Source organism: Littorina saxatilis, linkage group LG1 (genome assembly GCF_037325665.1).
Source record: "Littorina saxatilis isolate snail1 linkage group LG1, US_GU_Lsax_2.0, whole genome shotgun sequence".
NCBI lineage: Eukaryota > Metazoa > Mollusca > Gastropoda > Littorinimorpha > Littorinidae > Littorina > Littorina saxatilis.
In genome coordinates, this window is record NC_090245.1 from 57,700,278 (window position 1) to 57,760,277 (window position 60,000).

The 60,000-nt window shown below is 42.4% G+C and overlaps 1 protein-coding gene across 1 annotated transcript; it reads left to right on the forward strand.

Moving 5' to 3' along the window:
• Nucleotides 1-19,842: 19,842 nt before the first annotated feature.
• Nucleotides 19,843-40,095, forward strand: LOC138975126 (WW domain-containing oxidoreductase-like). The gene is made up of 8 exons (XM_070347790.1): nt 19,843-20,013; nt 20,450-20,514; nt 21,271-21,328; nt 22,503-22,681; nt 29,445-29,640; nt 32,841-33,026; nt 35,912-36,170; nt 37,379-40,095. The coding sequence occupies exons 1-8, from the start codon at nt 19,910-19,912 to the stop codon at nt 37,565-37,567; spliced, it is 1,236 nt and encodes a 411-aa protein (XP_070203891.1). The 5' UTR covers nt 19,843-19,909; the 3' UTR covers nt 37,568-40,095.
• The last annotated feature ends 19,905 nt before the right edge of the window (nt 40,096-60,000 follow it).

Consider the following 60,000-nt stretch of genomic DNA (forward strand, 5'->3'; position numbering starts at 1 on the left):
GACCGATTCAATGGGTTGGTTGGTTGGGTTGGTAATATTTGTGATTGTCTCTTCAGCTAATATTGTTATTCGAGACCGATCCAATGGGTTGGTTGGTAATATTTTTGATCGTCTCTTCAGCTAACATTGCAATTCGAGACCAATCCAATTGGTTGGTTTGTAATATGTTGATCATCTCTTCAGCTGATATTCGAGATCGATCCAATGTGGTTGGTTGGGTTGGTAATATTTGTGATTGTCTCTTCAGCTGATATTGCTATTCGAGATCGATCCAATGGGTTGGTTGGTTGGGTTGGTAATATTTGTGATTGTCTCTTCAGCTGATATTGCTATTCGAGACAGATCCGATTGGTTGATTTGTAATATGTTGATCATCTCTTCAGCTGATATTGCTATTCGAGACCGATTCAATGGGTTGGTTGGTTGGGTTGGTAATATTTGTGATTGTCTCTTCAGCTAATATTGTTATTCGAGACCGATCCAATGGGTTGGTTGGTAATATTTTTGATCGTCTCTTCAGCTAATATTGCAATTCGAGACCAATCCAATTGGTTGGTTTGTAATATGTTGATCATCTCTTCAGCTGATATTCGAGATCGATCCAATGTGGTTGGTTGGGTTGGTAATATTTGTGATTGTCTCTTCAGCTGATATTGCTATTCGAGATCGATCCAATGGGTTGGTTGGTTGGGTTGGTAATATTTGTGATTGTCTCTTCAGCTGATATTGCTATTCGAGACAGATCCGATTGGTTGATTTGTAATATGTTGATCATCTCTTCAGCTGATATTGCTATTCGAGATCGATCCAATGGGCTGGTTGGTTGGGTTGGTAATATTTGTGATTGTCTCTTCAGCTGATATTGCTATTCGAGATCGATCCAATGGGCTGGTTGGTAATATTTGTGATCATCTCTTTAGCTGTTATTGCTCTTCGAGACCGATCCAATGGGTTGGCTGGTAATATTTTTGATCGTCTCTTCAGTTCATATTGCTATAGGCTGGTTGAGCCGGTAGCTCCAGTGCGGAGGAGGGTAAGGGGGATGAGGGACAGGCCGATGCCTTTCAACAGACTTGTAACTGTAACGTTGGCATGACTGATCACCATAGAGCACTGTCTTGTGTGACTGTAACGTTGGCATGACTGATCACCATAGAGCACTGTCTTGTGACTGTGACGTTGACATGACTGATCACCCACCATACAACACTGTCTTGTGACTGTGACATTGACATGACTGATCACCATAGAGCACTGTCTTGTGACTGTGACGTTGACATGACTGATCACCATACAACACTGTCTTGTGACTGTGACGTTGACATGACTGATCACCATCGAGCACTGTCTTGTGACTGTAACGTTGACATGACTGATCACCAAACAACACTGTCTTGTGACTGTGACATTGACATGACTGATCACCATAAAGCACTGTCTTGTGACTGTGACGTTGACATGACTGATCACCATAGAGCACTGTCTTGTGACTGTGACGTTGACATGACTGATCACTATAGAGCACTGTCTTGTGACTGTAACGTTGACATGACTGATCACCATACAACACTGTCTTGTGACTGTGACGTTGGCATGACTGATCACCATACAACACCGTCTTGTGACTGAAACATTGGCATGACTGATCACCATACAACACTGTCTTGTGACTGTGACGTTGACATGACTGATCACCATAGAGCACCGTCTTGTGACTGTAACGTTGACATGACTGATCACCATACAACACTGTCTTGTGACTGTAAGGTTGGCATGACTGATCACCTTACAACACTGTCTTGTGACTGTGACGTTGGCATGACTCAGATCACCATACAACACTGTCTTGTGACTGTAACGTTAGCATGACTGATCACCATAGAGCACTGTCTTGTGTGACTGTAACGTTGGCATGACTGATCACCATAGAGCACTGTCTTGTGACTGCGACGTTGGCATGACTCAGATCACCATAGAGCACTGTCGTGTAACTGTAACGTTGGCATGACTCACAGATCACCATAGAGCACTGTCTTGTGACTGTGACCTTGACATGACTGATCACCCACCATACAACACTGTCTTGTGACTGTGACATTGACATGACTGATCACCATAGAGCACTGTCTTGTGACTGTGATGTTGACATGACTGATCACCATACAACACTGTCTTGTGACTGTGACGTTGACATGACTGATCACCATCGAGCACTGTCTTGTGACTGTAACGTTGACATGACTGATCACCATACAACACTGTCTTGTGACTGTGACATTGACATGACTGATCACCATAGAGCACTGTCTTGTGACTGTGACGTTGACATGACTGATCACCATACAAAACTGTCTTGTGACTGTGACGTTGGCATGACTGATCACCATAGAGCACTGTCTTGTGACTGCGACGTTGGCATGACTCAGATCACCATAGAGCACTGTCGTGTAACTGTAACGTTGGCATGACTCACAGATCACCATAGAGCACTGTCTTGTGACTGTGACCTTGACATGACTGATCACCCACCATACAACACTGTCTTGTGACTGTGACATTGACATGACTGATCACCATAGAGCACTGTCTTGTGACTGTGATGTTGACATGACTGATCACCATACAACACTGTCTTGTGACTGTGACGTTGACATGACTGATCACCATCGAGCACTGTCTTGTGACTGTAACGTTGACATGACTGATCACCATACAACACTGTCTTGTGACTGTGACATTGACATGACTGATCACCATAGAGCACTGTCTTGTAACTGTAACAATGGCATGACTGATCACCATAGAGCACTGTCTTGTGTGACTGTAACGTTGGCATGACTGATCACCATAGAGCACTGTCTTGTGACTGTGACGTTGACATGACTGATCACCCACCATACAACACTGTCTTGTGACTGTGACATTGACATGACTGATCACCATAGAGCACTGTCTTGTGACTGTGACGTTGACATGACTGATCACCATACAACACTGTCTTGTGACTGTGACGTTGACATGACTGATCACCATCGAGCACTGTCTTGTGACTGTAACGTTGACATGACTGATCACCAAACAACACTGTCTTGTGACTGTGACATTGACATGACTGATCACCATAAAGCACTGTCTTGTGACTGTGACGTTGACATGACTGATCACCATAGAGCACTGTCTTGTGACTGTGACGTTGACATGACTGATCACTATAGAGCACTGTCTTGTGACTGTAACGTTGACATGACTGATCACCATACAACACTGTCTTGTGACTGTGACGTTGGCATGACTGATCACCATACAACACCGTCTTGTGACTGAAACATTGGCATGACTGATCACCATACAACACTGTCTTGTGACTGTGACGTTGACATGACTGATCACCATAGAGCACCGTCTTGTGACTGTAACGTTGACATGACTGATCACCATACAACACTGTCTTGTGACTGTAAGGTTGGCATGACTGATCACCTTACAACACTGTCTTGTGACTGTGACGTTGGCATGACTCAGATCACCATACAACACTGTCTTGTGACTGTAACAATAGCATGACTGATCACCATAGAGCACTGTCTTGTGTGACTGTAACGTTGGCATGACTGATCACCATAGAGCACTGTCTTGTGACTGCGACGTTGGCATGACTCAGATCACCATAGAGCACTGTCGTGTAACTGTAACGTTGGCATGACTCACAGATCACCATAGAGCACTGTCTTGTGACTGTGACCTTGACATGACTGATCACCCACCATACAACACTGTCTTGTGACTGTGACATTGACATGACTGATCACCATAGAGCACTGTCTTGTGACTGTGATGTTGACATGACTGATCACCATACAACACTGTCTTGTGACTGTGACGTTGACATGACTGATCACCATCGAGCACTGTCTTGTGACTGTAACGTTGACATGACTGATCACCATACAACACTGTCTTGTGACTGTGACATTGACATGACTGATCACCATAGAGCACTGTCTTGTGACTGTGACGTTGACATGACTGATCACCATACAAAACTGTCTTGTGACTGTGACGTTGACATGACTGATCACCATCGAGCACTGTCTTGTGACTGTAACGTTGACATGACTGATCACCAAACAACACTGTCTTGTGACTGTGACATTGACATGACTGATCACCATAGAGCACTGTCTTGTGACTGTGACGTTGACATGACTGATCACCATAGAGCACTGTCTTGTGACTGTGACGTTGACATGACTGATCACTATAGAGCACTGTCTTGTGACTGTAACGTTGGCATGACTGATCACCATACAACACCGTCTTGTGACTGAAACATTGGCATGACTGATCACCATACAACACTGTCTTGTGACTGTGACGTTGACATGACTGATCACCATAGAGCACTGTCTTGTGACTGTAACGTTGACATGACTGATCACCATACAACACTGTCTTGTGACTGTAACATTGGCATGACTGATCACCATACAACACTGTCTTTTGACTGTAACGTTGACATGACTGATCACCATACAACACTGTTTTGTGACTGTGACGTTGGCATGACTGATCACCATACAACACTGTCTTGTGACTGTGACGTTGGCATGACTCAGATCACCATACAACACTGTCTTGTGACTGTAACGTTGGCATGACTGATCACCATAGAGCACTGTCTTGTGACTGTAACGTTGACATGACTGATCACCATAGAGCACTGTCTTGTGACTGTGACGTTGACATGACTGATCACCATAGAGCACTGTCTTGTGACTGTAACGTTGGCATGACTGATCAGAGCACTGTCTTGTGACTGTAACGTTGACATGACTGATCACCATAGAGCACTGTCTTGTGACTGTGACGTTGACATGACTGATCACCATAGAGCACTGTCTTGTGACTGTAACGTTGGCATGACTGATCACCATACAACACTGTCTTGTGACTGTGACGTTGGCATGACTCGGATCACCATAGAACAGTTCAGAGAGGGATCTACTGTGTACTGTTATCCATCTCTTTTTTCAACTGCTCTACCAGGAACCAATATGTCCTGGGAGTCTTTGGCAGAACACTGTGGACACTTTGGCTGGACACATGGGGACACTTTGGCTCGACAGAACTTAATTGGCCGATTGCAAGATTTTTTCCTTTCTCAGTTTGGTACACAGCAAGATAATATAATATCTATAGGACCCAGTGTTAACCTGTTGGTCATCTCAGGGTGACATGTTTTTTTGTGTTATTTTCTTCTTTAAATGAAGACCGCATCAAGCTGTTTTCTTTCAGTTTCAGTGTGGTACACAACAAGATGATATTATGTTTATTAGACCCTGTCAACCAATTGGTCATCTCAGGGTGACATTGTGTTCTTTTCTTTTTGTTATCAGTCCGTTTTCAGTGTGATGTGACCACGTGTGTAAAATCGGGAACAGTTGATAATGATGCCAAATTCACATCTCTCCTTTTGAGAGAAGACAGTCTCAGGACTGTCAGGCTATGTCACTGTCAGATGCAACACGGTCCAGCCCGCCCTCAAGCCCATCCAAACCAGCAGATATAATATTTATAACACCTTGTCAAGATGATATGGTATTTATAACACCCTGTCAAGATATGATATTTTTAACACCCAGTCAAGATGATAACATGTACAGTATTTATAACACCTTGCCAAGATGATATAATATCTACAACAGTCCCTGTCAAAATGATACAAGGGTGCATCTGAGTAAATATAGAGTGAAATAGATATTAAATGGAGCAGCAAGGCATTCTGTAAAAGCCCACTGTTAAAGTTTGGGAATCAATCATTAAAAGAAAATCATAAATGCTGATTTAAGTCACATCTGACAAGTTTGAAGTTTACTGCAAGTTTGGAACACCCACTTCCCCACGTTCTTGAAAACTGGTCCAAGATGAAATATTTTAGTAATGTACATGCATACACACTTGCTGAAAATCAAGTATTCTTCATTTATGTATTTATTATATTTTGATATATTGATAACACCCTGTCAACCTTCTGGTCATTTCAAGGTAACATTTTTCTTTTGCATTTTTTGTTTTTTTCCCCTCTCAAAATGAAGACTTTATTAGTCTGTTTTCTCTCTGATGTGACCTGAAGTGCGTATCGTATGGGATTATCACTGTTCTTCATGCCCGGTGTGGTACTTTAAGCAAACAGTCAAGAAAGCTGTTGTTGACCTTGGTATGAGATAACAGGGTTGAAGTACGTATAAACATTTTTTAATTTCATTTCATAAGTAGGTGACTCATCATGTGTTCTTTCTTTATTTGGTGTTTAGCGTCGTTTTCAACCATTCAAGGTTATATCGCGACGGGGAAAGGGGGGGAGATGGGATAGGGGAAAGGGGGGAGATGGGATAGAGCCACTTGTTAATTGTTTCTTGTTCACAAAAGCACTAATCAAAAAATTGCTCCAGGGGCTTGCAACGTAGTACAATATATGACCTTACTGGGAGAATGCAAGTTTCCAGTACAAAGGACTAAACATTTCTTACATACTGCTTGACTAAAATCTTTACAAACTTTGACTATGTTCTATACAAGAAACACTCAACAAGGGTAAAAGGAGAAACAGAACCATTAGTCGCCTCTTACGACATGCTGGGTAGCAACGGGTAAATTCTTTCTCGTCCCAACCAATATGGGACTCCCCCTAACCCGCGGGGGGTGACTCATCATGTGCGGCATCAATAGTTGTTGCTTTATATTTTTCCCTTCCACATAAGTTATGACATTGATGATTGTAGCATAAGACCATGACAATTACGACTGTATTACTTTTTGGTGATTATGAGGCCATTTTAAGCATTTCAGATCATTATGTATCATCTCTTTCAAATAAGTTCAATAATATCAAGGATTCCACCTGTAATATTCAAGTGTAGTATGCTAGTGTTTTGTTTTGAAAGAATCCAATCCGCAAGTACTGTTTGGCCCATGCTATTTGCTTTGTGGTTTTCAACAGTGTACTAAAGTATTGAGAGAACACATGGGTACCGTTCAGCCCTTGGCGGTTTGCTTTGTGGCTTTGTGTAATAAAGAGTTCAGAAAACCCACCAGTGCTGTTCAACCCATGGCTGTTGGTTTTTTTTGGTCATAGGAGGTTTGCTTTGTGGTTTTAAACTGTAATAAAGTGTTCAGAAAACCCATGAGTACTGTTCAATCCATGGCTGTTTGCTTTGTTTGGTCATAGGAGGTTTGCTTTGTGGTTTTAAACTGTAATAAAGTTTTCAGAAAACCCATAAGTACTGCATGTTCAGCCCATGGCTGTTTGCTTATTTCAGCCCTCAGCTGTTTGCTTTTCAACAGAATACTAGAGTTTTGAGAGAACCCACAAGTACTGCTCAGCCCTCGGCTGTTTGCTTTTTAACACTCCCTTCCCCTGCCTCACTGTCCTCTACACTGCCCTCCCCTGCCTCACTGTCCTCTACACTGCCCTCCCCTGCCTCACTGTCCTCTACACTGCCCTCCCCTGCCTCACTGTCCTCTACACTGCCCTCCCCTGGGGGCGCCCGTCCATGTTCCTCTACGTTTCTTAGCAGGGCTGTCACTCTCATCACTCCTCTTTCTTCTAACAACTACAAGCTCCACCTCCTCACCACCAACTCCACCACTATGTAGTTTAAAAAAAGTTGTCAAATTCGGCGATCAACTCAACAGTACAAAGTTTGACATTGAGCGGTAGCAATATACTTATCTGATTTAAACACTCCAGACTTTTACCTTTTTTATGATCTATACAGGGTTCAGAGACAAAAAATACAAACAACAAGAAATTCCTCCGAGGTAGGAAAAACACCCCCGTTGGTCAAAGGGAAATAACCATTCTCACTGCCACCAACTGAGAAGGTTATTTCCCTTTGACCATTAATATGTCCCTCTATAAGTCCTTGTAGAATCTTAATCCACCAATAACTCCCTAACCGTGTGTTTGACTGGTCCCAATTTTTGTAAGGACCGTCACAGGAATGTATAGAACCTGTTCACCAAGTTTGGTGACGATCGGTCCGTTCATTCTTAAGATCTATATGCGAACACAAACACACAAACACACAAACAAACACATCGACCGAATCCTATACACACCCCTATACCGGGGGTGTAAAAACAACCTGAACAACAAACAAGTCGCGTAAGGCGAAAATACAACATTTAGTCAAGTAGCTGTCGAACTCACAGAATGAAACTGAACGCAATGCAACGCAGCAAGACGTATACTCGTAGCATCATCAGCTAATGTCCACCGCGCACGGCAAAGGCAGTGAAATTGACAAGAAGAGCGGGGTAGTACTTGCGCTGAGAAGGATAGCACGCTTTTCTGTACCTATCTTCGTTTTAACTTTCTGAGCGTGTTTTTAATCCAAACATATCATATATCTATATGTTTTTGGAATCAGGAACCGACAAGGAATAAGATGAAGGAGTTTTTAAATTGATTTGGACAATTTAATTTTGATAATAATTGTTATATTTTTAATTTTCAGAGCTTGTTTTTAATCCAAATATAACATATTTATATGTTTTTAGAATCAGAAAATGATGAAGAATAAGATGAACGTAAATTTGGATCGTTTTATAAAAAAAAATTTTTTTTTACAATTTTCAGATTTTTGATGACCAAACTCACTCATTAGTTTTTAAGCCACCAAGCTAAAATGCAATACCAAACCCCGGCCTTCGTCGAAGATTACTTGACCAAAATTTCAACCAATTTGGTTGAAAAATGAGAGCGTGACGTACAGTGCCGCCTCAACTTTCACGAAAAGCCGGATATGACGTCATCAAATTCAAAGACATTTATTGAAAAAATGAAAAAAACGTATGGGGATTTCATACCCAGGAACTCTCATGTCAAATTTCATAAAGATCGGTCCAGTAGTTTAGTCTGAATCGCTCTACACACACACACAGACAGACAGACACACACACATACACCACGACCCTCGTCTTGATTCCCCCCTTTACGTTAAAACATTTAGTCAAAACTTGACTAAATGTAAAAAGACAATAACAAACAACAAAACAATCACACAAAAAAGAGGTTTACGGGACCTAAGAAGAAAGAAAAAAACAGTTTACAGGAATCAAGGACCTTTAACAAACACAACAAAACTAACAAAGTACATGTACACACATACAAACACAAAACGAGGTTTTCGAGGTTTACGTGGACGCCAGGGACCTTAAGGGAAAGTAACGTTGCGCACAAAAGAAAATATTAGCTCCCAAACATTGCCTCCACGCACAATGTAAGGCATGGACTTAGAACAATGGCCGCAAGAACCGAGGGAACCGTGTTTTTGACTCGTTTCGGGAACCAAATCCTCTCAAATGCGTTCGTGTGCACACTATTGAAACTACAGAATATGAATCAAGTTTACTTATCACTGATATCTCTCGTCTGCAGCTGGATATATCCAAAGAAATATGACAGAAAAGCACTTCAAATCAGTGTCAGAGAGCAAGCGAACAACAACATACACATGTAGTACGGGATGATGGCTGACAATCGCGCGAGGTCACGCTGACCGAGCGCGGTACCCCAAGAGTTCACGCGAGCGCCCTCGCTTCGCATCTCTTCAATGTGTCTCTGTTAGCGCCTAGTATTGAGTAAACGCTGTTCCTCAACATTTAAATCAAAGTTATCAAAATGATTTCTCAGAATTTGTTGGTATGTTTGTGTTATTTTGTTGTTGTACAGTTGTGCAACTTGTAGACATCTTCATCAAAGGGAATATTACTAGATATGCTGAGAGACAGCTAAAATGTTGATTTCATACTCTAATTGCCACTGGAGTATCTGGATGGCCCAACCCAAAGAGAAATTTGGAAAGGTCTGCATTGCTTGACACCGAACTCCTTTCTTTTTCAGATTGCTTTGATCAGTAAATATGACTGGCTACAATGACTTCTCACTTTGCGCTCTTTTAAGAATGTGTGTTCATTCACTCTCACTGCGGTTATTGGCCGTTATAAAGGTTTAAAACAAAATTACATTCTGCAAAATGTAAATGTACTCAACTATGGGAGCAAATGAACCATAAAAATCAATCTAAAAATACAAGCGAAGGTTTTTTGTTTGTGATTTGTTTTTAAACTTTAGTTGATCTGGCACTGAATCTTACACACGTAGGCTATGGAAACCCGATGTCTCATGTGGAAAATGTTGAACTGAGAATATAATAAATGCGAATCCGTCAATTAATTTCACAACAAATGTTCTTTGTAATTACAGGGACCTGTATTAAAAATAAGTAAAGAATGGCACTGGATTCTGAGCAAGTTTTTAACACACTAAAAGTTCAAGATTACCATGATTTCCTACCATGCAAGACGGTATCATTGATCTAGCCCACCGTGACAATGCATGGTGGTTAAAACTTAGACAGTTTTCATGCTGTGGCCACTCCGATGAATGATGGGACCATAACTCAAAGTAGGATTCAAAAATCTGATGGCAGTCACTTAGCTGCCAGCATGTCTCTGCTGCCAGCGAGGAGTTCGCAATGAAAATATCTTTCTGAAGCCGGTAGGTGTACTGATAAATACTGTGCCTTACCTGTAATTGTTCCTTGAAGATTTTTCCTGTACTTACAGCCATCAATGTTTTTACACGTCTCGCACCCGCGGTCATTTCACACTGCAAATTGACGCTGTGCGCTTCAGCTGAGTGACTATCGCTCTCTGAGCCATGGGCTAAAGTTGCCAGTGACATGCGCGAAACTGAGTCACGTGCGACAAGGCAGTTAGAACCGAGTCATGTGTGAGTTGTGGTTCGGTGTCAAAAACCACCAAAGTGTGAAGCCTCCCCCCCCCCCCCCCCCCCCCTTTCTCTTCTTTACATTTAGTCAAGTTTTGACTAAATGTTTTAACAATGATAGAGGGGGAATCGAGACGAGGGTCGTGGTGTGTAGGGCCTATATATGTGTGTGTGTCACGGGTGTGTGTGTCGGTACGTGTGTGTGTGTAGAGCGATTCAGAGTAAACTACTACACGGGGGATAACCGGTCAAATGCCGAACAGAAGCTGAATGCCGCTCATGACACGTGTGAAGGCAAGTTTTGTCTGTTTTCTAGGTATTGTTTGATTTATGTCGGGATTTAAGGTAAGCTACTGATTCAGCGATGACTAAATTTGTTTCTCGATGCATAAAAAGTCAGGGAGCGATTGATATTTGCCCGTAAATATCCTTCAAAGCTGAAAATGTCCGCGATCGAGCACCGGAAATGGCTGTTCGATGGGTTTTGCAAGTAGAAATGTGCTTTATTTCACCAAATCAGCTCGTATTTGGTGTGGGTACGGGATTCTAGAGGACGAAGGAGTCATAAGAGGTGCTAAGAAGTGCTATTTGGGAGTAGAATAAATCTTCCGAGACAGTAGACAAGAGAAGGTCATATTTGAGAGAGGAGCGCGTAGGCCGATTGTCTTTCCGACAAGCGAATGATACAGCAGATTAATCATTCGTTTTGACCAGAAACCTAGTCTCTAGTTTTTATGAATGAGTTTTTTAATTAAAACAATCACGAGAACTCTCTCGCTTAGCCTAATGGCTGTTCGATGGGTTTCGCAAGTAGAAATGTGCTTTATTTCACCAAATCAGCTCGTATTTGACATCGGTTTGGTATATATATATATATTTTCTAATCCTACCGCGAACTGGATAGCAGACGCGGCACGACTGTTGCACCACACTTTGAAGGGGATATAGCTCAGTTGGTAGCGCGCTGGATTTGTATTCAGTTGGCCGCTGTCAGCGTGAGTTCGATCCCAGGTTCGGCGGAACTGAATTTATTTCAGAGTCAACTTTGTGTGCAGACTCTCTTCGGTGTCCGAACCCTCCCCCCGTGTACACTACATTGGGTGTGCACGTTAAAGATCCCACGATTGACAAAAGGGTCTTTCCTGGCAAAAATTGCTTAGGCACAGTTAATAATTGTCTACCTATACCCGTGTGACTTGGAATAATAGGCCGTCACAAAGGTAAATATGCGCCGAAATGGCTGCAATTACTGGCCGTATACAATTTCATCTCACACGGCATCACTGCAGAGCGCCTAGAACTGTACCCACGGAATATGCGCGATATAAGCCTCATTGATTGATTGATTGAAGTAATCCCACACTTTGAAGTAAATTACTTCAAAGTGTGGGGATGTGCCCCACACTTTGAAGTAAACCCATTTTTTACTTCAAAGTGTGGGGGGATCTTCCCACACTTTGAAGTAAACTCAGTTTTTACTTCAAAGTGTGGGGGGATCTTCCCACACTTTGAAGTAACTTACTTCAAAGCGTGGGACTTTTGCATCGCCTGTTTGAGCCTGATGATTTTGTCAAAAAAAATGGCAAAGTCTTTTGGATGAGTGAACAGAAAAAGTGAGCGAGCCAAGAAACATAGGGATGTTTGTTATCAGGCTTTAAAGGCATATGTACTCGATGACTATACACGCTAATTGCTTTACCAACAGCTGGAGACATGCTAAATTAAGTTCCCTGCAAAATATTGTGGTCTAGGACCCCTTCAATGTTGAGATATGTTAATTTTCATTTTGATCTGGATCGTCCTATTTATAGATTTGGCAACACATGTAACGTTGATGCAAGGGAGCTAACACCGCGGCTTTGTTGACATCCTCACTTTTTCAGAGGCTAGAACAAGCTGTAATGCATGTATTATGGTCCGCGCATGGTGACATATCGTCATTATATGGTCTTATGGTGCGTTTGACATCGATTATGGGCAAACTACACTTTGTAAACACGGGAGCGCGTACATATGCCTTTAAGCAATGTCCCATTGTTGAGTATGACGAAAACTCGTGGTGACGATTTTAAAACATGTTGGGTCACGCATGGTCCAACCTTACATGGTCCAACCTTACATGGTCCAACCTTACATGGTCCAACCTTACATGGTCCAATCTTACATGGTCCAACCTTACATGGTCCAATCGTGCATGGTCCAATCTTACATGGTCCAATCTTACATGGTCCAACCTTACATGGTCCAATCTTACATGGTCCAACCTTGCATGGTCCAACCTTGCATGGTCCAATCTTACATGGTCCAATCTTACATGGTCCAACCTTACATGGTCCAATCTTACATGGTCCAACCTTGCATGGTCCAACCTTGCATGGTCCAACCTTGCATGGTCCAACCTTACATGGACAACCTTACATGGTCCAACCTTACATGGTCTAACCTTACCATGTCCAACCTTACATGGTCCAATCTTACATGGTCCAACCTTACATGGTCCAATCTTACATGGTCCAATATTACATGGTCCAACCTTACATGGTCCTACCTTACATGGTGCAACCTTACATGGTCCAACCTTACATGGTCCAATCTTACATGGTCCAATCTTACATGGTCCAATCTTACATGGTCCAATAATATATATGGACCGTGTAAGATTGGACCATGTAAGGTTGGACCATGTAATGTTGGACCATGTAAGGTTGGACCATGTAAGATTGGACCATGCGTGACCCAACATGTTTTAAAATCGTCACCACGAGTTTTCGTCACACTCAACAATGGGACATTGCTTAAAGCCATATGTACTCGATGACTATACACGCTAATTGCTTTACCCACAGCTGGAGACATGCTAAATTAAGTTCCCTGCAAGATATTGTGGTCTAGGACCCCTTAAATGTTGAGATATTTGAATTTTTATTTTGATCTAGATCGTCCTATTTATAGATTTGCCAACAGAGGTAGCGTTGACGCAAGGGAAATAACTCCGCGTCTTTGTTGACATCCTCACTTTTTCAGAGGCTAGAACAAGCTGTAATGCATGAATATGGTCCGCGCATGGCGACATATCGTCATTACATGGTCTTATGGTGCGTTTGACATCGATTATGGGCAAACTACACTTTGTAAACACGGGAGCGCGTACATATGCCTTTAAAGCCTGATAACAAACATCACTATGTTTCTTGGCTCGCTCACTTTTTCTGTTCACTCATCCAAAAGACTGCCATTTTTTTGACAAAATCATCAGGCTCAAACAGGCAATGCAAAAGTCCCACGCTTTGAAGTAAGTTACTTCAAAGTGTGGGAAGATCCCCCCACACTTTGAAGTAAAAACTGAGTTTACTTCAACGTGTGGGAAGATCCCCCCACACTTTGAAGTAAAAAATGGGTTTACTTCAAAGTGTGGGGCACATCCCCACACTTTGAAGTAATTTACTTCAAAGTGTGGGATTACTTCAAAGTGTGGTGCAACAGTCGTGCCGCGTCTGCTATCCAGTTCGCGGTAGGATTAGAAAAAAAAAAAAATATATACAGTATACCAAACCGATGTCAAATACGAGCTGATTTGGTGAAATAAAGCACATTTCTACTTGCGAAACCCATCGAACAGCCATTAGGCTAAGCGAGAGAGTTCTCATGATTGTTTTAATTAAAAAACTCATTCATAAAAACTAGAGACTAGGTTTCTGGTCAAAACGAATGATTAATCTGCTGTATCATTCGCTTGTCGGAAAGACAATCGGCCTACGCGCTCCTCTCTCAAATATGACCTTCTCTTGTCTACTGTCTCGGAAGATTTATTCTACTCCCAAATAGCACTTCTTTGCACCTCTTATGACTCCTTCGTCCTCTAGAATCCCGTACCCATACCAAATACGAGCTGATTTGGTGAAATAAAGCACATTTCTACTTGCAAAACCCATCGAGCAGCCATTTCCGGTGCTCGATCGCGGACATTTTCAGCTTTGAAGGATATTTACGGGCAAATATCAATCGCTCCCTGACTTTTTATGCATCGAGAAACACATTTAGTCATCGCTGAATCAGTAGCTTACCTTAAATCCCGACATAAATCAAACAATACCTAGAAAACAGACAAAACTTGCCTTCACACGTGTCATGAGCGGCATTCGGCTTCTGTTCGGCATTTGACCGGTTATCCCCCGTGTACTACTGGACCGATCTTTATGAAATTTGACATGAGAGTTCCTGGGTATGATATCCCCAGACGTTTTTTTTCTCTCATTTTTTCGATAAAATAATGTCTTTTATGACGTCATAAAAGTTGAGGCGGCACTGTCAGTCACACCTTCATTTTTCAATCACTGTCACGGGCAAACGGTCCCATCACGATCACAGAAATGGAAATTTCGGCAATCACGGTCACAGAAAGGTCAAAAAACACCAATCACGATCACGATTTAAAACCCTCTGGGGCCCTCGTGTGTGTGTGTGTATGTGTGTGTGTGTGCCGTGACTCAGTGTGTGTGTGTGTGTGTGTGTGTGTACGGTGCCGTGTGTGTGTGTGTACAAAGCATATCTCAAAAACTATTGGACGTTTTATTGTGGGTGAAAATTGGTTTACACGTTTTTGAGAGCCACATGTACTTGCGCGTGTGTGTGTGTGTGTGTGTGTGCCGCGGCGTGCGTGCGGTGTGTGTGTGTGTGTGCCGTATGTGCCCGGCTGCCGGTGTGTGTGTGTGTGCGTATGTGCGTGCCTTAGTGTACCCCCCCCCCCCCAATTCAAGACTTCCCCTGTATAAGACCTTGCTTTTTCATATACCTTATTCATGACCTGTGAAAAGGGTATACTTTTTTGTGCCAGTCAAAGGGTTGCCATTTCTAGAACGAGGCAGCTCGTTTCCGGAACGGAGTGGCTAACGGCACGATATCGTTTGGCTAGCAAATATATGCTAGCGGCACGATATCGGATATAAAGCAAATTCGAGGGCTTGGATGCTAGCGAAACGATATCGTACGCGAAGCAACTGTGAGAGCTTGGATGCTAGCGAAACGATATCGGATGTGAAGCAAATTCGTGGCCGAGATGCTAACGAAACGATCCTTTCTTGTTCTCATTGTTGTTGTTAGGCATTTTTTGTTGTTGTTGAGTTGAGCATTTATTTCCGTCACTTCCGGTTTATGAGAAAAATGTTCCGATCCCAGCGCGGCTCTCTCTCTCTCTCTCCCACCTTCTTCCACCCCTCCCTCTCCTCACATTGAGTTTATCTGCCTCCTTGACATGTGTGTGTGTGTGTGTGTGTGTGTGTGTGTCATGGATGTGGGTGTATATGTACGTCCGTCTCTCTCTCTCTCTCTCTCTCTCTCTTTCTCTCTCTCTCTCTCTCTCTCTTTCTCTTTCGTTGTTAATATTGGTGTGTGTGCCGTGTTTTAGTGAGTGTGTGTGTATCGGTGCGATGGTGTGTGTGAGTGTTTGTGAGTGTTTGTGCGTGTGTGTGTGTGCGTGCGTCAATGACCTCCTGCAGGAACTTTCCTCCGAATTTCCAACATTTCTTCCATATTTCATGTCTCAATGGCCAGTCTGAAGGAAAAGTGGGTGCAATGTTTCAGAAAGACCAGATTAAACTTTGGTGATGCAGGGCCGGACTAGGCGAAGAGGAGGGGGGGGGGGTTGCCAGTGGTGGCCCAGGGGGATGTCCCCCCAGGCGGCAGGGGCGGATCAGTTCATTTTATGACTGGTTTTTTTCAAAAGTATATTGTGAAGATATGGGTGTGAAGGCGCGAAGCGCCGAGCCGACGGCGGCGAAGCGCCTAGCTTGCTAGGGGGGTCCGGGGGCATGCCCCCCCGGAAAATTTTGAAAAAAAGGATGCAAAATGGTGCAATCTGGTGCATTCTGAGGATGATCATTACCAGTTTCAGGCAGCAGATTTTGTCACTGATTAATACCCCAAAAATTGAAACTCAATGTAAAATAAAGAAATGCATACCTCATTCAATATTTTTATTTTTTGGCTGGGGGGGGGGGGTCCGGAAACCCACCCCCCCCCCCCCCCCTCGTTGTGGGGGTCAGGGGGCGAAGCCCCCTGAAGCTGACGGGTAGGTCATATTCTGAGATAGGAAAATGGTCGCTCCTTGCATGAAACGGCATAAAATAAGCAATAATAAAAAAAAATTAAATAAGTAAGGTACATGTTTAGGCTAGGGGGGGGGGGGGGGGTTGCGCAACCCCCATAACCCCCCCCGGTAGTCCGGCCCTGTGATGCCACCAACAACCGAGTGGAAAGTTTCAACCAGAAAATTAAGGCTGTTGTAAAAAAACCCAGCCCACTCGACACCATGCTTTCGGAACTCCTTGGTTTGCTCGAGGTCAGGAAAGCAGAATTCTCATTTCGCGCCTTTGACATGAAGACAAAATGCACATCATCTTCAAGAGAAGAAGGTGTTCAGTTTGCTCATAGTGTGTGCACGGCGTTTGCTGCCAAGCACATATCCGAGCAAATACAACTATCTACAAAGTGCGTAGTTGAAGAGAGTGAAGGAAGTTACAAGGTGACAAGCGAAGGAGGTCAGTCTCATGAATGTGAGGTGGGGTCCTGTACATGCAGCTCTGTTGTCAATTTCAACTTACCATGTCGGCACATGATTGCCATACGTCGGCACTTGAACCTTAGAATCTTGGAAACGGACATGATCCCTGCTCGTTGGACGAAACAGTACTTCAACGACATTCAAAACATCAACTTGCCAGATCATTCTGTGGTTGGTACGCAACCGTGTCAACAATCAAAAGTCAAACCGGGTTGGGTCAAATTCAATGAAGCCCAGACTGTATGCAAAGACATCTGTTCGTTTTTAGTTAACTCTGGTGCAGATGATTTCCGAAAGAAATTACAACTTCTGTGCCAAGTACGTGACCTTGTAAAAACAGGAAAGGATTTTGTCGTTGTTGAAGTCTTTGCAGAGAATCTGGGAGAAAGTGTTGATGAAGTTAGACAACAAGGCGCACAAAATCACGGAGAAACTGATAAAGTTGAAGCGTTTGCGGAACAAGATACAGAATGCGGCGCGCTAAATCATGGAGAAAGTGACGAAGGTCGTTTCGATCAAGTTACAAACGACCGCAATGTTGAAGTGACTGCTGATGTTCATGCCGAGTTTCAAAGGGATCACGAAAGTCTCGAGGTGGAAGTTGAAGAGAGAGAGTCAAATGTTGGAATAATGGACCAACTCTCGTCGTTAAAAGACACAATTCTGCCACCGTTAAAAGCCATGAAGAAGGGACGACCAGCAGGATCACTGCAAACCGTGATTGGGCTGCCAAAGGCAAAGAAGCGTAAAAGGCAAAAAGAAAAATTGAAGTGTGCCAAGAAAGTAAAGGTGGTCACTCATGCAGAGTATGCTCTTCGACTGATTGTGGATGAAAACCTGGTGAATTCTGTGATGAAAGAAAATTTGAAAGTTGAAGAAGAAATGCTGGAGATGGTGCCAGAAAAGGTGTCAATGGAAATTTTGGGGATTGATGACAATTTGCTGAAACAGTGGCTTACGGATGACGCTTGGGTAGCTCTTCAGCAGCTGTTGGAAGTGAAACGTTCTTCAAACATGGAGCCTGCTGAGGATGTTTGCAGAATATGTTGGCGCGAAGATCCGGATAAACATCTTGATAGAAATCCGATTGTGCAGTGGAATGAATGTTTGAGAAAATGCAACACTTGGTACCATGAAGCATGCATACATGCCACCAGCCATCCTCAAATTTGTTTCACATGGCCATACTTGACATACTTCAATTTGATTTATAAACTGTTAACAGGTTCCTAGATTTCTTGTTTCTTGATGCATCAATTACAAAGTACACTGAAGTGCTGCAAGTGTTAATGTTCATTGAAACATCTTGCGTCAGATAAATCTTAATTCATTTTATACTTCTTTTAACCTGTTTATATTGTTCGGATCTTCAGATTAAATCTTAATTCCTTTTATACTTCTTTTAACCTGTTTATTTGTTATTTCCAAATTATATGTTTACTCTTAAAGGGGCAGCTTGCACATTGTTGCAACATGGACACATCAATTTAAACATCTTGCGTCATAGTATTATTGTTCGGCTCTACACATTGTGATCAAGACTTTGATGTTGCTAATTCTGTGATTTCGACTTTACTATGTTGGGATCTTCAGATTAAATCTTAATTCATTTTATACTTCTGGTAACCTGTTTATATTGTTCGGATCTTCAGATTAAATCTTAATTCATTTTGTACTTCTTTTAACCTGTTTATATTGTTCGGATCTTCAGATTAAATCTTAATTCATTTTATACTTCTTTTAACCTGTTTATTTGTGTGTGTGTGTGTGTGTGTGTGTGTGTGTGTGTGTGTGTGTGTGTGTGTGTGTGTGTGTGTGTGTGTGTGTGTGTGTAAGATCTGCGGATCAATAACACCAGCAAAAACAATAATTGACCTCTAAACAATAAAATACACACCCCCCAATACATTTGTTTGGGGGCTATGGTCCCCCCTGCTCCGCCGTCAGTGCTGTACGAGTATATAGAGTTGGAGCCCACTTTTTACTGGGGGTATAATAATAATAATAATACTGTTATTTTATAGCAGGATAAACCAGAGTTTTAAGGCTACGGTCTCATCCAGCTTTACAAATCCACACACACACAAAATAATAGATAAATAAAATATATACATATATAAGAGATATAAAAATCAAACATACACATATCGCGGGATTCACCAAGACACCATGTGAAGTACGTCATACATTACTAAAGTGACGTGACCGCTGAGGATGTATGACGTACACTACACTCTTGCCTGGTTATCGATCGTAGGATACAAGTTCAAAGTGTTTTCGTGATTCGTGTCGTTAGCATATTTGCTGGTTGAAGACCAAGCGAAACGATATCGTGCCGCTAGCATATATTTGCTAGCCAAACGATATCGTGCCGTTAGCAGCCTAACCAAACGATATCGTGCCGCTAGCATATATTTGCTAGCCAAACGATATCGTGCCGTTAGCAGCGGCCTTTCCGGAAATGCGACGCTTTGTTGGAAATCAAAATGAGGTTTCGGGAAATCCCGATTATTCCATCTCTGCCCCGGATTCTTACTTTGCGCCCAACATAGAACATGTCTGCTTCAATGGAAAGTATCCTGGACACTGATAGTGAAGATGAAATGGCTCCTGGTTGGGAGGAGAGAGTCACCGTGGAAGGAAAGGTGTACTACGCAAAGTAAGGCTCGATCTGCTTGAAGACTGGGTTGGTAATTCACTCTAATCATAGACTGATTTTCCAACTAAAATGTGTACCAGGGGTATCAAATGCAACTTTGCAAGTCAAGTACAGATGTGCGACTCGTAGATATGCTACATCGCGACTGATTGATGAGGATAAAGCGATTGAAATCCTGCAAAAAGGACCAGACGGTCGTTTAACGGTTTTGCTAGACGTGCGTCCTCATGTATTGACACTGCATCTGCATGCATACATGCACGACATCTAGAAACACACACACACACACACATACACACACACACACACACACACACACAGGCAAATGCTTACAACTCACGTGCATTCTTAAAGCATTTGGCATTTGTTTCATCAAGCATCCTCATTCCCATTTGTGTGTGTGTGAGTGACATATCTTCATGTTGGTGTTTTCTAGCCATGAAACCAAGGTGACTCAGTGGACTCATCCATCTACAGGCAAAAAGAAAACTGTGAAAGGAGGTAACTAAAAATTGAAACTTTTAGCTGATACAGCCATTTGACTTATATACTATTTATTAGTTTTGCATCTTGAATATGCTTGCATACTTTCTGCGATAAAATGCTGAAAGTAGGTTATAGATGAGATAACCGTTATTTGGCTTGTGCATTGTGTAGGTATTAATTTTTGGTATAACTATAACTGACTGTCAATCTGGTCTGTGTGTCTGTTTGTGAGTGTCTGTGTCTTCTGCATCTGAATATGTCAGCATAAATGTAACTACATAATAAAGTTACTGTTTCATTTTGTGCATGCCACTGTTTGTCAAGTTTGATGGTCTTTTTCTCTCGCTTTCTCTCTCTCCATTCCTCTCTCACTCATGTAATTACTTTTCCCTTTTTTTCTGCACCCACTACAACATATCTCTCTCTCGCTCGCTCGCTCTCTCTCTGTCTCTCTGTCTCTGTCTCTCTCTCTCTCTCTCTCTCTCTCCGTCTCTCTCTCTCTCCGTCTCTCTCTCTCTCTCTCTCTCTCTCTCTCTCTCTCTCTCTCTCTCTCTCTCTCTCTCTCTCTCTCTCTCTCTCTCTCTCTCTCTCTCTCTCTCTCTCTCTCTGCTTCCCAGTGTCTTTTGGTCTATATATATTTATGTTTAGACACTCATGCAGTCAATATTGTTCCTTTGTCATACCAAATGATTAAACTTTTCTGAAGACCCCATATAAAGTTCTTATATATAGTATGTATGCACAAACTAAATATATATTTTTCTTCTCCAGAGCTGCCTTATGGCTGGGAAAGATGTTTTGGAGATGATGGTACCGTATTCTATGTTGAGTAGGTATTTTTAAGTCTTATTTTATTCTATTTCCATTTTCATGTATTCCTTTCATAGAGGTTCCTGCTGCCCAAATCCTTTTCCCAGAAGACTATGTTCATTCTGAAAGAAGAATAGTTATTCAAGCATTTCCTTTAGTATTGCTCTAGGCAAGCTTCCAGAATGCTTAATAGGATGGCTTACTTGTTTCTGATTACAGTGTCCAGAGCTTTAATTACACTTCACACATCTGGTTTTTATATTTAGTCAAGTTTTGACTAAATATTTTAACATCGAGGGGGAATCGAAACGAGGGTCGTGGTGTATGTGCGTGTGTCTGTCTGTCTGTCTGTCTGTCTGTCTGTGTGTGTGTGTAGAGCGATTCAGACTAAACTACTGGACCAATCTTTATGAAATTTGACATGAGAGTTCCTGGGTATGAAATCCCCGAACGTTTTTTTCTTTTTTTTGATAAATGTCTTTGATGACGTCATATCCGGCTTTTCGTGAAAGTTGAGGCGGCACTGTCACGCCCTCATTTTTCAACCAAATTGGTTGAAATTTTGGTCAAGTAATCTTCGACGAAGCCCGGACTTCGGTATTGCATTTCAGCTTGGTGGCTTAAAAATTAATTAATGACTTTGGTCATTAAAAATCTGAAAATTGTAAAAAATAAATAAAAATTTATAAAACGATCCAAATTTACGTTTATCTTATTCTCCATCATTTGCTGATTCCAAAAACATATAAATATGTTATATTCGGATTACAAACAAGCTCTGAAAATTAAATATATAAAAATTATTATCAAATTTTTTTTTTCGAAATCAATTTAAAAACACTTTCATCTTATTCCTTGTCGGTTCCTGATTCCAAAAATATACAGATATGATATTTGGGATTAAAAACACGCTCAGAAAGTTAAAACGAAGAGAGGTACAGAAAAGCGTGCTATCCTTCTCAGCGCAACGAATACCCCGCTCTTCTTGTCAATTCCACGGACACTGCCTTTGCCACGGGCGGTGGAGTGACGATGCTACGAGTATACGGTCTTGCTGCGTTGCGTTGCGTTCAGTTTCATTCTGTGAGTTCGACAGCTACTTGACTAAATATTGTATTTTCGCCTTACGCGACTTGTTCTTCTTCTGTTACCATTTCATTTGATTACTGAATTCTTAATGCTTCTGTGTGCAGTCACATCAATAAGAAGACAACGTACACAGATCCTCGTCTTGCCTTTGCAGAAGAGGTGAAGAGCTCAATAATGGATTTTCGTCAGAAATTTGACGGCAGCAGCACAGCACTACAGATCCTGCACGGCCGAGACATGGGCACTAAATATGTTTTGGTCACTGGAGCCAACAGTGGCATAGGTAGAGTCTGAATACTTGTGCAATTGAACTTTTTCTGCTTCTTTTTCTACCTGCCTTTCTCTCTCTCTCTCTCTCTCTCTCTCTCTCTCTCTCTCTCTCTCTCTCTCTCTCTCTCTCTCTCTCTCTCTCTCTCTCTCTCTCTCTCTCTCTCTCTCTCTCTCTCTCTCTCTCTCTCTCTCTCTCTCTCTCTCTCTCTCTCGTTTATATGGTCCTGTGAATAGTTTTTCTGCCTTTTTATTTATTTTTTTTTTACTGTCATGCTTATCTTTTGTAATTGTTTTACGTTTGTATATATATATATTAAATTACATATTCTTACTCCGAATCACATAATTAGCATTGACACACTTGGAGATGCCTAGGTCTGATTTTGCAATGATGTTTAGCCATAGTTCGTTATACGCGTAGGTGTGCGAGAATATGTAAGCGCAGTGCTCTAAAGATGTCCATGTTATATAGTGCTATATATGTTTTATGTAAAATCAATGTCTTGTTTGTATTATTGTTATGTACCACCCCTGAATTTCTCTATGAATTTCTCTATGAGATAATAAAGTATTCTTATTCTTATTATAAAAGCTACCCGTCTAGGTATAAGGGAAGCAACCCCAACTAAAAAAGTGACAGCACCATGGTACTTGCCACACTAGGTTGCCTCCCCTTAGGGTGAGCTACGTCACCATTGGTGCCTGGTCCACGTGACCGACCAATCGACTTCTATCACTTGAGAGGACAGGTCGTGTTTTGCTTTGCTGTGGCTGTTTTTGTGTCTGCTGACACCCACCGGCCACGGCGCCCGTCTTCTTGCTGGCTTTGCAGCTGGTGAGATCTTTCCTTTATAGTTTTTGACTTGTTTTTGTCTTCTGCTGAGAATTTCTTACGTCCGTGGGACTTTGAAGTTCTCAGTGGCTGTTGGCTTCCTTTTGGTCGCCATTTTTGCTAGCACGTGGCGTTTGCTATGTTGACGCTTTTTCGTCCGTTCTCGGACGCTTAACGCTTTTGTAGCGTGTGGTTTAGCTGCCTTTGGCGGCTACTACGCTTGTGTTAGCTTGTTTGCTTGCTTGCTTCTGAAATGTTTGCGTCTGTATGGACTTGGTTAATTTCAGTAGTTGTGGCTTCCTCCTTGGTCGCCATTTTTCTTTAGCATGTTGTTGTTTGCTATGTTGATGTTTTCGTCCGTACTCGGACGCTTAACTCTTTTGTAGCTTGTTGTTTAGCTGCCTTTGGTAGCTACTTCGAGGGTGTTAGCTGCCCTCCTTGTTTGCTTCTGAAATGTTTGCGTCCGTTCGGACTTTGCTAGTTTCAGTCGTTTGTTTATTTTTCTCTCGGCGTTTACATGGCCGTCAATGAGAATTAGAGGGAGCTAAGGCCGAGGGTTAGGGCTTGGGCCCTGCTAAGCTCTAATCCTCAGCATCCTCTTCTTTTTGAAGAACTCTGTCGTTGTTGTTTTGGCACAGGATAAAATTTTTACGTTTTTCTGTGCCGATTTCTGCTACGGACGATTTGCCGTCTGGCTCTCAGCCGTCCGTCTTTGCCTGTAAGGCTGTCGTTTTACGACTGTTTCGGCTGCAGAGTCTAGTGCTCTGGGGTCTACTCTTATCTTTTGTTCATTTCCAGAGATAGATTCCCTCGTTCGCGAGGCTTTGCCGCGGTTGGACATCGTCGCCAGCTCTGCCCCCCGCCGGGGGGTTAGGCGACGTTCTCTCCTTGGCGTCTTTTGATGCCTGTGCCTTCAGACTCCGGGTCTTCTCTTGACCAGGCTGCTGTCCGCCGTGACTTTTCTGGACTGTCCCGCGGGGACCTTCTTCTTCTCTTCCTGGCCGGCATTTGTTGCCTTCCGCTTGCGGTAGCGCAACAGTGCATGTCCCTCCGGGGATCCGGTCACAGCAAGGTTGGTGTCTGCAGCAGCCGTTTACGGCAGCTGCGCTTCCGGTTCCCGGAAGCAGAGGTTCACCAGCTAGTGATCAGACTACGTTCACGTCCGGCTCGAATCTCGTCTTACGTCAGCAGTCGCCCGCGGCAGCTGCGCTTCCGGTTCCGGCCGGAAGTGTAGGTTCACCGGTCAGTGCACAGGCTGCTGTCACGTCCGGTTTGAGCCTTACCCTACGTCAGCAGTCGTCCGCGACAGCTGAGCTTCCGGTTCCGGCCGGAAGTGTAGGTTCACTGGTTAGTGCACAGGCTACTGTCACTTCTGGTTCGAGCCCTGCCCTACTTCAGCAGTCGTCCGCGACAGCGCCGGTTCCGGCCGGAAGTGTAGGTTCACTGGTGAGTGCACAGTCTGCTGTCACGTTCCGGTTTTGAGCTTTGCCCTACGGCAGCAGTCGTACGCGACAGCTGTGCTTCCGGTTCCGGCTGGAAGCGTAGGTTCACTGGTTTGTGCACAGGCTACTGTCACGTTCGGTTTGAGCCTTGTCTTACGTCGGCAGTCGTACGCGACCGCTGCGCTTCTGGCTCCGGCCGGAAGTGTGGGCTCACCGGTTAGTGGACCTGCTATGGTCCCATCCGGTTTGAGCCTAGATTTTTGTCAGCGGTCGTCCGCGACAGTTGCGCTTCCGGCGCTCGTTGGAAGTATAGGTCCTTCGGCAGCGGACATGTCGCTGTTTCGGGCCTAGGGTTTACCTATTGGTTACCGGGCTTCAGCCATCAGTTTGTGCAGCACCAGCTCTGGCATGGTGCCTCTGTGTCTGCTGCACTCCCGGCTCCTCCCGGTGTTTCCGGTTCCATTCCCGTCACTTCCTCTTGGTCGTCGGTGACGTGGGACACGGTTTTGCCCTTTGGCGGATTAGCAGCTACCACACACTTCGGTGGTGGGTTCTGCTGATCTCCTCACTCCCTGTGCCTTTGGTCTTCGACGCCTCTCATCCTCCTCTTAGTCAGGTGTGAGGTTGGGCCGTTGACTGGCAGAAAAGGGCTTCAGGCTCCGGCCTTCCCCGCTCAGCGTCCGTCTCGGGCTCTTATGGCCTTTTAGCCAGCCCCTTCACTTACCACGTCGGACTCTCGTTCGGTTGATGGTATCAGACGCTCCCGGGGTCTTCGTCCCGCGTCAAGGTTGCTCTTGAAGCGGCGGATGAAGTCACTTCCAGATCTTGCCTGGAAGGGGTTTATTTGTCGAAATTGCGTCTGCAGATGCCTTTTCGATAAGGACTGGTTCCCAGTCGGCGAGAGAGAGGGAAGGCTACGTCCGTTTTAAGGTTTCTCCTTTGGTGGCCGTTTTTACTCTCTCCCAGCTTTACCAAACCCTTGTCTTCCGGCAGCGGCTGCCTCTAGTGCCGGTTTTCTTTACTGTCCTCACGGCCAGCTATGGAATTCGCACGGGTTTGGTTTGCCTCTCCTGCGCAGGCTTCTTCTTTCGGGCAGTTAGCGGCTCAGAGGAAGTTGCCTTTGCCCAAGACGTCCCGGAATTTGCTGTCGTCGTTTGCCCTTCCGCGTGCACCTTTGCTGGTCGCGCCGGAACTCCTTCGGTTGTACGAAGCCTTTGGGGAACAATTTCAGTCCCTAGCTCTCTGAGCGGACTCTCTTCCCCCTGGAGGAAATGGGCAGACAGCTTTTGGAACTCGCTTCCTTTTCGGAGACACTCCTTTACGGAGCCCTTGGCGACCTTTACACTCAGTAAAGAGCAGGATGCATGGGACGCTTTATCCACCTTTGCTAGGGTGAAGGTAGAATTAAGGTTTACTTGAGTTGGCCTCGGAAGTTACATTCAGATTTTCCTGAGTTTGCATTGGTTTTGGCAATGCATGGTGAGGAGTCATTCTTGTGGCATATCACTTTCTCAGCTTTATTGGCTAACCCTCTCCTTTCGGCAGAGGTCTAGTCAATGTTCCGGTTTTCTTGGTGCGGGCTTTTAGTCCAGCATCTTTTATGGCCGGTCTACGGGCGTTATGGCTCTCAGCCTTAGCCCGTGTAATAGTCTCTTGCCTGGCGTGGGCGACTACGGTCTCCGTGCCTTTAGAATTTGTGTCTCCCTCTTCTCCCTCATCCTGACATGAGGCGAGTCGGGGCGACTTCCGGTGGTTTGGGTTGCCTGTTACGGTCTCCCTTCTACCACTTGCAACTATTACGGACGCTTGCCTGTTGTTTTCCGTGTCTGACTCTCGGTTCTGAGGTAATCAGACGCGTTCGGCTTTTCAGCTAGACTCAGAAATTTTTCTGGGTTTGGTCTGCCGCGAATTTTTACTTCGGGCCCTTTTCACTGAGAACCCTGGTTCAGGGAGTCTTATGGCTGGTTGGCTTCACGGTTTTCCGTTTTTCCTTTCCAGTCTTGTTTTCTGGTTTAGGTTTTTGATTTGCATTCAATTACCTACAAGCAGACTGCTCTGCTAACACTGACTTTTGTCATTTCGTTTGGGTCACCGGTCACATCAAGCTTCGGCCACAGCGGTTCCGCATTTCCGGTGTTTACGCACTATCATTTTTGCTGCTTCCTCTTTACCCCTCTCTCTGCTTTCGCAGGGACTGGTAGAGGACGACCGGTGACCGTCTACTTTTGAGATTTTCTCATTGAGTTGGACTCTGGTACCTGGTACTCAGGTGTCTCTCTCTTTCTCTTTTTCGGAGATCGGTCACTCTTCTGGAGCTGGCTGTTATCTCAAAGGCCTTTCGGGCCTTACCCCATCCCAAGGATTCATTTTTGGGCATGGTTGCCTTACGGTCACCGTGAGGGTTGGTCCTTTTCAGGGCTGAGCGTCAACCTTACGCACGGATAATTTCCAGGCCATTAGCATTTCCTTCCAATAGAAAGGGGGGGGTCAGCTTGTCTTCCCCTCTACTCGGCTCGGGTTTATTCAAGGCTTGGGTCTTTTTCTGGACTGTTTTACGGTTCAGGAGATTGGAAGAAGTGCTGGGCACAGCTTACTGGCTCTCCGATTTTGTCTTTCGCATTTTTTGCCTGAGAGACATCGCGGCTGTCAATCAGGATGGTTCTCGGTCCTTTTTCTGTCATTTGGCAGTGGGCCAGTTCCTGGCAAGGGTTTTAGAGTGAGTTAGATGTTTCTTTCTCACCGGGCCCTTTCCTGACTTTTGGCAGTGGGCCAGTTTTTGGCACGGGATTTTCTTTCCCTCCACCTTGTCGTAGCTATCTGCTATCTTTCCCCTCGGCTCGGCCCGAGCTCATTTTCCAGGGCCTGGGCCTCCTCCTGGGCCGTTTTACGGTCTAGGAGGTTGGATGATGTCCTGCGCACAGCTTACTGGCGCTCGGCTTTTGTCTTTATCAGTTTTCGTAGGGAGACATTGCTGCCGTCTGTCAGGATGGACCTCGGTCCATTACTGCCTTGGTGGCAGCTGGAGGATGTCTCTCCAGAACTTAAGAGTGAGTTTGAACTTTTTTGATCTTACCCACCACCTTGTTGGAGTTATCTGCTAATCATGTGATTCGGAGTAAGAATATGTAATTTAATCGAAAATTTTTAATTAAATTTTCATTTGATTAATATACTTACCCGAATCACATGGGTAATTCCCTCCCGCCTGCCCCGCTTTATAGTTTCTTAGTATTCTATAAGTCGATTGATCGGTCACGTGGACCAGGCACCAATGGTGACGTAGCTCACCCTAAGGGGAGGCAACCTAGTGTGGCAAGTACCATGGTGCTGTCACTTTTTTAGTTGGGGTTGCTTCCCTTATACCTAGACGGGTAGCTTTTATCAGACCTTAGGCATCTCCAAGTGTGTCAATGCTAATCATGTGATTCGGGTAAGTATATTAATCAAATGAAAATTTAATTAAAAATTTTCGATTTATGTATTTAAGATTAGAATAGTCCCTCTCTGGGCGAGGGCTGGTTGAAAAGAAGCTCGTTTATATTGCTTATGCCACAACCCTCGTAAAATAAAATTTGATTTGATTTGATCTCTCTCTCTCTCTCTCTCTCTCTCTCTCTCTCTCTCTCTCTCTCTCTCTCTCTCTCTCTCTCTCTCTCTCTCTCTCTCTTGCTCTCTCTCTTGCTCATCTCTCTGTCTCTCCGTCATCTCTCTGTCTCTCCCTCCCTCTCTGTTTCTCCCCCCCCCCCCCCCTCCTTCCCTCTGTGATGACCTTGCAAAAAACCTGAGAAATCAGGTCTTAAAATGTAGGGAGACTCAAAATGGAGCTAATTTACAGGCATTAATTAACAGAAAATCTTGAAGACTAGGGTCTTAAAAGGGGGGTCTTGAAGGTGGTCGTCTACATTTTTGCTTTTTTTCAATAATCTTATGGTTAGATTTGGATACAAAATTATGTCAAATGATGAGTGAACCATGGGGAAAAAAAATTATAGAAAAAAAATATATGTAAAAAAAGATTTTATTTTTGGGTAGCGTGACTCACGCTTCCAATATTTTGTTTTCTGTTTGCTGAGAACATGTGCTTTGCCTAAAAATACTGACCAATCAAATTCATGTCACTGTGCTTATAGCCACGCCCAAACAAGTGCAGCAACAGTTTGACACTGGAGCGCTGTCCACGCTTTTTTATAAACGCACGAAATGCACGGGATTTGAGAGGAGTTTTGCGCTTGGCATTTTCCAAATAAGGATATCCTACTATGAGTACTACGCTGGAATACTACAATGAATTTTCAAACGGCTACACTGGCTTCGTCTTTCCTGATCGAAAGGGGGTGTATTGTTGATATTTGTAGATAATAGATTCTGCATTTTAATGGTCAAATGGCAATTTCGGTATAAAAATGTAGACAAGGACCTTTAAAGGGGGAGTTGTACAGTAGTCTTGACGTGTCATAATCTGAAAGCTGCTGGATACATATTAGTGTTTTTTTCTTTGACAGGCTTGGAGACAGCAAGATCTTTAGCTCTGCATGGCGCAACTGTCATCATGGCCTGTCGCAACCTGAATGCTGCACGGGAATGCAGGGCAGCAATTGTCAAGGAGATGCCAAAAGCGAAGGTCGAGGTCATGCACCTTGACCTTGCCAGTCTTCGAAGTGTCCGAGAATTTGCAGAGACTTACAAGAACACAGGGTGGTATGCTTGTTTTATTGTTGTCATCACATAAGTGTGTTACAAAAGAGAATTTCAGCAAAGTGAATAAACATACCGCAGCTGAGATCTGCCCTCCTCTGACAAAACACAGTAAGTCCAAAAATCACGTTTCGAGAAAAACGCGGTTTTCTGTTCTCAGCTCTATATTTAAAACAAAAGCATTCTCGCTGGACATTTTACTGCAATAAAGCGTCGGGATGATTTCTGAATTTATAGCTTTAGTCTATTTCAAAAATAGTGGTAAGATTAAAGAATTATGAGCCAATTAGTGGACTTACTGTGTTCTGCCAAGTTTTTCTTTGAACTCGGGCTTGTTAAAAACAACGGCAGAACACAGTGAGGGACGTTACTGTCTTCTGCCGGAGTTTTCTTTGAACTCGAGTTTGTTAAAAACAACGGCAGAACACAGTAAGGGAAGTTGCTGTGTTTTGGCGATGTTTTCTTGTTTCTTAATGCTTGTCACAAGTTAAGATAGTGACCGATCACAACAACAGTTCTTGCTGAGTTCTGCTTTATTAATTGTATGCGAGAAATTCATTTCTGACCGAGTAACCTTTAGCAACAATGACTAAATAACTCTAATATTTATTATGCTTTTACAATTTTTATTTTGTTTTACCTGATGGCGTATGTGACTCTTAATAGGAAAAAGCCCTTTTCCCTGCGACGCTTTTTTAAAAAAAATTTTTTTTTACATTTAGTCAAGTTATATAGAGACGGGGAATCGAGACAAGGGTTGTGGTGATGTGTGTGTGTGCGTGTGTGTGTATAGATCGGTTCTGAGAAAACTACTGAACCGATCTGCCTGAAACTTGAGAGTTCCTTAGTATAATTTCCCCAGACTTTTTTTTCTTTTTTTTTTGTAAAGTGTCTTTGATGACGTCATATCCGGCTTTTTGTGAAAGTTGAGGCGGCACTGTCACGCTCTCATTTTCCAACCGATTTTGATGATACTTTTGTCAAATAATCTTCGACGAAGCCCGGACTTTGGTATTGTATTTCAGCTTGGAGGCTTACAAATTAATACACGAGTTTGCTCATTAAGGTTGTCATTGACATCAAATTTTCGCAAACAGATTCAAAATTGATTGCATCGTATTTTTTATCAAATTCTGAATAAAAAAATGTATACATATGTCATGTTTACTCTTAAAATGTGATCACAATTAACGAAATTAGGTTAATTAGTACTACGAATACAATTTTAAAAATCGATCCAAATTTTGTTTCATCTGATCCTTAATCATTCGTGATTGCAAAAACATAAATATAGGATGTTTTATTTAAAACATGCTCAGAAAATTAAAAAGAATACAGTAAAGCGCGCTTTCCTGCTCAACGCAATACGCTACCGCGCTATTCTGGCTTGTCGCTTTCCATTCGTTTTGCACGTGAAAAGTGTGCGACTTCCTGTCTTGTCTTGGTGAAAAAATGCAGTGCGTTCAGTTTCATTCTGTGAGTTCGACAGCTTGACTAAATGTAGTACTTTCGCCTAACGCGACTTGTTTTCTTTTGATTCCTAATCATTTAGCAGATTTGCAGAGTGTTAACTGAGTACTCTTCCTTCGAACGGACTGTTGTTGCTTGTGTATCCCGATAGATGTTTCAGCGCGCATGCGTGCGTGTGTGTGCGTGTGTATATTCTGGCTTGTCGCTTTCATTTCGTTTTGCACGTGAAAAGTGCGCGACTTCCTTCTCACAGGGATTGACGGTGTGTGTATGTATGTATGTATGTGTGTGTGTGTGTGTGTGTGTGTGTGTGCGTGCGTTCGTGTATGTGTGTGTTGACCAGTGTTTTTCTACGTTTTCTGTTTAAATGTGTTTTTATGTGCTCTCTTACGACCCTTTAAACATCATTTTAACGCACACACACACAAGCAAGCGCACGCTCTCCCTCTCTCTCTCTCTCTCGCTCGGAGATCACATCAAGTAAAAAACCCAAATAAGTAGAAGCGCAATGCCAACGTTCTGCATACCCGGCCCAGCGAACGACAAATCGCTTCTCTCTCTCTCTCTCTCTCTCTCTCTCTCTCTCTCTCTCTCTCTCTCTTCTCTATCTTTCCTACTCTCTCTCTCTCTCTCTCTCTCTCTCTCTCTCTCTCTCTCTCTCTCTATGTCTCTGTGTATCTCTCTCTCACACACATACACACACACACACACACACGCACACGCACACACGCACACATAATGCGCACACATACGGACACACACACACACACACATACACACACACAAGCAAGCAAGCCCTCTTCCTCTTTTCTCTCTCTCTCTCTCTCTCTCTCTCTCTCTCTCTCTCTCTCTCTCGAGTCTCTCTCTCTTTCTTTCTCTCTCGCTCGCTCGGAGACCACAACATCAAGTAAAAAAATCAAAAAACCAATAAGGCATCCACTGACGGAAGTATCACTGTGTTCTGCCGATGTTTTCTTTGAACTCGGGTTTGTTAAAAACAACGGCAGAACACAGTAAGGGAAGTTGCTGTGTTCTGCCGTTGTTTTTTGAGAACTTAAATCGGTTTAAATGGACTTACTTTATGAAATCTCAGGAACTAAACGTCATTGAGACTTAAAATTTACTGACAAAATGCGCGCTGATGTGCTCATAATGATGACATAAAAATCTCATTTTTGACAAAAATGGACTTGCTGTGTTTTGTCAGAGGAGGGCAGAGATGTGCCCCACCAGACAGAGCATTGCAGTACGTGTTACAAAAACACTGAAAGTTGAGTGTGAAGGCTTAGGTCAATATTCAAAGAGGAACATCCTTGTTTAACCTTGCTTTCAAAAACAGTCAACAATTGGAATTAAACATAATTGAATAATAGCACCCAAAAATTGAAATTTGTGGGAAAACAACGATGTACGCAGCGTCGCTCATATTTATGGTAACTATTCTTAAATATGTGAGTAAATGTAAATGGACGAGTGTATTTTTTCTTTGTGCTGTTTTATGTTTGTTTAATTGCTGCCTTTTTGATGTCTAAGAATCCTTTAGAACCCTTTTTGAATAAGACAATCTTTGATATATTTTACAAATACAAGATTGTATTACAAAGGCAAGAATATCAAGCGCCATGGAATCAGTCAGGATTTGTTTCTCTATTTTTCTTCTTCGTGTGTTTGAGGTGAGGCAATTGCTGTGTTGGTGTGTGGAAGACCCAAAAAAAAGTTTTTGTCTTTTCCAGGCCTCTTCACATTCTGATCCTGAATGCAGCAGTTTTTGGTGTGCCCTGGCAGGAGACAGAGGACGGACTTGAACTGACGTTCCAGGTGAACCACTTGGCCCATTTCTACCTGACGCTGCTGCTTCAGCCAGTCTTGGTCAAGTCAGCACCTGCCAGGGTCGTGGTTGTGTCCAGTGAGTCACACAGGTCTGTACAGTAAAACAAAAACCTTTTAATCAATCAATCAATCAGTATGAGGCTTATATCGCGCGTATTCCGTGGGTACAGTTCTAAGCGCAGGGATTTTTTTATTTTTTTTATTTTTTTTGTATGCAATTTATATCGCGCACATATTCAAGGCGCAGGGATTTATTTATGCCGTGTGAGATGGAATTTTTTTACACAATACATCACGCATTCACATCGGCCAGCAGATCGCAGCCATTTCGGCGCATATCCTACTTTTCACGGCCTATTATTCCAAGTCACACGGGTATTTTGGTGGACATTTTTATCTATGCCTATACAATTTTGCCAGGAAAGACCCTTTTGTCAATCGTGGGATCTTTAACGTGCACACCCCAATGTAGTGTACAACGAAGGGACCTCCGTTTTTCGTCTCATCCGAAAGACTAGCACTTGAACCCACCACCTAGGTTGGGAAAGGGGGGGAGAAAATTGCTAACGCCCTGACCCAGGGTCGAACTCGCAACCTCTCGCTTCCGAGCGCAAGTGCGTTACCACCGGCCACCCAGTCCTGATTTGAGACTCCTTCCCTTTTAAGACACTGTTTTCTCACATTTTCTGTTCATTACCTCTGTGAATTTCACCCCCATTTCAAGAATTCCTCCATTTGAAGACCTCATTTTCTGAGAATTTTGAAAGTCTAAAAAGGGGGGGTTCCACTGTATTACAACTCACCAAAGTTAGACTCGTTTTCTCGTGTAAATGAGTAGGCACAGAGATGTACTGCAGAAGTGTGGTAATGTAAAATAAACCGATACTGGCATGGATGAAATATACAAATTTGGCAGCGTAAGTTTCTACAGCACACACTAACCATGAGGTAACAGGTCAGGTATTATGTGAGGAAAAGTCTAAACCTTTTTTTTCAAGTCATTGTTTAAAAATGGATCTTTGACAAAACTGAATTACAGTTTTTAGTAATTTTACTGCAACATAGCAGACTGAAGACTACTGTATTAGCACATTTTCAAATTATCTCCCCTGCCTTATCACTCGCCAATTTATGTACCGTGCTCAAAGCCAGATGAATACCGTACTTTTTGGACTATAAGGCGATACTTTTTTCTTTTTTTTTTTCACTTAAAATCGTGGGGTTGCCTTAAACACGACATCGCCTTATTCTCGGATAAAATAGGTTTCACGAGCACTGTGAACTTGAAATCAATGAGCAACTAACAACCATTTGAGTGAACACAATTCAAGCAATGTTGATCGCCGAAAAAATTACCTGAACAATAGTTGCGTTGAAACACGACAGTCGACAGTCGGTCTCTTGACACTTCAACTTGCACTTCGACTTTGCCACTGTCAAAATGCCGAAAACGAAGAGAGCTTCATACGGCGCTGCCTTCAAGATGGCAGCGGCAAAGAATATGTTTTTCCTCATTTTTTTTCTTTCTTTTTTCAAGTTTTGACTAAATGTGTTAACATAGAGGGGGAATCGAGACGAGGGTCGTGGTGTATGTGTGTATGTGTGTGTATGTGCGTGTGTGTGTGTAGAGCGATTCAGAGTAAACTACTGGACCGATCTTTATGAAATTTGACATGAGAGTTCCTGGGTATGATATCCCCAGACGTGTTTTTCATTTTTTCGATAAATGTCTTTGATGACGTCATATCCGGCTTTTTGTAAAAGTTGAGGCGGCACTGTCACACCCTCATTTTTCAATCAAATTGATTGAAATTTTGGCCAAGAAATCTTCGACAAAGGCCGGACTTCGGTATTGCATTTCAGCTTGGTGGCTTAAAAATTAATTAATGACTTTGGTCATTAAAAATCTGAAAATTGTAAAAAAAATATTTTTTTTATAAAACGATCCAAATTTACGTTCATCTTATTCTTCATCATTTTCTGATTCCAAAAACATATAAATATGTTATATTTGGATTAAAAACAAGCTCTGAAAATTAAAAATTATGATCAAAATTAAATTTTCGAAATCAATTTAAAAACACTTTCATCTTATTCCTTTTCGGTTCCTGATTCCAAAAACATATAGATATGATATGTTTGGATTAAAAACACGCTCAGAAAGTTAAAACGAAGAGAGGTACAGTAAAGCGTGCTATGAAGCACAGAGCAACCGCTACCTCGCCAAACAGGCTCGTCACTTTCACTGCCTTTTGCACTAGCGGCGGACTACGTTCAATTTCATTCTGTGAGTTCCACAGCTTGACTAAATGTAGTAATTTCGCCTTACGCGACTTGTTTTTCTTTCATGCCGTCGCCTTATGCACGACACGATCGCCTTATCCATGACATCGCCTTATTCTAGGATTTTTTCAGTTTTATTTTTAAAAGTAGTAAATATAGCCTTATAGTCCGAAAAGTATGGTACTTACTTGTTTGGTGGTGGTGCTTGCTTGCTTGCTTGCAAGCCTACCAACATTGTTCATATTATCTCCCCTGCCTTACTTCTTTAGTCAGGCAAGCTCTAAGTCAGTGTTGATGATTCTTTGTTTTTCTTTTGTTCAGAGGTTCACTTTGATATTTTGGTTTGTGCTGTCAAATTTAAATCAGTAAGAAGTATTGTGGTCAGAGAGGTATACAAAATGTCTCTTTGCGTGCATAAATGAGAGAGCAAAGTATATTCAGTTCAAAGTGTGTGGCACATGCTTTGAGCAGGAAATGATCGCAATTGTCATGCATAGAATCTGCACATAGTTTGAATAGAGATCTTTTGATTTTTTCTTTTGGCTTATATTTTTCAGATTTTAATTTTCGATCAACACCAGAAGAAAAATTTGCCTTTTTGTCGTTTGCATTTTTAACTCTCTTTTTTTTCTCCATGTGCACATAATAAGGACGGCACAATTCAGTCTTGAAATTCTCCTGTGTTTTTCAGGTTTTCTGGCTTAACAAAAGAGACGGTGAACCTGGAAAGCTTGTCCCCTCCGGCCAGCAAGTACAGCGACATTAGAGCTTACAATCACTCCAAGCTGTGCAACGTTCTCTTCGCAAACATGCTCTGCACCAAACTGGGCACACAGCGAGTGACGGTGTTGTCGTTGCATCCTGGAAACATGATGAGTTCTTCCCTCGCACGACACTGGTGGCTCTATCGACTGCTTTTCACGCTCGTACGCCCATTTACAAAATCTATGGTGAGTTGAAATCCAAAAGCAAATAGACTGCCAACGTTCCAAAATTCTGAAGAAAAAAACTGGCTTGTGTCGTCCGAACGAGCTTCTGTTCAATTTGTCAGATAAATGTATTTTCTGTATTATAAGTGTGCATCTGTCTGTCCACTTAAAAGATCGCTGGGCCAAAGATCAGTGACCGTAAAGTTTTGTTTAATGTCACAATTAAACATTCCTATAACATACCTTGCTTGGTTTGTTTTTTCTATAGTGAGTTGGTTGTGCAGGCTCTCAGTGTTGGTCCCAAACCCATAGGATGTTATGGCATAGGACCTGGATCGAAAATGTGTATAGGTCCCAATGCCCTGCCCACACACACAAATTCTGTCAGAAGACATCCCGAATGACAAAGCTATAGGACAGTCAACTGGCCAGGGGTCATAACAATTAATGCCTCGGATCAAAAAAGTATGCATCAGTGACTGAAGACTGAGAACAACAATGGGCTCTTTAAATCTATAATGTCTTTTTATTTTTGCCTGTTTGCTTTTTGCTTGTTGTTGTTTGTGTGTGTGGCATTTTGTGTGGGTGTGTGTTTTTAGTCTTGTTGTGTGTATGTCTGTCTCAATGTCTTGTGTTCCTGTGCATAATGAGTTCTTTTTGTTGTCATGTATTGTCTGATTTCATTATGGTGCTGCTATGTCTCCATTTTTAGAGTAGGCATTTATATTGTCTATGTGACATTCTGTCCATGTGTTTGTTTGTTTGTTTATTGTGTGACTATAGCTTTTGAATCCATCGTTTCTTTCCCTTCTCTTTTAAATGGCAGAGTGTTATCATAGGCTAGAGTGTCAGTCTATTGTTAATGTTATGTACAACACAGTCAACAGTTTTATCATATATGCTGGAATGTCCTACTTTTTTATGAAATCTTAATCTTTATCTCCAAGGTTAAGATCATAAAAATAGTTTGGATGCTCGTTCTGTGTTGTGCGTGTGTGATGTGTGATGATGTGTTTTAACCCCTGGTACCAAGATAATCACTTAATTGTTTAGGTTTTTGTTTCTTTGTATGTTTATTTGCCTTTAAATATTCCATTTCTAACACTGAATGTTGTTCCTCCTTGGATTTGTTTCCCTCTCATATTATCTGTGACCTTACCATTATATGAAACCACCCAGATTTCTTTGCTGCCCACACTTATCTTGACGTTTCTTCGACATTTGTACAGCAACAAGGAGCGGCCACAACAGTGTATTGTGCAGTGGCCAAGGAACTGGAGGGGGTGGGGGGACTCTACTTCAACAGCTGCTGTCGCTGCGAAGCGTCGCCCAAAGCCCATGACCCGGACCTCGCGGAGACACTGTGGCAGTTCTCAGTAAAACTTCTTCAGTCCAAAGTGGGGGAAATCAGTACATGATTATGGAAGAATAAGTGGCATGGCAGGAATGTGTGTGTGTGGGGGGTGGGGGGGTGTAGATGTGTGGGTGGGTGGATGTGTGGGTGTTTCTGTGTGTATTTGTACTCAAACTTAAAATAAATTCAAACACTTTATTACTGAAGGATACATGTAGTAGCATTAGGTCTATAATTGTGGTCCTGTCTAACAGCTATTCCTTACTGACGTGACGTAAGGTAAGAATAAGAAACCGAAAAACCCAGATTAAATAAAACAGAGTGTACTTAACAAATCTTTGGAACCTTTTGCACCAGATCAGTCAATAGATTAAATCAAAGAGCTAATATATGATTCAAGACTTGCTCAACAATTGTCAATTCACACACCACCCACAGGTACCCATGCACGCACCCACCCATGTGCAAACATACATGCCTTTACACACCTTTGATAATGTAACATGTAATCATAAACTTGGTGTACACCTATGCTTCAAGGATTTAGAAAAGGGGCACCAATCATAGGCAGTTCAGGACATCCTGGTTTTCTATGTTTGCGTGCGTGGGTGTGTGTGCGTGCGTGCATGCGTGCATCTGTCTGTGTGCGTCTGTGGTCTGTGTCTGTGTGTTCCTCGGCAGTATGAGGCGTGTAATGTCAGTGATTGTGGCAGAACAGATGCAAAGGGCTTCTACTGCTTGTTTATTTAAAAATCATTCACGTCTTGATTCTGTTCCCAAGATGTCTGGCTCAAAATAGCCTATCAGAACACTGTCTTTGCGGGTGGGGGTGGGGTGAGGGAGGGAAGACTGGTGCATGATATGTTGCAACCATATGGATAATCCATCACAACCATATGGATAATCCATCACAACCATATGGATAATCCATCACAACCATATGGATAATCCATCACAACCGAGTCTCGATCTCACCTGTCATTGGTCATTGGCTTTGATCTCTGAGAGTACAATTGAATATTTTATAGAGGTCATCTGCATATTTATCGTTAACTCGGGGACTACTTTTACTTCAGCAAAACGATTGAGATATTCTGCGGTATTAAAGTCGAACTCACGATTTATATACAAGAGACAGACAGTGATTCAAGGCGCACAACTCTAGTACTCTTCATAGACAACCGCTTAGATCAATCCCAACAACAAAATCCTGATTCAAAATCCTGAGCAAAGAAATAAGAATTAAACTAAAACAGTATGCTTACAGTTTTGTTCATTTGATATCGCTTTTAGAGCATTGATTGCTAAATCTGGTTCAACAGAACAAGGCTGTCCCATCTGTCGTCTGCTGCAGATATCTGTCGTCTACTGCAGATCTGTCGTTTGCTACAGAAACTCACCGGCTACTGATCAAGTTGACCAGCAACATGAAAATTGCCACTTACAAAGTTGGAGATACGGTTAAAATAAAAGGTGGCGAAGAAGGTCGGATCTTGCGTGTGTTATTTTTCAATTTTAAAGTAAACAACGGTGTCTAGGTTCAGGTCATGCAGGCAGATAGATTTACACGTTTTGACCTACATTGAATAGACCAGCAGGACAAAACTACCGCAGTACAGTACAGATAACTTACTGTCCTAAGACTGAACGACAGACATCAAAGTAAGGCTCACCTAAATGAAGATTGAAGAAGTAAGTAATCCAAATTTGAACACTGAAGCACAACAGCTCGAATAAGCACAAATTTAGCAATCATCCTCATCGCTTGTAAAATCACACACGCAGTCTTTTTGGCGAATGCCTCTGACAACCGACTTGGGTCACCGATTGAAACCGGCCGGTAACTGCACAGTTTCAAATGCATTGAACTGCACAATCTCTGTAATTCGTTTTCTTAAGCAGTATTGATGACTAAATACAAAAGCAGACGTTTTACGTTTACCACAAAGACAAAAGGGGACTTGTTTTGTACATGAATTTGATGACACGATTTGCTGTCGCGGAAGGTTTGATGAGCAGAAAACAGGCACTCGCAGAGTTTGTGTCAAAAAGTGGTGTTTTTTAATGAAAACGTCAGAGTAATGGGATAAAAAGTTACACACCTCGTCCTAAATATCGTGCATATTCTCCCTCGGGTCGATTTTCGAAAATCGACCCTAGGGAAAATATGCACGATATTTAGAACTCGGAGTGTGTAACCTACATATGTATATGCAATTCTAATCATGAAAGAATTCATAAAATTTTATCGTTAAAGGCTATTTCATGTTATTTGCAGTGAGTGTTCTTGTTGAGTTTAGAGTTAGGTCACAGTGTCCCAGTCAGTTTTCCTTTTCAAAATCTTGATTATATTTGACCCTGAAAAAATGCACTAGTGCCCTAAATTGCATGTACTTTAAGCTGAAAATGCATCAATAGAACATTTATCTGAAGTGGTTTCTGAAAAAAAACGTGTTCTTGTGGAGAGAATGTAATGCAGGTTGACTGTGATACTCATGATAATGTTTTTGATGAAGAGGTTTTGTGCAATGCCAGTTTTTACCCAGCATTTTTCTACCCTGCCAATGAAGAATATAGTCTCTTAACTCTGAATTCTTGCTGTGTGGGTAAATTCTGTTTGTTTGTATGCTTGAACAATGGTCCAAGAGAGTGTTTGAGTGTGTTTGTACTTGAATATAGTGAGTGGTTGCAGCATTTTTTTCCTGTGTTGCTATTTTCTTTTTGTTTTGGTGGTGTTGGTACTGTGGTTTGTTAATGTGTGTATGTGTGTACTTTTGACAGGTTCCACTGTATATATGTATTATAAACTACTCACAAAAAGTCAAGGAACAGTTTTTATATTACGCAATGCACCAAAACCAGTCAAGACACAATGATGATCGTTCACACATATTTAATTTCATTATTCGACAGTTTGAATACAAAACAATCAAAGCGATGAATGGACAAATCCAGTTTTGGCAAATTTTTAAACACAGCAGGGATCATTTTCAAAAGTCACCAAATTTTCAAAGTTCATTCGACTGTGTGAAAATCACGAAAACAAAGTCAATAATGAGTGCTGCCTCCACGATTTGCCAGGCACTCAGTGCAGCGATGTCTCATGGACTCGACAAGCCTCCTCAGGTTAGCCTGGGGTGCAGCCTGCCACTCTGCTTGAAGGACCCCAGAGCTGTTGCAGGTTTTGTGGTGGAGGGTGGTTGTCATGCACTCAGCGCTCCAGTGCATCCCAAAAGTTCTCAATAGGGTTCAGATCCGGACTACAGGATGGCCAGTCCATCCTGACAACCCCTGCTTGCTGGAGAAAGGCGTTTACCAGCCGAGCACGGTGCAGCGTGGCGTTGTCATCCATGTAAACGGAGTGGGCTCCACACGCGCACACGGCCGTCGTTGTGCTCCAGGCTGTACCTTGACTCATCAGTGAAGAGGACCACAGCCCACTGCTGACGTGTCCAGCCAATGTGACGCCTGGACCAAACTCTGCGAGCTCTCTTGTGGACGAGGGTCAGCTTGGGGCGCTTGGATGGACGACGGGCGTGGTACTGGGCAGCATGCAGGCGGTTGCGAACAGTCTGTGTGCTGACGTTGGTGTTGGTAGCAGCCCGTAATTGCCTTCTGATACGGTTTGCAGTGGAAGTTCGCACTGTCTGGGCCTGTCTTGTGATGAAACGATCTTCTCTTGCTGTGGTCTTCTTTCGTCTGCCTGGGCGAGGCCTGTCTTGAACTAGTCCAGTGGCCTGGAAGCGCTGTCGCAGTCTTGTGATGACGGAGGGGGACACCAGAAGCCTTCTGGCAATCTCCCCTTCGCCAACACCGTCTTGGAACCACCCTATGGCTCTTCCTCTGTCCAGCAGGCTTAACTTCTGTTGTCCGACCATCGTGATGTGCCCTGGTCCGCCCAGGCCCTGGCTTTTATTGAGTAACCAGTGACCAGTGTTCACAGTCAAAGCATCAAGCTTCCACGTGCAGTGCATCATTTTGTCAGAAACACGCTATAGAAAAAATGGTGAGTCAGCATAAAACGATAACATTTTCCAACTTTTCACCAATTTTCAACGCTCAGCCACTGACGCCCGAGTAGCACGTGCAGCACACCAAGCCTGTACAACAAAGGCAGGAGTCCACTCTGTGCGTGTGTAGCTTGCACAGTTTTGACAATAGCATCAATTTGCAAAAACACATGAAAATGAAGGGTGTTCCCTAACTTTTTGTGAGTAGTTTATGTACAGATAGCTAGTCACTTTGGAGTATTATGCTGGCATTTCCATGACAGTATATCGGATTCGACAGTGGAATTCAAAGTGCAACAACCAATTTCTCTCTTTCTCTTCTCTCTCTCTCTCTCTCTCTCTCTCTCTCTCTCTCTCTCTCTCTCTCTCTCTCTCTCTCTCTCTCTCTCTCTCTCTCTCTCTCTCTCTTTCCTTTCTACACATACACACACACACACACACACACACACACTGCATTCCCATGTTCTTGTATGCACATAAATGGGTGAACAGTATTTGTAGAACACTTTTTGCACAAAATTAATGTGTATGAGAACAAGAACAAAGAAAAATAATGTATTGTCTGTCTTTACAAAACAGAAAATTGTGTTTTTATAGTTTATCTCTACTTTTGCCATTTTCTGGCATAAACATGATCTAAGGGGTTGCGTTTTCAATGTTAGGCCACAGCTTGTGGACTTGAAGAGCTGTTGCAGTAAAACACTTAGCTCCTGTGTATGTGAATATCTTTGCCTCTTTTCAGTATACTGCTCAGCCTTTTTATACCAATCAGCAAAGGAAACACAGCTTTTTTTTAAAATCCTCTGTAAGTAGGGATAACAGAATGCGCTGTTACTAGTTTATGTACAGAATACTTCGCCAGTTCTTGTGTTCAGTTATGGAATGGTTACCCTGGTAAATGGAAAAAGAAAGAATGGCTACACCAAGGTAGTACGGGGGTACTTCCTTTTGAAGTTGGAAATAAAAGCGGATACGTTCTTGATATACATTTCAACCACAGAGTCTCAATCATTCTCATATACACGTCATCCGGAGTACAAAATAAAACATAATTTGCCTCTCATCAAAATTTGAAGCCATTCCTTTCTGCGGGTAAATGTGTGAAGCTAAAATGTGCAAACTTGAATTGACCATTGTTTCTTAGATCATATGAACGCATCCTTTCCACACGTTCCAACCTGCTGTACATTCTTCATTTTACTGCGATTGACCTAAAAGTAAATAGTTTCAAAAATGGATACCACCATGTAGCCTGACTGAGAAAGGAAACAAAATTGCCCCACATAGCCTAATAGGTCAAAGGGACGTCAAAACCCAACAGACAACCAACCAACCAACGCATCCTTTCCAATTCAACTCCTTTTCACTTCACTGAAGGGACACAAAGACTGTAGTTACTGTTAGTCAGCGTGCAACTGGTAAGTAGTTCTGATGAAAGGACATCCTTGGGACAAGCCAAAAGTGTCATCCTTGGGACAAGCCAAAAGTGTCATCCTTGGGACAAGCCAAAAGTGTCATCCTTGGGACAAGCCAAAAGTGTCATCCTTGGGACAAGCCAAAAGTGTCATCCTTGGGACAAGCCAAAAGTGTCATCCTTGGGACAAGCCAAAAGTGTCATCCTTGGGACAAGCCAAAAGTGTCATCCTTGGGACAAGCCAAAAGTGTCATCCTTGGGACAAGCCAAAAGTGTCATCCTTGGGACAAGCCAAAAGTGTCATCCTTGGGACGAGCCAAAAGTGTCATCCTTGGGACGAGCCAAAAGTGTCCTACATTGCAGGTGTTTTGCCATGGCAGGTCATTGACTATAGTCACGTTTTTAGACCGAGGGACAATAATAACTTATAAGGACTGGTCTTTTATTGAGATTTGTGTGCTCTCATTGGAGGGGCCTTACATCGCAGGTACTACTGTAGATAAAAGTGAAGTACATGTACACCCCCGCGGGTTAGGGGGAGTCCCATATTGGTTGGGACGAGAAAGAATTTACCCGATGCTCCCCAGCATGTCGTAAGAGGCGACTAACGGATTCTGTTTCTCCTTTTACCCTTGTTAAGTGTTTCTTGTATAGAATATAGTCAATTTTTGTAAAGATTTTAGTCAAGCAGTATGTAAGTCCTTTGTACTGGAAACTTGCATTCTCCCAGTAAGGTAATATATTGTACTACGTTTCAAGCCCCTGGAGCAAATTTTTGATTAGTGCTTTTGTGAACAAGAAACAATGGACAAGTGGCTCTATCCCATCTCCCCCCTTCCCCCGTCGCGATATAACCTTCGTGGTTGAAAACGACGTTAAGCAACAAATAAAGAAAGAAAGATTGAAAGAAAGTACATGTACCTTGGTTTCAGCCGGCGTGGACGGTGTGCTGAAACTCACTGAGGATTACTGGCGAACCCGAAACAATGTTTAATGTTTAACTTTTTGACAAAACAAAACATTCACAAGTACTTCGACCTTTTGGTTTTTTATTGTGGACAGACAGACAAATAATTATGAAACCAATAACAAAACTTAGCTCACCATGCGTTGATTGCGACCTCTGCCCACAGTCGAAAAGCTAGAGCTAAACTTTCTAATTTTGGGGGTTTTGATTTTGGAACGTCAGCAGTCTATCTGTTTTTCGTTTAATCATATATTTTTTTTTTATAAAAGAATGTGTGTCTTTTCTTATGAAGATCAGTATAGAAATGTATCCCAAAGCAACAGCTGGTTTAAGGACCTCGTTCTTCGCACGTCCGCTGGACGAGATCCAAGAGATGGGGGTCATTGATCACCAAATTTATAAGCCATAAAGATTTCACTCTCACGCACCTTGATCGTGGGTGGAAGGAGTTATGATTTTGCTTGTCGCCTGAGAATAAAGAAAACAAAGATGGCTTGTGGTGTATGTGCTAAACTTAGTTGCGACAGCGTTTAAAGTTTGTTTTGTGTCAATAATCTCAGATATTTGCACACGTTATTTGTTGGTTTGGTTTTGTGATTTTTGTAGATTCTGGACTCTGTCTGTCTGCCTCTGTATGTATGCATGTCTCTGTCTGTCCATCTGTCCCTCTGTGTTCACAACGCACAGGTACACAGCGAACTGACTCTCCTTATGTTTAGTCTCGGTTGACCCCTTTTAGTCATACTAACGATTTAGCTTGCCTAAAATGGAATCTACATTGACTTTTGCCAGCTTAGGAGCGTTATTGCCAACAAAGGCAACGATCGAGATATGAGCATAAGTCGTAAAGTTTATCAATTTTAATATAAAATTAGGAACTTACAAAACTGATAGCAAGCGTTGTGTGCCTAATATGGTGGAGCTTTTATGTTGATCTGGGGATAAACAAATATCTGCAGTTATGTATATAGTGAGCTTACGTCTTATGTATATGCAGGAAGGGACCCCCCGCGGGTTAGGGGGAAGAATTTACCCGATGCTCCCCAGCATGTCGTAAGAGGCGACTAACGGATTCTGTTTCTCCTTTTACCCTTGTTAAGTGTTTCTTGTATAGAATACATGTATAGTCAATTTTTGTAAAGATTTTAGTCAAGTAGTATATAAGAAATGTTAAGTCCTTTGTACTGGAAACTTGCATTCTCCCAGTAAGGTAATATATTGTACTACGTTGCAAGCCCCTGGAGCAAATTTTTGATTAGTGCTTTTGTGAACAAGAAACAATTGACAAGTGGCTCTATCCCATCTCCCCCCTTTCCCCGTCACGATATAACCTTCGTGGTTGAAAACGACGTTAAACACCAAATAAAGAAAGAAAAGAATGAAATGCAGGAAGGTGGATGTAGGGGCTGGGGGGGGGGGGGGTTGGGGGGTTGGGGCGGTACATAGTAAACATATATTACTACGTGTTTGTTTATCTGTCCGTCTTTCTGTGAAGCCCACACAAGCGTTACACTTAAATGATAAAACTGTGGTATTGTCCACTCTCCGAGTCCGTAGCGATCATTATTTTATCGAAGAAAGATTTTTTTTTTAAATATTTAAACTCACACCCCCCCCCCCCCTCTCTCTCTCCCTCATGTTAAATGGTCCACAATTATCAGCTGATTTGAAGTTAAAGAATCTAAACTACCTGCCGCTAGTTAAACAGTTACAGTTTAATAAGACTGTAATGATGTAAAAAGTATATCATGGCGAAGTGCCCATCTATATTCAGGACCTATTTCACAGAGTCACCGAAAGGTACGGGTCTATCAATTTTCTCCCACCAATACCCAGGATTGATTTGTTGAAAACTAGTCAAGCCTTCTCTGGTGTGGAACTCCATTCCGTCTGTAATAAGATCATTAACCTCACTAAAGAGTTTTAAACAAGCTCTGCATAATCATTTTATGTCTACCTAGATGGCTATACTGGTCTTAACACGTGCAAGTAGCTGTCAACAATTGGCAAAGCTTTATGAATTACACATATATGTTCTTTATTATATGCATTATGTGGAATTTATGTTGCGATTTTCCATCATCATCATCAACATCATCATCATCATTATCATCATCATCATCATCATCACTTGATCATCATCATCATCATCATTATCATCAACATCTTCATCATCATCATTTACACCATATAATCATTATTAGCATTAGTATAAACGTTGGTATGTGTGAATTTTACCGTCGATCACTTTACATGTGTAACCTCAATTAACATGTTGCATGTTTCGCTTTCGATTTGTATGTTGCTTACTTTGTCATTTTGTTGTTTATGTTTATTTGCTTGTTTGCTTACTTGTCGATTGTTTGCTGGTTCGTTCGTTTACTTTGTTTATTTGTCATGTTGCTTTACTTGTTTATCATTTATTAGACATTTGTATTAGAAGTAAGGACCGGTTGTAAGAAAAGGCGTCGCCTTAAACCTCTATCCTTGAAAAATAAAGTTCCATCATCATCATCATCATCCCTCTCTCTCTCTCTCTCTCTCTCTCTCTCTCTCTCTCTCTCTCTCTCTCTCTCTCTCTCCTTCTCTCTCTCTATCTCTCTCTCTCTATCTATCTCTCTCTCTCTCTCTCCCTCTCTCTCTCTCTCTCTCTCTCTCTCTCTCTCTCTCTCAGTCTCCCTCTCTCTCTCACACACTCACTCACACACACAGGGAGGGAGAGAGAGAGAGACAGACATACAGACAGACAAAAGTTAATGAAATAAGATTCCCCTGAGCTTTACGTTTATACTTTATCTACACGTAGAACTCAGAAAAAAAATATTCGCCCAAAACCACCGCTTTAAAGATATTGTCCCTACCGATAACGGTTCAAACTAAAACACTCTGGGTTGAAATAATACTACCTCAAGCAAAGCAGAGAACTTTACCATTGTAGAACAGAAAGTTGTTGGTAATTACTCAAAGGAAATAAAGAGACGGGGGTTTCCTTCTTTGACCCATGAAATAATATCATAGTTTGTAGATAAACGTGTCGTCAAACGTCACTCTGGTCGGGCGATAACGATGCCCATCGCGGCATATCGCTCCAGGAGGCCTTTTGGCTTTTAGAGAAAGTTCAGTGATGGCACTGAGTTAATGGTTGGGAGGGGGGATCATTTTTAAACGCATATGATGGGCACAACTGTATAATCTACCTCTGCTAATACAAACACGTTCTGTCATCGCAGTGACAAAACAAATCGCGCGTAAAGCAATATCAAACCATTTAGTCAATCTGTATAGGCCCAAAAGAATGATACTGAACGCACACACATAAATACAAACATACAAACAAACATACGTGTGAGTTTAGAGGGAGCGGTCAGCGACCATAAACTCTATTTAAACGAGACAGATATGCAGCAAAAGGAGCGGGGGAGGAGGTGTCAGTAGAGGTAATGCAGGAGGAAGTGATAGCAGAGTCCCGTGGGAACGAATGCGGGGAATGGAAGAGGGTTGGAGGGCAGGGGGGAGGTGATGAGTGAAGGAGAGCAGTCTGGAATGAAACAATGGTAACAGATAAGGGAGTCCGAGAGAGAGCGAGGACCGAAGTCATTAGTAGCAGCGCAGCGGCCAGCAAGCAAGTTCAGCGATTTTCAGTTCTGCAAAACTATGGAGTTCAATTTTACTTCTTGGGCAAAAAATCTGCCCCAACCTGTAATTGAGGTTCTGGAAAAAGAGGAGTTCACAAGCCTCAGTGCCTTGAAATATGCAGGAGAAAAGGACCTGGAAAGCCTTAAGTTAAAACGAGGCCACATAGTGGAATTAAAAGCAGCAGTGGCAGACCTGCAACAGAAGTACGGGGGAGGGCCGTTGCGTGCTGCCGACCAAGTGGCACCGCTCCAGGGTCTTCTTGGCAACATGGCCATACAGTCTGCTTCACCAGGTGAGACTTATTTACGAATTGTTGACTTCGTACCGGCTTCTATGGCGGTGGAGGAAGAGGTGACACTCGGGGGAGGTGTCACGCTCAAGCTGGCCAACAAACCAAAGTTGGAGAAAGTATCCCCCTGCCACTGGATCGTGGCAAATGCTAAAATAATGGCAAAACTCATGAACACCGTGGACTTCGACCACGAAGCTTACCTCTGTTATACAGAGATGGTGGGCGAGCTCGGCGCAAGATTCTCCTGGCAGTCGGTGCTCCTTTACGATGACGAGTACAGGAATTAGCGCCAGTCTACCAGCGGGTTTGCTTGGGGAACCCCCAACCCCCACCTGTCCACAGTGATTCTCTGTGAGCGTGCCCAACAAGTTCCTGGCAACAAAAGCGGCAAGGCCACGACGGGAAGCGGCGGTATTCGACGACCTGTGGGACCCAGTGGGAAGGAGGTGTGCCTGCAGTACACAAACAAAGGCACATGCCTCTACGGGTCCCGCTAATAGATGCATGATTTCCTAAAAACTCACAGTCATGAGGATATACACACATATCCATATATCGCTCCAGCAGGCCAGTTAGAGAACGCTGATGGCATACCCCACCGTCCAAGCCTTTTCGGTCAACGTCCTGCAGTAAAAGCTTCAGTATGTTGAAGCCACCGCTAGATGCTAGAGAGTTAAAATCAGTTAAGGTACATCACGAACATTGTTTGATTGAGTCGAATTTGTATGGCCAAGGAACATAGAACAGCCAGCCAAAACATCCGGGTCCTCTTAAAGATACATTCCTCCTCATTTTAACGACGACCACCACCACCAACACCAAGCCGTTAAACGAGAAATAACGATGTAATTCAATAAACTGTTATGCTTGCAGACACGTGCGCTCCTTTACACGTAACTTAGCCTGGCAAGATCTGAGAAGGAATACGCTTTTGTACGAATGAACCAAAGCATCTTAGTCTCAGCAATAAAGATGAATAAAATAATACATAATTTGTTTCTATGTCTATATACAACAGGGAAGCTCTTCTTATATATATACATAGGGGAGCATGGAGAGCCTTACACACACGTACTCCATTCCAAGTCTGCCGCAACCCATTCAGTCAAATGATGACTGCATGTTAAAACAAAACTTGACTAAATATAAAAAGGAACTTAAAAACGTGAAAATAAACCGATAAAAACTAAAGCGCGTGTGCACAAAAGCGTTTAGCACATTGTTTATCGGATGGCCGTTTGACATCTAGTGGAAGACATTATTTTTGTTTTGAGAGAGGAAGGGTGCGAACAGATGTCGCTTTATGATTGAACATGTTTGTCAGAGGCCCTGACATGCACAGCTGTCGTGGTTCAACAGTTAAAGGTGCCTTCCCACCCATGTAAACCGTCATGTAAAACCGTGCACAATAGATCAGTCCTGGAATTTACATGGGAAAAGACCATATTCTTCCACCTCAGTCTTGGACTCACACTAAAATGCAACAGCCTGTCACCATGTCCGCTTTCTGTACAAAATGTTGTTTTTCCCTTGAATTTTTTGTCTTCTTCAGGATTGACACAGGTGTCATGTCCAAATCAATTCAACAACAAACTGAACAAAACTTTCAATCTTAGTGCACAGAAAGCAGCCGTGCTGTTGTTGTTTTGTATAATATATAACTTGAAATGTCCAAGTGGAATTCTGGGTCGCTCGATCTATAGTGATTCACAAGGATGTTTACCCTGGAAGCATGCTGTGCGAAAATTGCACACGCCATGCGAAGATGCTAAAAAAAATTGAATCAGGTTAGTGGAAGGATGCTCGTATCCCTTGTAAAAGTCTAAGTGTGAGATGTAGGGCCAAACCAGACTTGTCACAGGGTCGAGATCATGCAGCGTGGTTTTATTCGCCTTGTGGGACGTCTGCATGCACTGACACTCAAAACCTTAGCCTACATGACAAGAGAAAGGCAGGCGGAGACTTTGATTGATTGATTGATTGATTAATTGAGTGATGGGTTGATTTTGTTTCAATTGTTCTATCCAGTTGAAGGTCTCTGTCTGTCTGTCTGTCTGTCTGTTTGTCTTTCTGTCTGTCTGTCTCTGTCTGTCTGTCTGCCACGGTCTGTCTGTCTGTCTGTCTGTCTCTCTCTCTCTCTCTCTCTCTCTCTCTCTCAGTCTCTCAGTCTCTCTCTCTCTCAGTCTCTCTCTCTCTCTCCCTTCCCCCCCTCTCTCTCTCTCTCTCCCTCCCCCCTCTCTCTCTCCCCCCTCTCCCTCCCCCTCTCTCTCTCTCTCTCTCTCTCTCTCTCTCTCTCTCACAATCTCTCTTACCCACCCAATAACAACTAATGCAGAAATGTATCCCGCATAATAGCAAAGTAATTTAGCACGAGGTATTATATTCAAAACACCATCAGCCTCACATATCGATAGCAACACTGAATAAATGTAAATGTGCCACATGTAATTCGCACCTCTTAAAAGTTGAGCGCTTCAACGGGAAGCAGCACGGAGCAAGAACCTTCTGTTGTGCTGCACCACCACTCTGGAACTCTCTAGTCTCTGTCAGACACTGCACCTCTCTCAGCTCTTTCAAACAACAATTGAAAACTTTCTTTTTCACACAGTATTACACCAACCCGGCCTAATGTCTTTTCCATTCCATTTCTGCACGTACTCCTCTCCCACAAAGTTGGCATGATTGTTGAAAGTGTTCGCTGGGTATCTATATAATTATATATACGACTTGTGTCTGTGTGTGTGTCTGTTCGCGATGCGCGGCCAAGGTTCTCGATGGATCTGTTTCAAATTTGGTGGCCATATTCAGGTACACCCGGGACACAACCTGGTCGATGAGATATTTCAACACGTGCTCTCAGCGCGCAGCGCTGAACCGATTTTTTTTTGTTTTGTTTGTCTGGATCCACTACCAGTAACTCTTCCTTATCTTCTCCAGTGTTTTCAGCGTTTACCTCCCTTCCTTCGTATGGCGCGCGGATATTCCCATTCCGTTACTATTTTTAGAAGGTCACTGCACGTTACTATTTTTAGAAGGTCTCCAGTGTTTTGCGCGTTTATCTCCTTTCCTTCGTGCGCCGGCAAAGCCGGCGTACACCCGGCAAAGCCGGGTCCCAGGCGCAGCCTGGTATTCGGCTCTACTTCTTCCCGGCGAAGGCGGTGTAACACGAGAAAATTACTCCCACGAGATTTTTACTCCGGAGTAAACATTTCGTACGAAAAAGTTACTCCCTTTACGAAAAAAGCACTCCCCCATTACACGAGAAAATTAATCCCCAAAACAGGTGAGTTCCGAATAAACATTTCGTACAAAAATGTTACTCCCCTGACGAATCAATAACGAATGAATTACTTCACCCCAACACGAGCAATTTAACCTCCCATGCCAGGTGTACGAAATTGTTACTCCCTTGTCCCCTGTTAGTCTTGGTGGTGGAAGGGGTGGAGGGAGGGTAGCGCGACATTCGTGTGCGCGAGATCACTTATTGGCATTATCCTTTCGCCCGCATCCCATTTTTGTGTACGAGATTTTTACTGGAAGTAAAACAAATGGGGAGTAAAAATTTCGTGGAGGGAGTAATTTTTTCGTGCCTTGGGGAGTTCTTTCCTCGTACGAAAAGTGTACTCGGAGTAAGAATTTCGTACGAAATATTTACTCCGGAGTAAATTTTTCGTGGAGTAAAAATTTCGTGTTACACCGGTACCCTGCGAAGCGGGTAATCATCTAGTGTGTGTATATATATATAGTGTGTATAGCATATATGAATATTGTGTGAACAGTACATGTGGTAATTTTTGTCCGTATGGTTAACTATTTAGGTTGTACATTTAATTGTTCTATTCTGTGTATGCTCTTTTGTGAAGGGCCTAGAGCCATAGGTTAGGCACTTAAAATTGTCCAGTTATTATCATTATTATTATTATCAGTGCATGATATCACACCAATACCGGTACGATGTCAGTAGATGAAACGACCAATAAAACAAGCGTTAAGGAGATGGGAGGAGGTGGGGGAGGTAATTTATACACATCAGCGGGGATCATATATATATATATGTATATCCCCCCTGCTGCTGTACCAATGAAAACACTGACTCAAAAGTGAGGTACAATTTTGTTTTGTATAACTCTCAGCCCACACGATAGCGTAATGTGCGTACGATAAATACTCTTACGGGTCGTTTAAAAGTCGCACAATGGAATGGAGGTTTCCCTTAAGGTCTGCTATCAATAAGCACCTTGCATGCCTGTTGACTGACCCTCCGCTGATACCCAGCAAAGAAGGGTTGTCTATTAGCTGGTGCACTTCAGTGACTCTGTACAGGTTAAAGCAACAGAGTGAGTTGTCAACGCTTCATGAATTCAATTAATGTATGGTTTGAAGAGGAGTGAGTAGGAACTATAACTTTCACAGAGTTTCTGAGTGCAAAAAGTAAAAATAAAAATGTGCAGTGTAGGTTGTAATTTTTCACAGGGACCCAGACGCAGAGAGAGAGAGAGAGAGAGAGAGAGAGAGAGAGAGAGAGAGAGAGAGAGAGAGAGAGAGAGAGAGAGAGAGAGAGAGAGAGAGAGACTGAGAGAGACTGAGAAAGAGACAGACAGACAGACAGAGAGAGAGAGAGAGCGCGCGCGAGAGAGAAAGAGAGAGAGAGAGCGAGAGAGAGAAAGAGTGAGAGAGAGATATATACGGGTACACACACACACACACAAACACACACACAACCACACCAACACACACACACACGCGCGCGCACGCGCGCGCACACACCAACACACAAACAACCACACTGGCACACACACACACACACACACACACACTCTCACACAGTCACACACACACACACTCACACACAGTCACACACTCACACACACACACACACACACACACACTCACAAAAGCATACTGCATGCCTCGAGATTTAAGGGTACACTCCTTTCCGTTCAAACCATCAGAGATCTGTCCTCACAACAGGGCCGGACTACCGGGGGGGTTATGGGGGTTGCGCAACCCCCCCCCCCCCCCCTAGCCTAAACATGTACCTCACTTATTTAAAACATTTTTTATTATTGTTTATTTTACGCCGTTTCATGCAAGGAGCGACCATTTTCCTATCTCAGAATATGACCTACCCATCAGCTTCAGGGGGCGAAGCCCCCTGACCCCCTCTCTGCCCCTTGACCCCGCCAGGGGGAACATCCCCCTGGACCACCACTGGCAACCCCCCCCCCCCTCCTCTTAGCCTAGTCCGGCCCTGTCACATTGCTGAAAAAGAAATCGCAGAGTGACATGGGCGTACACTACGACATTATAAATTTAATTTTCCGTTCATAACAAGGTATCGCCGGGTGCGCCAGATATGATTACAAAAGATGAACATTTAGGGACTATAGTGTATGAGAGGAAGAGGCTTCCAACATGAGGCAGGGGCACAGGGGCTGGGTAGGCGTTGGGTCTTGTCCCCAATATCCTCTTGAAATTTAGCATTTGCAAGGGATATTTAGGATCTCGCCTTGGGAAAAAAATTTCCACTTCCCGGGCAAGGGGGGGGGGAGGCTTCCGGATCACAGGACACACCCCCCCCCCCCTCCGCCCCCTACCCCCTCCCTAGATCCAACACTGTATTCATTGGTAAAACAAGTGTTGACCTTAACGGGGTCAAGCAGCCGCCCTTGGTAATATGGGGGTGGGACATGGATTTTTGATCGAGACTTCATTTAAATCTCAAACACCATAGATCGTTCATAACGACTGATTTTTGAAGAATTATTCTGTAAATAAACAAATAAATAGTGACGTCATTTGAACTACACAGTCTATATCAGTATAATTATATAGCTATTCTGATGAACACGTGGGGGAATTCGGGGGCTGTGATTGGATGGTCTCTTCCGATCATCAAAGCATAATGCTACGGAAGTCGGCCATTTTACTCAATATCCAAAAGCATATTGTCGTAAACAAAGACGCATGGTTCCGGTTTCTTCCACGTGTATAAAGTACACGCATAGGCCTACCTCGCCAGGTTTGTTTCTGTGACTAGTCGACAGACGATGCCATTTGCTTTGTGTGTTTTTTTGTTGTTGCTTACTGTACATGACATACATTACGTGTAAAATCCAGTTCTTTAACAGACAACAAACCTTGCAAATTTCCAGAAGCTGCAATGTGAAGCGACCTATCTCTGATTCTAGCAGACGATCTCTCCAATGTTTAACACAAAATCAGCAAACTCTCCTGTCACATAGAACGTCCATTGTATGGTGCAATGTTGAAATGAAGTTACCGGTCTGAAACATTTAGTCGTTTCTTCTGAGACAATCCTTGTTCTCTTATCATCTACAGATTTACCGCAGTCTTCACCACGCGAATTCCCAAACAGAAGTCAGACTTTCGAACATACAATATACTAGGCAAGCATGATACGTCATGACGTCATATGATTCCTAGCATATTGACGTAATGCTAAACATCCGGTTATCTCGAGTTTTCTCCGTAATACATGTCCGGGGGTTTTTCAATGTTCGGTTATTTCCGTGGCTTCATGCGGGAAGGGAACCGTCGTCTGCAATCAACGACATGGACCATTCTGGTACTTGTTGCTGACAAAAACATGATTTTAACACAGAATTTAATGTCAGAATAGCTATATAAACGCTATTGTGTTTTAATTGTAGCAATAGGGTCCGATATTTAGACTCGAACAAGTATAATGCGACTCGTCTTCGACTCGTCGGCATTATAGGGGAAGGGCTCCTAATATGGACCATTTTTTGTTTATTGCTGATAACTAGCTTGTTTTCGTGCAAAGAAATTCATTTTGTGTTTGGTAGTCCTTCTTTCTTATGTTAACCGTTAGGCCTAATTAGAGTAAAATAGCTTTGATACACATTCAGCAAAAATTAGATACAGAAAAAATCACAAAGGGTCCATATTAGGAGCCTGGGCGCCTAATATGGACCAGTGAAGCGGTCTTCACGAATCACTGTAAAAAGCCCCCTATATTTCAAAATAACATGATACAACTTAGTGTACAAATCAGCCTAATTAAGATATGCTCTAGATTTATCTGTTACGGGTTGATGGGAGCATTATTTGAAGCACACCAGGAAAGTAAAGAAGCTTATCAAAAACAGAGTGAAAATAAGTGAAATTATCAACTTCCACGAAAAGAAGATTTTCGTTGCATTTTTTTTAAATCTCGAGGGCTAGTTATAGGTTATTACCAGCAAGCTTCTTAATGAATTAATGAAAATAGCCTTTAGCTTTTATTTTCTTCGATTTGTTGAAGGTGGTCCATATTAGGGGACTCGCACATACTTTGAGATTTTGCTATTATTTTTTGTTTGCAGTAGAAACTCGGGGTCAACACTGCTAAAATGTAACAAATACGGTATTAGCTGTCATATATAGCCATTTCTGTTTAATAAAAGCTTTGGCTGTAAACAAAAACGAGTCCGTTTTAGGCGGCAAATTTAGAGTGAACGCTACCAAAAGTGAAAAAAGAGAAAAAGCCTAACGGTTTTGAGATTTGTGTTTCTGCAACTGTTTTGACATGTGCAAGTTATCCAATAACACTTTTTTGAGCGCTCTAGCGCCGTTAGTTGGTGGTGGTCCATATTAGGAGCCGGTCCATATTAGGAGCCCTTCCCCTACTTGTCTCGTCTAGATATCGGGCCCTATTGCTACGCTGAAAACACAATAGCTGGTAATAATATTAATAATAATGTCGCCCCGACTGGCAGCCAAACGCCTTATGTTAGCGTGAGAGGTAAGCGCTCTAATTTCTATGCCTATCCGTACGCTTGGGTCGAACACCTCTAGCTGCGCTCAGCGATTGAGCGGTCGCGCATGCTTTGTTTCAGTTACAACTCCAACGATTATTAAGCAATGTTTTTGAAGTGTTGCGCCAGGTTTAAGCATCAGCATATCCACATCCACACAAAATTTGTGGTGAATCGGTCAAGAAACGCTGGAGGTATAGGCAAAGGAAATGACGTGTGAGCGCTAAACCGTGTGCAACCTCGGTACTCGCGTTGCCATTGGGTAGAAATGTTAACCACATATGTTAACCATAACAATGGTATATGTCATTCCAAATTTCACGATAACGGGACCACAAACCCAGGAGCTATTAGCGATCAAAAGTGTGACGGACGGACGGACGGACATACGGACGGACGGACGGACGGACGGATGGAAACACGGACAGATGCCTAACAATATCGATTTGATGTAACACACAACGAATATGTAACAACAACAAAATCATTAGATTCAAGCGTATTTTCCATACGCAACGAGTGTCATAATGTCAACCTTCTTTTGTACTAAAATTATAAATGGGGTTAGGGTTACGTTTTGTAAACTTATGCAAAAATTTAACGATCGATTTTTTTAATTTTTGTGTGTCTAATTGTGTAGACCCAGGTGTGCATTATGTCAAACTTTTATGAAAATTTAACGGTTCTATTAGCAGATATATTCAGTTGAAGTGAGCAGGTGGTCTAATTTTAGCACGTAAAACGTCATGTAAATTAACGAATATTAGCCATTTCAGAAAGAATGGAAACACTTATTCGTAACAAAAGCCATCATTTTTATGTGCACAAAGTCGGTATTTACGCCACATACAAAAACAAGTATTTGTGATTTTAATTAATCAGTTAGATCCCATATCCAATAGCCTACCCTGATTTACAAAAAAAAACGTGAAATGTCAACATATTCATGAGGCTGTATCTTAAAAACGCAACGATCGATTTCTCTGATTTTAACACATTTGTTTAGTCAGACTTTAAACATACATCAGGCAAAATATTTAACGGTTGTTTAATCGGTGTCGAATGTCTTTAAAGAAGGCATTTTACTTTGTTTATTTCTATTTGGATGGCGTGGGTTGTGTAGAAGGATACTTTTTAATGTTGAAAATTTCTTTAGAAAGTATGGGCCGTTCATGAGTAATAGCATTGGTACTGTGAAGGTTAAGTGACGCAAAACTGTGTACGTCATTTACTTTGGAAAGAGGCGGTTGTGAGCTTATCTTTTTTCAGATGGCGTGGGTTGTGTAGATGCATAGTTTTTATGTTGAATCTTCTTTAGAAAGTATGGGCTGTACATGACCAATATCATTGGTAGTGTGAAGGTTAAGTCACGCAAAACTGTTTCAAACCATACTGAGCCTGAGAGAGAGACGCAGACGCAGACGCAGATAGTTTATTCAATAGGCCATAGCCCCTTACGAAGGGGTGTGAACAAACGGTTCACATTGCATATAAATTAAACTCAACAGGTGCACACAAAAAAGGTACAACATAATAATCGCACAACACATACATTACACGGCATTTAACTAGGAGGTTACAACATCTCTTAATTTAAAGGCTTTATACAAATACAGGGATACATTTCTGACAACAGTTTCTTGAGGTGATGCTAAAAGCAAGCTGAGTCGGAAAATGCTTGGGTTCTTATAATATTTAAATGGGATCAAATTTTCTCTTAATTTGTTATAGTATGGACAACACAAAACAAAATGGACTTCATCTTCTTGGTTTTGTTTACAAAGAGGACACATCAAATCATCGGCATTATGTTTTCTATATCGGTAAGCATGCACTGCAATTTCTGAAATGCCGAATCGAAACCTGGTCATAATAAACTTTAGATGCCTATCCATATTCGACAAAAGATAGGGTTTAATGTCATGTACAGTACAAAATGTCCGATAAACAGCAAATCTATCACTATTTTGTATATGATAATCCCACTCTTGCCATCTGCAATCGACCAACCTTTCCCTAAAAACACGCAAACAATATTTTTCATTAACAACGCCCTGATTCCACCACACAAAACCAAAACCGTACTCATACAATTTACAACGGACACCTGAGGCCCAGTTCGTTTTACCACTTTCATCCATTTTATACAACATTTCATAGGATTTACGAGGAAGTCTGTGCGCCTCCATCTTTAACAATTTCAACCAGTAGCTTATGCATCTTAAAATAGAATTCAAATATATCGGATATCTGACGTCATTTACTTTGGAAAGAGGCGGTTGTGAGCTTATCTTTTTTCAGATGGCGTGGGTTGTGTAGATGCATAGTTTTTATGTTGAATCTTCTTTAGAAAGTATGGGTTGTACATGACCAATATCATTGGTAGTGTGAAGGTTAAGTCACGCAAAACTGTTTCAAACCATACTGAGCCTGAGAGAGAGAGAGAGAGAGAGAGAGAGAGAGAGAGAGAGAGAGAGAGAGAGAGAGAGAGAGAGAGAGAGAGAGAGAGAGAATTGAATTGAATTGAACTTTATTTTACAAGGATTTAGATTTAAGGCTACGCCTTTTCTTACAATCTGTCCTTGGGACGCATAGACACACAATTATATAATAAAAATAAAAAAATAAATTAAAAAAAAAAATTAAAAATTAAAAAGTTAAAAAGTTAACCAACAATAGGAGGTCGAAAAACGTGATAATAAAGATGACGATGATGATGATGATGACGATAATGATGATGATAATGATGATGATGATGATAAAGATGAGGCATGAAGAGAGAGAGAGAGAGAGAGAGAGAGAGAGAGAGAGAGAGAGAGAGAGAGAGAGAGTAGTCATTTGTGAGTGTGTGTGTATGTGCGTGTGTTTTTAGTTTGTTGCTTTAATATGTCTGATACCTCTGTTTTGGGGGGTTAAAATAAAGGTGTGTTTTTTTTTTAGTCTTATTTGCATGAGTGTGTTAATGTGTGTGTGTTAATGTCTTAGTTTGTGTTTGTGTGTATGTGTGCTGTGTGCAGACTCATGCAACAGGAACACCCGCACAAGAAAATCAGTGATGCAAATCAAATATTAGTTTGCAAAAGATCAGTTGTATTAACCATCACTTTATCAAAGTAGTGATACTAATACAAATTTGTTATATAATTGTAAAACAGCAGAACTAAAACAATGTTGTGAATGAACTATTAAGTCCAAAGCAATTGTAAGTTTTTAGTTTACAACAGCATCACTGACTGGCTAAACTTATAAAGGAGCATGTTAAGAATCTGAAAAGAATTTTTTTTATTAAGATTCAAGACATATTAGTGCTATACATATTTATACAGCAGAATCTAAACAAAATGTGTGCCTTCCTCTGCATGATGCACACAGCTTCAGAAACAATCATGTGGCCAAACTATCAAGCCAAACTGTGTGAGTTCAGCTTACAACGCCATGTGGCCAAACTATCAAGTCAAACTGTGTGAGTTCAGCTTTTATTTCAACGCCATGTTTGGCCAAACAATTAAAGCCATATGTACTCGATGACTATACACGCTAATTGCTTTACCAACAGCTGGAGACAGACTAAATTAAGTTCCCTGCAAAATATTGTGGTCTAGGACCCCTTAAATGTTGAGATATTTGAATTTTCATTTTGATCTGGATCGTCCTATTTATAGATTTGGCAACACATGTAACGTTGATGCAAGGGAGAGAACACCGCGGCTTTGTTGACATCCTCACTTTTTCAGAGGCTAGAACAAGCTGTAATGCATGTATTATGGTCCGCGCACGGTGACGTATCGTCATTATATGGTCTTATGGTGCGTTTGACATCGATTGTGGGCAAACTACACTTTGTAAACACGGGAGTGCGTTAGTATGCCTTTGAGGAGTAGTGAAACAACCGCGAAGAAAGGAATTCAAGAGCACAAGTCATTTTTACATTTAGTCAAGTTTCCACTAAATGTTTTAACATAGAGGGGGAATCGAGACGAGGGTCGTGGTGTATGTGTGTGTGTGTGTGTGTGTGTGTGTATGTGTATGTGTGTGTGTATGTGTGGGCGTGTGTGTGTGTGTGTGTGTCTGTCTGTCTGTCTGTCTGTCTGTCTGTCTGTCTGTCTGTCTGTCTGTCTGTCTGTCTGTCTGTGCGTGTGTGTGTGTAGAGCGATTCAGACCAAACTACTGGACCGATCTTTATGAAATTTGACATGAGAGTTCCTGGGAATGATATCCCCGGACGTTTTTTTACATTTAGTCAAGTTTTGACTAAATGTTTTAACGTAGAGGGGGAATCGAGACGAGGGTCGTGGTGTATGTGCGTGCATGCGTGTGTGTGTGTGTGTGTGTGTGTCTGTCTGTGTGTGTGTGTAGAGCGATTCAGACTAAACTACTGGACCGATCTTTATGAAATT

Excerpts from the sequence above, each read along its gene's own strand:
- LOC138975126 (XM_070347790.1), top strand. The coding sequence starts at position 19,910 with ATGTCTGCTTCAATGGAAAGTATCCTGGACACTGATAGTGAAGATGAA. Across the intron at positions 21,329-22,502 it reads GGTACCGTATTCTATGTTGA|TCACATCAATAAGAAGACAA; the intron begins GTAGGTATTTTT and ends TTCTGTGTGCAG. Across the intron at positions 36,171-37,378 it reads GCCCATTTACAAAATCTATG|CAACAAGGAGCGGCCACAAC; the intron begins GTGAGTTGAAAT and ends ACATTTGTACAG.